Below are 72,089 nucleotides of genomic sequence, written 5' to 3' on the forward strand. Positions count from 1 at the left end.
AGAAGGCTCCTTTATTGTATGATTATATGATAGCGGAACAAACACTGGTAGCAGTTACTTCTGTAAAATATCTGGGAGTATGCGTGCGGAACGATTTGAAGTGGAATGATCATATAAAATTAATTGTTGGTAAGGCGGGTACCAGTTTGAGATTCATTGGGAGAGTGCTTAGAAAATGTAGTCCATCAACAAAGTAGGTGGCTTACAAAACACTCGTTCGACCTATACTTGAGTATTGCTCATCAGTGTGGGATCCGTACCAGATCGGGTTGACGGAGGAGATAGAGAAGATCCAAAGAAGAGCGGCGCGTTTCGTCACAGGGTTATTTGGTAACCGTGATAGCGTTACGGAGATGTTTAATACACTCAAGTGGCAGACTCTGCAAGAGAGGCGCTCTGCATCGCGGTGTAGCTTGCTCGCCAGGTTTCGAGAGGGTGCGTTTCTGGATGAAGTATCGAATATATTGCTTCCCCCTACTTATACCTCCCGAGGAGATCACGAATGTAAAATTAGAGAGATTCGAGCGCGCACGGAGGCTTTCAGACAGTCGTTCTTCCCGCGAACCATACGCGACTGGAACAGGAAAGGGAGGTAATGACAGTGGCACGTAAAGTGCCCTCCGCCACACACCGTTGGGTGGCTTGCGGAGTATAAATGTAGATGTAGATGTAGATGTATTCTGAACCAACTGCTTCTATGTCGTGTCAGCTAACGAATAACTTCCAGAACAACAGCTGCGTGGTGTTTAACAACTTCCTGCAGTTTGTCTATACTGTCAAGAAGAATACCTAAAAATTGACTTTTGCATAAGTACGCCTTCCAGGCAATCAAAATGGAGAAAATCTTATAAACCAAATTTTGCCTACATACAGTTCTAATTGTCTACCTGTAAAATACATGTTGATTCTTAACACTGATGGCTACAAAGACGATATAACTTCTATACAGAAGCGTTACGTTAAAGAAAGAGAAACATCAATCTCGGACACTGTTTTCCACAAAGCCATAACATATGGATGTAACCAGATTAGGACTGATTACTGTCAACGGTGTTATTTCCCAAGTCTTATGAGAAAGAACCAATGAATCACAAAGTCCTAAACCACTCCCTATTAATGAAATAATCCCTTTAAGTTCGGATAATGTGTGCTGAGCACGCAAAAAGGGAACAGGAAATGGAGGGCATCGAAGTCATAAAACGAAAACTGAAATACACGGCGAAAACAACTGCCATGAAGAAAGATTACAAACTGAAATTGAAAAAAGCAGAAGCTATTGCAAATGCGCAAGAGAGAGATATGTTACTTTGAACACAGTGTGTGGAGAAATTTGGCTGTGACTGGGAAATATAAAATACGTGCACTTATAGTAAATAAAAGTGGAAATTTGTCTTGTGTAAGACAACTGGTCAAAATCAATGTAATGAAGAATGATTACTACATTAAATGATACAAGGAAAATCTCTATATATAAAAGGCAATCTCCTGACTCACTGACTCATCACCGCCCAGCCCAAGGATATAAATTTTAAATTTGGAAAGTGTGTTGAACTTATACTGAAGCGTCATTTAAGATGGGATTTTCCAAAATTCCAACCCTAAGGGGGTGAAACAGGGGATGAAGAGTTTCCGAAAAAATGTCGCTATTAAGGTAATTTTCAAGCTACATCTACGAAAATTGCTATTTGGTTTCATGGTCAGAAACAAAGAAATGCGTGTGTCAGCACTTTTTGAAATTTAATCCTGTGGGTCGAAATAGTGGGTGAAAACTTTTTTTCAATGTATTTCGTTATTACAGAACTACTGAAGTATTCTTAAAGCTACTTCTATGAACACTGGTATTTGACATTTCGATTACATATACTGTTTTTGGAAATTCAACAGCCAAGCATAGAAACTTGGATTTTGGAGAGGTTGTGGATCTCATACTGTAGTCATCGTTTAAGAAGGAATCGTCCAAATTTCCACTCCTGAGTGGGTGAAACACAGATGAAAACCTTTTTGAAAATACGTCGCTATTGAGAGAATTTTGTAGCTAGAACTACAAGAACTGGTATTTGGTTTCTCAGTCAGGAAATAAAAAGTGCCTGTTTTAGAATTTTTGGAAATTCAACTACTAAGGGGTGAAACAGTGGCTGAAAATTTTTTTTGCGAGTAAATTATTACCAAAGAACTACTGCAGCATTTTTAATGCCACATCTATGAAAATTGGTATGTCACTTCTCAGTTAGAAATTAAAAAATATGTATTTCAGTGCTTTTGGGAGCTCAGCCCCTAAGGGAATGAAATGACAGAGTAAAATTTTTAAGAAAATATAGAGGTACATAAAAAAAATTAAACCTAAGTCTATGGAAACTGGCGTTTTACTCCTCGGTTAGATAGAAATAAATATTTGTTAGGGGATGAAAGGTGATATGGGAGTATCTCCACAAGAACGCAAAAGGCATGATTAACACAAACTCTGCAGTCCAGCTATCAGAATCGATTTTTTGTCAGAGGTACATTCGGAAAAGACCACGGTTCTATAGCATTAATTAACGTGAAAAGCTTAGATGGTGTTTATGAATAACATGAAAACAAAAATATCTTTGCAGGTCATGCAGTCTTTGTGAGTGAAGCAGTGTGTGCTAAGCTAGTCAGTTTATTGAGCTCCATTCCCAGCAGGGTCAGCTTGAAGTGTTTGGCTACATTCTGTCTACCTGGATGTCGTTCTTATAGCTGCAGAACAGCCATTTGAGGAGTTTAAAACTGACTGTATAACTAAATTTAATGGACGCTGGTTGGCAAAGTTATAGGCTTAATATTCTAAATGGAAATTCCGCAAGAAAGTGGAGTGGAAGAGTTATCAAGGTGCAAACAGGAAGATGGCGAGTGTTTTGACAATACTGTTCTGCTGGAAATAAGAGACAAATTTAAAATCTCCTAATGTTCTCTCTAAGAAGATTTTCAGGAAGGAACAGAGCCAATTGTTGAAGCTATAAAACATATTTTACAGAAAGAAAGTTAGACACATATTAAAATTCGAGAATATAACCTGTTTGTATTTGTCGGATTATTGGCTGAAGAAAGAAACAGCTGATTCAGATGTAGAATACAGTTATAAGTTAAAAATTAAGCAGGATGTTATTAAAATTACACCAAACAAAAATAAAGACAGTTATTTTCTGTGTGTAAATGTGCAAAAGCTAATAAAAGTTTTTGTAGAACATATGCTTCCCTATCACTTCCAAGCCAAAACTCCTAAAAAGTTTCCTGCTCATGGGTATATTTTAGATGGGGATAGTGGAAGAAGAAGAGAGTGCCTTCAAAGAATATATGAAACTTTGTATTTAAAGGTGTAGTGACCCCTTTTCATATTTATATGGAAATCTCTGCGAACTATGCCCCATTTTGTATACATAGAAGTCGTCTGTAAACCAGAAAATAAATATTTGTTAATAATTATTACACATGAATTTTTTTTGTTAATATAGCTATTAATTATTTTGTTTTGTCATTTTTATTATTTAGAAATGAATCCGACTGCTCCTCTACAGAGTATAAATCACTAGACTCATGAAACTGCTCAAAAGGAGACATTGGAATTAATTCTGTATAATAAGCTGAATGTTTTGAAGTATGAACATCTAAAATCAACACTGCACAGATAATTATTTAGAATATGGAGTTACATCTGCATTGCACCTAACACTGGACAGTTAATTATTTAGTATTTGAAGTTACATCTCCATTGCACGTGTCGTTTTCTACAAGGACGGACACATTTACACTTGCGAATTTCTTTTACAGTAAGCAGACAGATCTGGATTTTGATTTTTCCTACGAATCTCCTGACTTCCTAATGGACCAAATTAATAATTACCCTCTCACTACAGAGAACAGACCTCAACAAATCCGTATTCTCCAAGGGCAGTGGAGTATCGTGGTCATTGGCCAAGATCATTGTATCTTGATTGGCCAAAAATAAAGTAGGGGAGCTATGGGGAGGGAAATAAGAGAGAAGGGAAACAAGAACAACTGCCTCAGTTGTTACATGGCAGCAGATGCAAAAAGTCTGGTGTCAGCATTCTGTGCTGCAATGCACACTGCACTTCCACTTATGTGAAGGGGCTCTAAGCTTCAACTGCTATGCCAAAATCAACTCACATAAATCCGATCATGTATTTTGTTCCCCTCCCAAAGTATATTTATCTAAATGGGATGCTAGCTATGAATGCACAGTAAGTTTGGCACAGATCACCTAATGTAAAATGGAGGCATGGCTATTTCAGTGACAAAGAATCAAAATTTCTGTCCTGGCATCTGAAGAACAGCTTGAAACTTTATCTGTCTCTATGAAATAAATGATAATAGAGAACATGATATGAGCGCTGCTGTTATTTGTAATCCTATCTTATGTTATCGAAGTATGTGCTTGCAACAGAAATCAGATTTGTTGCTTTCAATTAATTTTCCTTTTTCTGTGTAACAACTTTAAGGAATAATTATTACTTTGGCTAGAGAGACAGTCATTGAATTTTTTTTTGAGTGATGCTAACGCCATTTGCCTCTAACGATATTTATTTTATTGTTATATGATCCAGATTAAGGACCTTAGGCCATTTTCAAGTAGAAAACTTATTTACACATCAAAAGACTGGTATGAAATACAAGTCGTTGTTGGAAAAGCACATCTGTCATTAATAAAATTAAGGATATCTCTAAAACACACAAATAATTACAGACTTTTGTTTTTGGACCCTATAGCATAGCTGTAATATGAAACTGCTAACCAATAAACAGGTACGTGCTCTCTATTGTGTCCAAACACAACAGTGTGTAATAATGTCAGATCAGGCACAAATAAGCAGATACGTTTTTTCGAGAAGGACTTGTATTTCATACCAGTCTGGTGTCTTTTGACATATAAATACGTTTATATACTAGAAAATGGTCTGAGGCCGAAATCTGGATCGTTTCACAATAAGAGAAAAAACCTTTAATGAAATCAGGAAAGAGAACATAATGTATGGAAAGAGAAAATCCATGTCTTGCAACGTTTCACCACTACTTAGTGTGATGTCAAAATTTATTTAGCTTTCATAGGGATTCAAGAGGATTTAGAAACAACTTACTCAGAACCTTATATAGTAAAGGTAGAGGAAGATTAAAACGTAACTATTAAGAAATTAAAAACCGATTTCAAATTGTTCTCTACAAATTTTTAAATTTACTTAACACAAGCCAACTACTTGATAATTCCTTTCATAATTTATTCACAATTGGATAGTCAAGACTATACATATATTTCTATATTCAAACACCAACAGTATAAACGTCTTGTTAGAATTCGCAGGGTGTTACTAAGGTTTGGAACTAGTATTTCGTCATGATAAATTGACTGACTAAACTGAAGTTGTATTACTCTCTGATATGCACTAAACGAGCGGTAGAGTTACAATTTTTGATTTTAACATACTCTAGAGGCAAAGACAGCACCTTACATCATTCTATTCAGTGAAAGATCCCTAAAAAACTAGCAGCTTCTGGGGAGGACACGTTTCCATATATCGAGTATAGCTGTAACACACAATACCTCGGCTTCTTGTTTGAAACTGCTTGACGAAAGGTGAATAATTATTGCCCTCGCTCTTCAACAAGAGACCCGTCTGTTAATCGCACACAGAAAGAAGTGTCTTTCTCTGGCGCTGTCACTATGATACGGTAAAAACAAAATACCATCCCTGTGTGCTGATCGTAAAAAGTTATAGCGTTGAGAGAAACGACACATGTACATCTGACGAACAAACAAGAAAATAAAGTTTCCATATCAAACACTGTTTCAGTAATATTGTCCAGGAATAGCGAACGTCAAACTCATTCTCGGCCAGACACACTACGTATGAGATATGTATCAATGTAACAAACTACAGATATTTAAGCTGTGGACACGAACAGCACCCCATTCGTGTCCATTTGTATAATTATAGTATCAAAAGACAGGCTTATTTCCTGACGTACTCAGCGACGTGTAATGTTCTCAAGACATATTGTTTCGTAATAATAAACCTTTTGATCGGCCTGCTTCTACACTCCTGGAAATGGAAAAAAGAACACATTGACACCGGTGTGTCAGACCCACCATACTTGCTCCGGACACTGCGAGAGGGCTATACAAGCAATGATCACACGCACGGCACAGCGGACACACCAGGAACCGCGGTGTTGGCCGTCGAATGGCGCTAGCTGCGCAGCATTTGTGCACCGCCGCCGTCAGTGTCAGCCAGTTTGCCGTGGCATACGGAGCTCCATCGCAGTCTTTAACACTGGTAACATGCCGCGACAGCGTTGACGTGAACCGTATGTGCAATTGACGGACTTTGAGCGAGGGCGTATAGTGGGCATGCGGGAGGCTGGGTGGACGTACCGCCGAATTCCTCAACACGTGGGGCGTGAGGTCTCCACAGTACATCGATGTTGTCGCCAGTGGTCGGCGGAAGGTGCACGTGCCCGTCGACCTGGAACCGGACCGCAGCGACGCACGGATGTACGCCAAGACCGTAGGATCCTACGCAGTGCCGTAGGGGACCGCACCGCCACTTCCCAGCAAATTAGGGACACTGTTGCTCCTGGGGTATCGGCGAGAACCATTCGCAACCGTCTCCATGAAGCTGGGCTACGGTCCCGCACACCGTTAGGCCGTCTTCCGCTCACGCCCCAACATCGTGCAGCCCGCCTCCAGTGGTGTCGCGACAGGCGTGAATGGAGGGACGAATGGACACGTGTCGTCTTCAGCGATGAGAGTCGCTTCTGCCTTGGTGCCAATGATGGTCGTATGCGTGTTTGGCGCCGTGCAGGTGAGCGGTGGCGCTCACCTGCACGGCGCCAAACAGGACTGCATACGACCGAGGCACACAGGGCCAACACCCGGCATCATGGTGTGGGGAGCGATCTCCTACACTGGCCGTACACCACTGGTGATCGTCGAGGGGACACTGAATAGTGCACGGTACATCCAAACCCTCATCGAACCCATCGTTCTACCATTCCTAGACCGGCAAGGGAACTTGCTGTTCCAACAGGACAATGCACGTCCGCATGTATCCCGTGCCACCCAACGTGCTCTAGAAGGTGTAAGTCAACTACCCTGGCCAGCAAGATCTCCGGATCTGTCCCCCATTGAGCATGTTTGGGACTGGATGAAGCGTCGTCTCACGCGGTCTGCACGTCCAGCACGAACGCTGGTCCAACTGAGGCGCCAGGTGGAAATGGCATGGCAAGCCGTTCCACAGGACTACATCCAGCATCTCTACGATCGTCTCCATGGGAGAATAGCAGCGTGCATTGCTGCGAAAGGTGGATATACACTGTACTAGTGCCGACATTGTGCATGCTCTGTTGCCTGTGTCTATGTGCCTGTGGTTCTGTCAGTGTGATCATGTGATGTATCTGACCCCAGGAATGTGTCAATAAAGTTTCCCCTTCCTGGGACAATGAATTCACGGTGTTCTTATTTCAATTTCCAGGAGTGTATTTCGTCTCGTGAATTAACGACAAATAAAAGCCAATATATGATAGTGGGAATAAGCCTATGTGTATTTTTGTCGTCAAGTTGGTAAATATTTTGATAAACAAAGGAGACACTTGTTATATGATTGTGATGCAACTGTAGACTCTCTCCTAACTACCACAGTGTTGTCACCGATCTCAGAGATCATCTCAAAACATTAACTCCATACCAATTAGTCTTAGTTTCCTCCAAATTCCTCAGAGTGTCTTTCACCACTCTGGGATATTAACACTGCATTTTAACAAGTAAATACAGATAGTTAGACTTAAATATGGCCTGTAATTTCATACCCTCTGATGGAACATTAACGAATACTCCAGGAGTGCGTAAGAAGAAATTCCGAAGCTCTTTTTACCATTATCCATAATGTACTGTTCGCTAGTTCAACTTGAAGAGTGCTGCTTACAAATACATAGTAGTCTAATCTAGTTCACTACGTTAAATTCATGTGAATGTTCTGAAATCATTATTTTGAATGGAAAAGAAGAACAGAGTGATGGTATTTCTGTTTATTGTCCTGCTGATACCTTGGTCATTTGATACTAATCGGATGTCATTCGCAAGGTTCATTAGCGTCTTTATAACAAGCACCCTAAGGTTTTTATGAAAACTGTAGAAATACTTCTAAAATGCATGTGTTTTAATGGAATTCGTTAGTAAATCATTACCAAGGCCAACTTGTTCCTCCTCACAATGAAAAGTATTTTATTATACAATTTAATCCAAGAACACCAGTGGGAAGTCTTTAAGAAATATCTTACGCATGCTTCCAGGCTTTTTGGCCGGTGCCAGCATCCTTAAAATTGCTCTGCTTGTAGTCCGCGTCATCTATACCAGGAATTATCAAAGTTTCTCCATCATGCACCCTTCTGAAAGATAAATTTTTGTCTATTTACTGCAATTATCTGCCACAATTACAATAATAATTGTAGTAATAGTAATAATTTAAAGAAGAAGAAGAGGAAGAAGAAGAATCGAGTTCAGTTATGGGAACTGAGCAAAATATGTGCCACCTTCCAAACCTCAAACAAGTTCTCCTGTGAACCTTGCAGGACTAGCACCCTTGGAAGGAAGGAAACTGTGGAGACGGCTTAGCCACAGCCTGTGGCATGTTTCCAGAATGAAATTTTCACTTTGCAACGGATTGTGCGCTGATGTGGAACTTCTTGCCAGATGAAAACTGTGTGCCAGCCCGAGACTCGAACTCAGGACATTCGCTTTGCGCGGGAAAGTGTTGTACCAACTGAGCTGGAACATCGCCCACGCCGTGGCTAAGCTATATCTCCGCAATATCCTTTCTTCAAAAAGGGCAGGTTCCGCAGGAGAAGTTCTGTGAAGTTTTGAAGGTAGCACACGAGGTAATGGGGGAAGTAAAGCTCTGAGGAAGGGTCGTCAGATGTGCTCAGGTAGCTCAGTCAGTAGAGGCAAAGACAGTCTCGAGCCGGCAGAAAGTGTTACCGTGTCAGGAAGTTTCTTATTAGTGCACATTCCGCGGCAGAGTGAGAATTTCATTCTAGATTCAGTCTTGATTGGATACTTGAAAATGAAATTCGGAGATCCACTTGGATCTACACTCAAGACCAATGTTTCATCCTCATTAATGCATTTTCAGGAAATGTAAAATCACAAAAGTGCACTGTGGCCTTCTTGCTGCATTGGATTATTCATTACGAGTCTGTATCCAAAAATTTTCATGGGAATTTTCAAGAGACTTCGAACTGTTGACGAATGCTTTGTAGATGAACTATTAATTTTATACAGGAAATGAATTCACAATTGTGTAAATGAACCTCCTTCGACTGTATATTGGAAAGACGACAATGAAAATTTATGCGTACTGAGACTCAAACCCGGATTTCCAGCTTCAGGTGAGGGGTGGCCGTGACCGGGTCCAAACTTCCACACGTCGTCATCCGTATGTCACTACCTTCACCCGTATGTTTCTTACATTCCCGTCCAGGAAGCACGTATCGTTTCTTAGCTTTCATCCTCACTGTGTGCAAGAATTTTAGAGATTGTATTCACACAAACTCACTCGCACGCACACGCATCGTCCAGGAAGGACATGTTTATTGTTATTCGAGGGCCTGATATTAGCGATTATACTACTATATAAAGCCAAGTCGTTGTTCTGAAAAATGTCGAAGAGTATTTGATAGCCTGCCTATTGGCTTCTGTCTCGGGTTCTTCGGCCGACGTTCATCTAATGATTTTTCTGACGTTTCGCCAGCACGAGTGGCTGGCATTGTCAAAGCTTCACCCTCCATTGCCGGTGGTGAACTGGAGCCGAGCTCGCGGGCGCAGGCTATATGTACCTGGCGCGCCAACGTCCGAGGGCTTCTCCGCGGTCATTTCCGGTGCGGTTCTCCTCTTGCTACCTGCGACGGTCGTTCGCTGCAGTACGGGAAGCCAGGATCCGTTGACCTTAAGGCTTTCCTCTTTCTTGTTCAAACTGTTCGCGTGTTTTTGTATTTCTACAGCTTCTCTGAACAAGCGCGTGTGATAGTGCTTCTCTACAGCCAGAACTTCCGTGTCGGCGAATTTTATTACATGGTCGGTCCCATTCAGTGCGTGCTCTGCCACGGCCGATTTCTCCACCTGCCCCAACCTGCAGTGTCGCTTATGCTCTTTGATCCTGGTGTTAATGGATCGTCCAGTCATTCCGACATAAACTTTTCCGCATGTGCATGGTATGCGGTATATTCCCGACATTGCAAGTGGGTCTCTTTTCTCCTTCGCCGACCTAAGACACTCTTTAATCTTCCTTGTCGGTTTGAAAATCGTCTTTACGCCATGTTTGCGCAATATACGGCCGTACATTGCGCAAACATGGCGTAAAGACGATTTTCAAACCGACAAGGAAGATTAAAGAGTGTCTTAGGTCGGCGAAGGAGAAAAGAGACCCACTTGCAATGTCGGGAATATACCGCATACCATGCACATGCGGAAAAGTTTATGTCGGAATGACTGGACGATCCATTAACACCAGGATCAAAGAGCATAAGCGACACTGCAGGTTGGGGCAGGTGGAGAAATCGGCCGTGGCAGAGCACGCACTGAATGGGACCGACCATGTAATAAAATTCGCCGACACGGAAGTTCTGGCTGTAGAGAAGCACTATCACACGCGCTTGTTCAGAGAAGCTGTAGAAATACAAAAACACGCGAACAGTTTGAACAAGAAAGAGGAAAGCCTTAAGGTCAACGGATCCTGGCTTCCCGTACTGCAGCGAACGACCGTCGCAGGTAGCAAGAGGAGAACCGCACCGGAAATGACCGCGGAGAAGCCCTCGGACGTTGGCGCGCCAGGTACATATAGTCTGCGGCCGCGAGCTCGCCTCCAGTTCACCATCGGCAATGGAGGGTGAAGCTTTGACAATGCCAGCCACTCGTGCTGGCGAAACGTCAGAAAAATCATTAGATGAACGTCGGCCGAAGAACCCGAGACAGAAGCCAATAGGCAGTTTGTCAACAAGTGGCCACGAAAGCCTCAACAATTTAGTATTTGATAGACTTGGCTCTGAGAACTATGGGATTTAACAGCTGAGGTCATCAGTCCCCTACAACTTAGAACTACTTAAACCTAACAAAACTAAGCACCGTCACCGTGGTCTAGGGGTAGCGTCTTTGATTTATAATCAAAACGTCTTCGGTCCCGGGTTCGATCCCCGCCACTGCCTAAATTTTGATAAATAATCAGCATTGGCGGCCAAAGACTTCCGGCATAAGAAGTCAGCCTAATTCTGCCAACGGCCTTGTCAAAGAGGGCGGAGGAGCAGATAGAGGTTCAGGGCACTCTCTTGTCCTAGGGGTGGGAAGAATCAGCAATGATCAGCGACATGACGATGCAGAAGGCAATGGAAACCACACGTAACGTGTATCCACAGGACATGTGGCCTGTAATTGAAGAAGTGTCATGATGATCTCCCCATTGGCAAAAGATTCCGGAACAGTCCCCCATTGGGATCTCCGGGAGGGAACTGCCAAGGGGGAGGTTACCATGAGAAAAAGATGGAATAATCAACGAAAGGATAACGTTCTACGAGTCGGGGCATGGAATGTCAGAAGCTTGAACGTGGTAGGGAAACTATAAAATCTGAAAAGGGAAATGCAAAGACTCAATCTAGATATAGTAGGGGTCAGTGAAGTGAAGTGGAAGGAAGACCAGGATTTCTGGTCAAATGAGTATCGGGTAACATCAACAGCAGCAGAAAATGGTATAACAGGTGTGGGATTCGTTATGAATAGGAAGGTAGGGCAGAGGGTGTGTTACTGTGAACAGTTCAGTGACCGGGTTGTTCTAATCAGAATCGACAGCAGACCAACACCGACAACGATAGTTCAGGTATACATGCCGACGTCACAAGCTGAAGATGAACAGATGGAGAAAGTGTATGAGGATATTGAAAGGGTAATGCAGTATGTAAAGAGGGACGAAAATCTAATAGTCATGGGCGACTGGAATGCAGTTGTAGGGGAAGGAGTAGAAGAAAAGGTTACAGGAGAATATGGGCTTGGGACAAGGAATGAAAGAGGAGAAAGACTAATTGAGTTCTGTAACAAGTTTCAGCTAGTAATAGCGAATAGCCTGTTCAAGAATCACAAGAGGAAGAGGTATACTTGGAAAAAGCCGGGAGATACGGGAAGATTTCAATTAGATCACATCATGGTCAGACAGAGATTCCGAAATCAGATACTGGATTGTAAGGCGCACCCAGGAGCAGATATAGACTCAGATCACAATATAGTAGTGATGAAGAGTAGGCTGAAGTTCAAGACATTAGTCAGGAAGAATCAATACGCAAAGAAGTGGGATACGGAAGTACTAAGGAATGACTAGATACGTTTAAAGTTCTCTAACGCTATAGATACAGCAATAAGGAATAGCGCAGTAGGCAGTGCAGATGAAGAGGAATGGACATACTGCCTATTGGCTTCTGTCTCGGGTTCTTCGGCCGACGTTCATCTAATGATTTTTCTGACGTTTCGCCAGCACGAGTGGCTGGCATTGTCAAAGCTTCACCCTCCATTGCCGATGGTGAACTGGAGGCGAGCTCGCGGCCGCAGACTATATGTACCTGGCGCGCCAACGTCCGAGGGCTTCTCCACGGTCATTTCCGGTGCGGTTCTTCTCTTGCTACCTGCGACGGTCGTTCGCTGCAGTACGGGAAGCCAGGATCCGTTTACCTTGAGGCTTTCCTCTTTCTTGTTGAAACTGTTCGCGTGTTTTTGGATTTCTACAGCTTCTCTGAACAAGCGCGTGTGATAGTGCTTCTCTACAGCCAGAACTTCCGTGTCGGCGAATTTTATTACGTGGTCGGTCTCATTCAGTGCGTGTTCTGCCACGGCCGATTTCTCCACCTGCCCCAACCTGCAATGTCGCTTATGCTCTTTGATCCTGGTGTTAATGGATCGTCCAGTCATTCCGACATAAACTTTTCCGCATGTGCAAGGTATACGGTATATTCCCGACATTGCGAGTGGGTCTCTTTTCTCCTTCGCCGATCTAAGACACTCTTTGATCTTCCTTGTCGGTTTGAAAATCGTCTTTACGCCATGTTTGCGCAATATACGGCCGATTCTGTCCGTCACTCTGGGAATGTATGGCAGAAAGGCCGTACCCGACATTTCTTTTTCTGGTTCCTTACTTCGCCGAGTGTTTGGCTCTGTTACACTTCTAATGTAATTTGTGGAGTAACCATTGCTCCTCAGGACAGTTTCCAGGTGTTGCATTTCTCGTTTGAGGTGTTGCGGCTCACATATTCTTCCTGCTCTCGTTACGAGCGTACTAATCATGCCTCTTTTCTGGCTCGGGTGGTGGTTTGACAGTTTGTGGAGGTATCGGTCCGTGTGTGTCGGTTTTCGATACACGCTGTGTCCCAGGTTTTCGCCGTCCCTTGTGACCAGCACATCTAGAAATGGCAGTTTCCTGTCCTTTTCTACCTCCATGGTAAATGTTATGTTGGCATGGAGGCTGTTCAAGTGTCTCAGGAATTCACCGAGCTGTTCTTCACCATGGCTCCACACCACGAAAGTATCATCGACGTACCTGTACCACACCTTAGGTTTGCAAGTCGCCGAGTCCAGTGCCTGTGCTTCGAATTGTTCCATGAAGAAGTTGGCCACCACTGGACTGAGAGGACTACCCATGGCGACGCCTTCCAGCTGTTCGTAGAAATCGCCATTCCACGTGAAACAGCTGGAAGGCGTCGCCATGGGTAGTCCTCTCAGTCCAGTGGTGGCCAACTTCTTCATGGAACAATTCGAAGCACAGGCACTGGACTCGGCGACTTGCAAACCTAAGGTGTGGTACAGGTACGTCGATGATACTTTCGTGGTGTGGAGCCATGGTGAAGAACAGCTCGGTGAATTCCTGAGACACTTGAACAGCCTCCATGCCAACATAACATTTACCATGGAGGTAGAAAAGGACAGGAAACTGCCATTTCTAGATGTGCTGGTCACAAGGGACGGCGAAAACCTGGGACACAGCGTGTATCGAAAACCGACACACACGGACCGATACCTCCACAAACTGTCAAACCACCACCCGAGCCAGAAAAGAGGCATGATTAGTACGCTCGTAACGAGAGCAGGAAGAATATGTGAGCCGCAACACCTCAAACGAGAAATGCAACACCTGGAAACTGTCCTGAGGAGCAATGGTTACTCCACAAATTACATTAGAAGTGTAACAGAGCCAAACACTCGGCGAAGTAAGGAACCAGAAAAAGAAATGTCGGGTACGGCCTTTCTGCCATACATTCCCAGAGTGACGGACAGAATCGGCCGTATATTGCGCAAACATGGCGTAAAGACGATTTTCAAACCGACAAGGAAGATCAAAGAGTGTCTTAGATCGGCGAAGGAGAAAAGAGACCCACTCGCAATGTCGGGAATATACCGTATACCTTGCACATGCGGAAAAGTTTATGTCGGAATGACTGGACGATCCATTAACACCAGGATCAAAGAGCATAAGCGACATTGCAGGTTGGGGCAGGTGGAGAAATCGGCCGTGGCAGAACACGCACTGAATGAGACCGACCACGTAATAAAATTCGCCGACACGGAAGTTCTGGCTGTAGAGAAGCACTATCACACGCGCTTGTTCAGAGAAGCTGTAGAAATCCAAAAACACGCGAACAGTTTCAACAAGAAAGAGGAAAGCCTCAAGGTAAACGGATCCTGGCTTCCCGTACTGCAGCGAACGACCGTCGCAGGTAGCAAGAGAAGAACCGCACCGGAAATGACCGTGGAGAAGCCCTCGGACGTTGGCGCGCCAGGTACATATAGTCTGCGGCCGCGAGCTCGCCTCCAGTTCACCATCGGCAATGGAGGGTGAAGCTTTGACAATGCCAGCCACTCGTGCTGGCGAAACGTCAGAAAAATCATTAGATGAACGTCGGCCGAAGAACCCGAGACAGAAGCCAATAGGCAGTTTGTCAACAAGTGGCCACGAAAGCCTTAACAATTTTGTAGGAATGGACATCTCTAAAAAGGGCCATCACAGAAGTTGGGAAGGAAAACATAGTTAAAAAGAAGGTAGCTGTGAAGAAACCATGGGTAACAGAAGAAATACTTCAGTTGATTGATGAAAGGAGGAAGTACAAACATGTTCCGGGAAAATCAGGAATACATAAATACAAGTTGCTGAGGAATGAAAAAAATAGGAAGTGCAGGGAAGCTAAGACGAAATGGCTGCAGGAAAAATGTGAAGACATCGAAAAAGATATGATTGTCGGAAGAACAGACTCAGCATACAGGAAAGTCAAAACAACCTTTGGTGACATTAAAAGCAATGGTGGTAACATTAAGAGTGCAACGGGAATTCCACTGTTAAATGCAGAGGAGAGAGCAGATAGGTGGAAAGAACACATTGAAAGCTTCTATGAGGGTGAAGATTTGTCTGATGTGATAGAAGAAGAAACAGGAGTCGATTTAGAGGGGATAGGGGATCCAGTATTAGAATCCGAATTTAAAAGAGCTTTGGAGGACTTACGGTCAAATAAGGCAGAAGGGATAGATAATATTCCATCAGAATTTCTAAAATCATTGGGGGCAGTGCCAACAAAACGACTATTCACGTTGGTGTGTAGAATATATGAGTCTGGCGACATACCATCTGATTTTCGGAAAAGCATCATCCAGACAATTCCGAAGACGGCAAGAGCTGACAAGTGCGAGAATTATCGCACAAATAGCTTAACAGCTCATGCATCGAAGCTGCTTACAAGAATAATATACAGAAGAATGGAAAAGAAAATTGAGAATGCGCTAGGTGACGATCAGTTTGGCTTTAGGAAAAGTAATGGGACGAGAGAGGCAATTCTGACGTTACGGCTAATAACGGAAGCAAGGCTAAAGAAAAATCAAGACACTTTCATAGGATTTGTAGACCTGGAAAAAGCGTTCGATAATATAAAATGGTGCAAGCTGTTCGGGATTCTGAAAAAAGTAGGGGTAAGCTATAGGGGAAGACGGGTCATATACAATATGTACAACAACCAAGAGGGAATAATAAGAGTGGACGATCAAGAACGAAGTGTTCGTATTAAGAAGGATGTAAGACAAGGCTGTAGCCTTTCGCCCCTACTCTTCAATCTGTACATCGAGGAAGCAATGATAGAAATAAAAGAAAGGTTCAGGAGTGGAATTAAAATACAAGGATACCAATGATACAATTCGCTCATGACATTGCTATCCTGAGTGAAAGTGAAGAAGAATTAAATGATCTGCTGAACGGAATGAACAGTCTAATGAGTACACAGTATGGTTTGAGAGTAAATAGGAGAAAGACGAAGGTAATGAGAAGTAGTAGAAATGAGAACAGCGAGAAACTTAAAATCAGAATTGATGGTCACGAAGTCAATGAAGTTAAGGAATTCTGCTACATAGGCAGTAAAATAACCAATGACGGATGGAGCAAGGAGGACATCAAAAGCAGACTCGCTTTGGCAAAAAAGGCATTTCTGGCCAAGAGAAGTCTACTAATATCAAATACCGGCCTTAATTTGAGGAAGAAATTTCTGAGGATGTACGTCTGGAGTACAGAATTGTATGGTAGTGAAACATGGACTGTGGGAAAACCGGAACAGAAGAGAATCGAAGCATTTGAGATGTTCTATGCAGAATCGGAGAGGAAAGGAATACGTGGAAAACACTGATAAGGAGAAGGGACAGGATGATAGGACATCTGCTAAGACATGAGGGAATGACTTCCATGGTACTAGAGGGAGCTGTAGAGGGCAAAAACTGTAGAGGAAGACAGGGATTGGAATACGTCAAGCAAAGAAATGAGGACGTAGGTTGCAAGTGGTACTCTGAGATGAAGAGGTTAGCACAGGAAAGGAATTCGTGTCGGGCCGCATCAAACCAGTCAGTAGACTGATGACCAAAAAAAAAAACCTAAGGATATCACACACATCCATGCCCGAGGCAGGATTCGAACCTGCGACCGTAGCGGTCGCGCGGTTCTACACTGAAGCGCCTAGAAGCGTTCGGCCACTCTGGTCGGCATTTGATAGATTTACTTCAGGCTTTTGCGGTATACTCTGAGGAATACTCGGACGGACATAGGCTACTTGTTTTAATATACACAACGTATAAATTTATATATGGTATACAAAAACAGAAAAGATTTTACTAGATATCTTAAAAGTTCTTGAGTAATTTACTCAATCTTTTAAACAATACTATGATAAATATTCAGGCGGACACAGGCTAAATATTTTTAATTATGTGATATATAAATATGTATGTAACATATGAATGCAAAAGATTATTACCTAGAAAAGTTCATGACGTCCTTCAGATTTTCTACGATACACTAACGATCTCTGGGCAGATATACGCTATGTATTTTTAAATATGCAATGCATAAATCAATATCTAATATTAAAGAGGAAACGTTGCTACCAAATATCTTAAAAAGTTTTTGACGGGTTAGTTTCAAATTTTTACACGAAACACTAGTTAACATTCAGAGGGCTTCAGCTACGTATTTTGTAAGCAATGGTGCACAGGTTTTTTTTATACAAACTGACTAACAGGAAACGTTGTGGCGTGCTGTGAAATTGTGCGGTTTCGTTGTCTTCCTTGCAGTCAGTTCGAACTACGGTAGCAAGACATGTAAAGCGTTTGACAAATTTTTCTCACACATACAGGGTGGTCCATTGATGGTGACCGGGCCAAATCTCTCACAAAATTAGCATCAATCGAAAAAATAAGAAGAACAAATCTGTTCGAGAGTGACTTCGGAAAGCAGTTGGCGCTATGGATGGCCCACTGGATGGCGCTACCAAATCTCAAATTAACAGAAACTGCATTTTATTTTAAAAATAGGAACCATCATTTTTATTACATATTCGTATGGTATGTAAATAAACAGTGCAGGGTTATAAAAATGAAGTGATAGTGTGGTGTAGCCCTCAACTTGTTGTTGTTGTTGTGGTCTTCAGTCCTGAGACTGGTTTGATGCAGCTCTCCATGCTACTCTATCCTGTGCAAGCTTCTTCATCTCCCAGTACCTACTGCAACCTACATCCTTCTGAATCTACTTAGTGTATTCATCTCTTGGTCTCCCTCTACGATTTTTACCCTCCACGCTGCCCTCCAATGCTAAATTTGTGATCCCTTGATGCCTCAAAACATGTCCTACCAACCGATCCCTTCTTCTAGTCAAGTTGTGCCACAAACTTCTCTTCTCCCCAATCCTATTCAATACCTCCTCGTTAGTTACGTGATCTACCCACCTTATCTTCAGAATTCTTCTGTAGCACCACATTTCGAAAGCTTCTATTCTCTTCTTGTCCAAACTGGTTATCGTCCATGTTTCACTTCCATACATGGCTACACTCCATACAAATACTTTCAGAAACGACTTCCTGACACTTAAATCTATACTCGATGTTAACAAATTTCTCTTCTTCAGAAACGATTTCCTTGCCATTGCCAGTCTACATTTTATATCCTCTCTACTTCGACCATCATCAGTTATTTTACTCCCTAAATAGCAAAACCCCTTCACTACTTTAAGTGTCTCATTTCCTAATCTAATCCCCTCAGCATCACCCGATTTAATTTGACTACATTCCATTATCCTCGTTTTGCTTTTGTTGATGTTCATCTTATATCCTCCTTTCAAGACACTGTCCATTCCGATCAACTGCTCTTCCAAGTCCTTTGCTGTCTCTGACAGAATTACAAAGTCATCGGCGAACCTCAAAGTTTTTACTTCTTCTCCATGAATTTTAATACCTACTCCGAATTTTTCTTTTGTTTCCTTTACTGCTTGCTCAATATACAGATTGAATAACATCGGGGAGAGGCTACAACCCTGTCTCACTCCTTTCCCAACCACTGCTTCCCTTTCATGCCCCTCGACTCTTATAACTGCCATCTGGTTTCTGTACAAATTGTAAATAGCCTTTCGCTCCCTGTATTTTACCCCTGCCACCTTCAGGATTTGAAAGAGAGTATTCCAGTTAACGTTGTCAAAAGCTTTCTCTAAGTCTACAAATGCTAGAAACGTAGGTTTGCCTTTTCTTAATCTTTCTTCTAAGATAAGTCGTAAGGTTAGTATTGCCTCACGTGTTCCAACATTTCTACGGAATCCAAACTGACCTTCCCCGAGGTCCGCTTCTACTAGTTTTTCCATTCGTCTGTAAAGAATTCGCGTTAGTATTTTGCAGCTGTGACTTATTAAACTGATAGTTTGGTAATTTTCACACCTGTCAACACCTGCTTTCTTTGGGATTGGAATTGTTATATTCTTCTTGAAGTCTGTGGGTATTTCGCCTGTCTCATACATCTTGCTCACCAGATGGTAGAGTTTTGTCATGACTGGCTCTCCCAAGGCCATCAGTAGTTCTAATGGAATGTTGTCTACTCCCGGGGCCTTGTTTCGACTCAGGTCTTTCAGTGCTCTGTCAAACTCTTCACGCAGTATCTTATCTCCCATTTCATCTTCATCTACATCCTCTTCCATTTCCATAATACTGTCCTCAAGTACATCGCCTTTGTATAAACCCTCTATATACTCCTTCCACCTTTCTGCCTTCCCTTCTTTGCTTAGAACTGGGTTGCCATCTGAGCTCTTGATATTCATACAAGTGGTTCTCTTCTCTCCAAAGGTCTCTTTAATTTTCCTGTAGGCAGTATCTATCTTACCCCTAGTGAGACAAGCCTCTACATCCTTACATTTGTCCTCCAGCCATCCCTGCTTAGCCATTTTGCACTTTCTGTCGATCTCATTCTTGAGACGTTTGTATTCCCTTTTGCCTGCTTCATTTACTGCATTTTTATATTTTCTCCTTTCATGAATTAAATTCAATATTTCTTCTGTTACCCAAGGATTTCTATTAGCCCTCGTCTTTTTACCTACTTGATCCTCTGCTGTCTTCACTACTTCATCCCTCAGAGCTACCCATTCTTCTTCTACTGTATTTCTTTCGCCCATTCCTGTCAATTGTTCCCTTATGCTCTCCCTGAAACTCTCTACAACCTCTGGTTCTTTCAGTTTATCCAGGTCCCATCTCCTTAAATTCCCACCTTTTTGCAGTTTCTTCAGTTTCAATCTGCAGTTCATAACCAATAGATTGTGGTCAGAATCCACATCTGCCCCTGGAAATGTCTTACAATTTAAAACCTGGTTCCTAAATCTCTGTCTTACCATTATATAATCTATCTGATACCTATTAGTATCTCCAGGATTCTTCCAGGTATGCAACCTTCTTTTATGATTCTTGAACCAAGTGTTAGCTATGATTAAGTTATGCTCTGTGCAAAATTCTACAAGGCGGCTTCCTCTTTCATTTCTTCCCCCCAATCCATATTCACCTACTATGTTTCCTTCTCTCCCTTTTCCTACTGACGAATTCCAGTCACCCATGACTATTAAATTTTCGTCTCCCTTCACTACCTGAATAATTTCTTTTATCTCGTCATACATTTCATCAATTTCTTCATCATCTGCAGAGCTAGTTGGCATATAAACTTGTACTACTGTAGTAGGCATGGGCTTTGTGTCTATCTTGGCCACAATAATGCGTTCACTATGCTGTTTGTAGTAGCTAACCCGCACTCCTATTTTTTTATTCATTATTAAACCTACTCCTGCATTACCCCTATTTGATTTTGTATTTACAACCCTGTAATCACCTGACCAAAGGTCTTGTTCCTCCTGCCACCGAACTTCACTAATTCCCACTATATCTAACTTTAACCTATCCATTTCCCTTTTTAAATTTTCTAACCTACCTGCCCGATTAAGGGATCTGCATTCCACGCTCCGATCCGTAGAATGCCAGTTTTCTTTCTCCTGATAACGACGTCCTCTTGAGTAGTCCCCGCCCGGAGATCCGAATGGGGGACTATTTTACCTCCGGAGTATTTTACCCAAGAGGACACCATCATCATTTAATCATACAGTAAAGCTGCATGTCCTCGGGAAAAATTACGGCTGTAGTTTCCCCTTGCTTTCAGCCGTTCGCAGTACCAGCACAGCAAGGCCGTTTTGGTTAATGTTACAAGGCCAGATCAGTCAATCATCCAGACTGTTGCCCCTGCAACTACTGAAAAGGCTGCTGCCCCTCTTCAGGAACCACATGTTTGTCTGGCCTCTCAACAGATACCCCTCCGTTGTGGTTGCACCTACGGTACGGCCATCTGTATTGCTGAGGCACGCAAGCCTCCCCACCAACGGCAAGGTCCATGGTTCATGGGGGAAGAGCCCTCAACTACGTAACCATAATATTGAAAGTTTTGGTTGATTTCGTTGTCTAGGGGCTGGGATACGTAGTTGCCGCTTTACAAGCCAAATACTGCTGAGTCTACAGTATACAATATGAACATACACAAGAACCGAATGGTCGAAGGGTCCTATGACTCGGCAATTGCGAATTATAAACGTAACATAAACATTTATACATGAATGACTGCAATTAAATAAATTCGGTGAAATCCCTTGGCTAGCAGGACAGAGCGGATGCGATTATATTTGTGGAAAGGGGCCAAAATAAGTTACTGTCAGTTGCACTCAACACATAAACTTTATTTCTTAAAACAGACAATCATACAACCAAGAATCAAACACTTTCAAGGTTTTAACGAAAGATTTCCTTTGATTTAATTTAGGTCTGCTCAAGACCACATCGAAAATCCAAGGCACAAGGCCTAAGCAAGGATTTGAGATACAGGAGTTCATCTGGAGGTTTCACTTCTTTAGAAAAAATTTTTTTTATCTTCAATATAAATAGGCTGAAAGCCTTAGCTTAAATTTTTCACATAGAACTCTGCTGAAGGCCTCAAACCAAACAAGAAACAATTTCATTTACGGCTTAAGGGCTAAGAAGAAAAGCCTTGCAATTTTAATAAGCTAAAACTCGGCTGAAGCCCACACAAAGAACTTAGGACTAAAAAGGAAATCACAATATAAAGAACAAGGAGCGGCGCTTAGAAGGTTCCAAGGGCCGGCCTGGGAAGGTAACACTAATGCACGTTTAGGTGAGAAGGGCAGCCAGACCGACAACCTCTTAATCGGAAGGCAACCCAACCGGAGATCACCCGACGAACCAACCAACAACATCATTTCTGATCCACCCGACCTGCAAAACGAAAACGAGATGTCAATAGCACAACGTTATAGATACTGGTGACCACTCCATCCAAGTCAGAATAAACGCCCAAAACTACCAGCAACACCTGAGCTGTCGAACTACACGCCGTGCTGGAAAGCATCAACACGACGAGGAAAATACATCGCCGAAAACTATGTCAACGACCAGGGCAGTGTCACCGGAACGTCAACGGCCACAAGGCAGAAGATATCGCTGGTATACTTCATTAATGAAGGAATGAATTAAATTAAGTTAAACACTACACAGGGAGACGGCTGCAATTCTAGCCGACTTCAATGCACATACGTTGTTGCTTGCTGGAACCTCCCAGAAAGCGACAACAAGGATCAAACGAAGAGATGTGAGTGCAGTTGAGGCTTGATAGTAGGTTAAGTGTCCAGGATCGGTGGGTGACGAAGATTGTAACCCTCTCAAGAAGCGACTCACAACTCCAAACACGCATGCACGCTGCCAGCGGCTCCTGCCAGACTACACGCCGCCGACACTTCCCCGCTGCTCTGCCCCAACCGACTGACTGCATACACCCGGAAATGGTCAAAAGATCAAATACACGTAGGCCGATGAGACGACTGACCGAACGACCAACCAACGGCCGTTCCCAGTCCATTCTTCTTCAGTCGGACAGTGCATGTGTGTCGCCAGTGGTCGGCAAGTACTGGCTGTACGCACCTCAATGGCGCTCCGTGCCTGACTGCACTCCTGATCCGTCTCCAGCTCACTTCGAGACACATTACGTCCTGGAAATACTGTCGGTCACTACAGAGATGGTACAATAGTCCAATTATCGATAAGCGCTGCTGCTGCCACTCACGGGCAAGTGAGGCAGAAGTTAGTGGCGGCAGTGAAAGGAATAAGAAAACGAGGCGGCTGTACCGTAAAAGAATATGACTAACAATAAATGGCATGAACACGATCCGCGCATGGCTTATTCTGCAGATACCATTTTAACGACTTTGAGTGATGAGTATGACAGCAGAAGTACATTTCTGAATGCATTCTATTACTTTAAAACACTTCTTGGTGACGATCGTCTAAGAATTAAAATATAAGTTGAATAACAGGGAAACAATAGAGTCCTACTTCACGTAATTAGTTATGAACAATAACATATCTCGCGAGATATTCACTTCTATATGTATACTACGTCTTTACTGCTGAAGCCACGGAAATCTCATATGTGCGCAAGTCAGCTGTTGTGTGCATACTGTAAGACCTTCAGTACACACACCATCAGATTATTTGACTTGTCGCTCTAACGAAGTAGGCGAGTGTCAGCAATATGTCTCGTGGTCAGACGATATAAATGCCACTTGCACGCTTAGAGTAGCAGATTGACGGTGACCAACTTTGAACAGAACTTGATTAATTTTCACACAGATTTATTAAAATAATAACAAGCATAAAAATTACTTAACTTGGTTCTGGATGCTATTTACAATAAATTACTTAACTTGGTTCTGGATACTATTTATAATTGACAATCTGAAGTTCCTTTGTTATTGGCACGTTAATCGTATTCTCACATATATCTCTGATACTTGACAAAAGTGTCTATACATTTATCTTCATGGCTATGTACAGGAATATGGTAATCTTATTAGGCGCAGACTGAAACTTGACTATAGACTGGTACAGACAAATGTAAAACTCGTACAGACTGGTACAGACAAATGCAGACTGACTGATCGGAGGTCTTTACACTTGTTATAATACCTCGTGCGTTCATGTATCACTGCGCGAGTGTGATCCGCGAGGAGAAAAGTTTCTACGTCAGCAGCAATCTCATTGGCTGCGTTACATATTAATACGCGGATCGGCGGAAGCAGAATTTGGCCCATCTCTAAGACAGCGCCATCTCGTAGTGCACAGACGGACGAGCGCTGCGCCTGCGCTGTTGTGCTTAGCGGGGCGCGCTCTAGTGGGAAAGTTGTGTACGCGCTGACTACGCGGAACTATGTACACAACATCGGCACTACGAAATATTTCTATCTCCCGCGACCACTCGTAAAGTGCTCCACTCTCCGAGTCTTTCCTGCGACTGCCCGTCGCTGCTTGTCCAGCACTCTCTCCACTCTCTCATGTCCTCTCCTGTACTGTCCAGATCTCTCCGTGTCCTGTGCGACTGTCCCTCCATTCACTTTGGTAGACGCCTCCCGTAGTAACGACTGCTGTGATTGGTAATGGCTCTTCGGTCATATCTCCAAGCGAATGCTGACTCACAAACATTTTGAAACACATTAGAACTACTGGATTTATATTTAAATAATTTGAAATTAAATAAATATTCATACAGCTGGACCATAAACACGCTCTAATATACGAGGGCAGTTCAATAAGTAATGCAACACTTTTTTTTTCTCGGCCAATTTTGGTTGAAAAAACCGGAAATTTCTTGTGGAATATTTTCAAACATTCCCGCTTCGTCTCGTATAGTTTCATTGACTTCCGACGGGTGGCAGCGCTGTACGGAGCTGTTAAAATGGCGTCTGTAACGGATGTGCGTTGCAAACAACGGGCAGTGATCGAGTTTCTTTTGGTGGAAAACCAGGGCATCTCAGATATTCATAGGCGCTTGCAGAATGTCTACAGTGATCTGGCAGTGGACAAAAGCACGGTGAGTCGTTGGGCAAAGCGTGTGTCATCATCGCCGCAAGGTCAAGCAAGACTGTCTGATCTCCCGCGTGCGGGCAGGCCGTGCACAGCTGTGACTCTTGCAATGGCAGAGCGTGCGAACACACTCGTTCGAGATGATCGACGGATCACCATCAAACAACTCAGTGCTCAACTTGACATCTCTGTTGGTAGTGCTGTCACAATTGTTCACCAGTTGGGATATTCAAAGGTTTGTTCCCACTGGGTCCCTCATTATCGAACCGAACACCATAAAGAGCAAAGGAGAACCATCTGTGCGGAATTGCTTGCTCGTCATGTGGCTGAGGGTGACAATTTCTTGTCAAAGATTGTTACAGGCGATGAAACATGCGTTCATCACTTCGAACCTGAAACAAAACGGCAATCAATGGAGTGGCGCCACACCCACTCCCCTACCAAGAAAAAGTTTAAAGCCATACCCTCAGCCGGTAAAGTCATGGTTACAGTCTTCTGGGACGCTGAAGGGGTTATTCTGTTCGATGTCCTTCTTCCCCATGGTCAAACGATCAACTCTGAAGTGTATTGTGCTACTCTTCAGAAATTGAAGAAACGACTTCAGCGTGTTCGTAGGCACAAAAATCTGAACGAACTTCTCCTTCTTCATGACAACGCAAGACCTCACACAAGTCTTTGCACCCGAGAGGAGCTCACAAAACTTCAGTGGACTGTTCTTCCTCATGCACCCTACAGCCCCGATCTCGCACCGTCGGATTTCCGTATGTTTGGCCCAATGAAGGACGCAATCCGTGGAACGCACTACGCGGATGATGAAGAAGTTATTGATGCAGTACGACGTTGCCTCCGACATCGACCAGTGGAATGGTACCGTGCAGGCATACAGGCCCTCATTTCAAGGTGGCGTAAGGCCGTAGCATTGAATGGAGATTACGTTGAAAAATAGTGTTGTGTAGCTAAGAGATTGGGGAATAACCTGGTGTATTTCAATGCTGAATAAAACATCCCCTGTTTCAGAAAAAAAATGTGTTGCATTACTTATTGAACTGCCGTCGTACATTAATAAATACATAAATAAATTAAATAAACATATATCAAAGGAATAGCCACAAAAGGTAGGCCAGCAGCCTAATGTCTCTGTGCTTTCTAAAACACAGTAACTGGACCCCAGTTAACGTTAAGCACCGTGCGGCTGCCAACAAGCTTCGGCCCGCTGAGAGGCACCAGTGCGGCCAAGTCCACTCCTAACTTAAAATATTTTCAGGGCGTCACAACTCGTCCGTTACCTCACACACATCCACTTAGAAACATTCTGGCTTGCCAGAATGTTCAGAAGTAGCACCCTTCAGTTCATTCAAGTACATATCAAACAAATTACAAAGAACAGAATTAAACGATTAAAAGGCCAGGCAAATAGTGTTTACATTGTAAGTAGGCTGTTTAGGTTTTAATATTGGTAACTCCACGTAGCGCTCTGTATCAAAATCACTGGCTGTTCTGTGTGCAGTCTGTGGCTGGTTAGCATTGTTGTAATATTCGCTATTGTAGTGGTGGGCAGTTGGATGTGAACAGCGCGTAGCGTTGCACAGTTGGAGGTAAGCCGCCAGCAGTCCTGGATGTGAGGAGAGAGATGGCGGAGTTTTGAGAGCGGATGATCTGGACGTAAATTTGCAAGACTGGTTGTCATGAACTGATGACTTTTGAACACTGTTAAGGTAAATACATTGTTTGTTGTTTATCAAAATCTTTCATTTGCTAACTATGCCTATCAGTAGTTAGTGACTTCAGTAGTTAGAATCTTTTATTTAGCTGGCAGTATTGGCGCTCGCTGTATTGCAGTAGTTTAAGTAACGAAGATTTTTGTGAGGTAAGTGATTCATGAAAGGTATAGGTTAATGTTAGTTCAAATGGTTCAAATGGCTCTGAGCACTATGGGACTCAACATCTGTGGTCATCAGTCCCCTAGAACTTAGAACTACTTAAACCTAACTAACCTAAGGACATCACACACATCCATGCCCGAGGCAGGATTCGAACCTGCGACCGTAGCGGTCATGCGGTTCCAGACTGAAACGCCTAGAACCGCACGGGCACACCGGCCGGCTGTTAGTGTTAGTCAGGGCCATTCTTTAATAAGGATTATTGACAGTCGGATTGCGTTGCGCTAAACATATTGTGTGTCAGTTTAATGTTGCTCAGAATAGGTAAAGACCGAAATGTCTGAGTACATTCAGTTCTGCGCAGCTGTTTGAAAATCAAATAATGTAAGAGGTTTATTAGCACAGTCATTCACAAATTTTTCTAAGGGGACGTTTCATATGTCGTCCCTTAGCCGAGGATACCTCACTGGAATCTTCAGATTTTTTCTTGTAGTTTGTGTAATTAGTGTAGTTTTTGTTTATTGCTAGCGCGTAATTGTAGAGAGAATCTCCTTTGTAGTTGCAGTCTTTCATTGTTCTACAGTAAAACAGTTGTGGTATGCATGTAGATTTGCACGAAGTATTTCGCATCTGCGCTTGCGATTAACTAGATATTATTTTCAGTGCTATGTTAATGTGTCTTCTTATTTTTGCTCTTCAAAGTGTGCTTTTATGTGTTATCGTGTGAAATCTTGTGACAATTATGGCGTGTGGAAAACGTAATACTAGGCTCCAAAATAAACTGAGAAATGACAGTGAAGACGAAAGCAGTGTGTCAGCGCCACCATGTAATGAAGTAACTAATGTTCAACATAGTAATTTGGTAATTGTGCATAGGGAAATGGAGCGGGCGGCAAATAATGGTGTAGACAGTGAAACAATTAGTGAACAGGGAAGCATTATCGATCGATCGGTCGGCAACAGCTCGCCTCACGAATCGGGAATGACAGGACATAATCTTGCAAATACTGCAGATTCAGGTTTTGGGTTCTCGCCGTTTTCTCAAATAAGTCAAGACATATTTTCTGCTTTTCAGAATGCGAACATTGCCGGTTCAAATGCACTGCCGAATAGCACTGAGGAACAGATTCCAGACACTAATACATTATTATTTCAATTAATGCAACAAATGAAACAAAATCAGAGACAAACATAGCGAAAGTTAGACACAATGGAACAAAATCTTCAAAAGTTAGATACAATAGAACAACACCAGAGACAAACACAGCAACTGCTTCAGAAGAGACTCAATGGAACAACCGCTTGAACAAACACGTAAAGATTTAATTGCAGAGTTACTTAAAATCTAATATAAATGTCGAAAAGTCTGTAATGACGTAAAAACACAAAATTGTGAGCATTTTCAACCAATTTTTTCGCGTAATGAAAGTGCACTACAGAATCACGAAGCAGCCATAAAAGAAATGCAAACTATTGTTCATGAAAATCACGACACCTTGCAAGCTAAAATTGACTCAGTTGCATCTCCTGATTCGGTTACGCAACTTGCAAAAACTCAGGAAAACTTAAAGGACTCAGTAGATACGATTTCAACACAAATGGACACTCTGAAACGTGGTTCAGAAAAACACACTGAGGAAATCAGTTCACTATTGGAGAAAGTAGCCGTACTTTCGGATCAGTTCACTAACTTATCTACAAAGGTAGATGATGATCTGAATGACACAAGACCTGTACCCTTCACTGACACAGACGAGTATGAACAAATTAGAAAATTCAAACAAAATCAAAATCAAATCAATACACAGTACAAAAGAGAAATCCCGGAAGTACAAGATCAGTTGACACAGGTAATACATGAATTACATATTTCAGAGGACACTCGCGCACCAATACGGGAAGAGGGACATAGAAATACGGAGCAGTCACAAAATAATAACACAGGGCACTTCGGAAATTATGAAAGAAATTGGCAAGGGACACCGAATTTTCAGATGGAACCGCCGAAAAGAAGTAACAATGACCGATGTGCGAATCACCAACATGATGATTTTGACTATAAGCTATTCATTACTACACGTAAATTCAAAACATTTAAGAATTATGGCAACGACATTCATCCACAAGCATGGCTCCATCAATTCTCTCATTGTTTTCCTCCCAACTGGTCATTGGAGCACAGGTTAGAATTTATGTGTGGCTACTTAGAGAATGAACCAGCTGTAAGAATGCGATCGGTCATTCACGATTGTCACAGTGAAGAAGCATTTAATCATGCCTTCCTCTCAGCATATTGGTCTCAAGCTACTCAAGACCGAGTAAAAGATAGCATCATAATGATGAAACATTTCGATCAATCTGAATTTTCCAGTCTTGTCAAATATTTCGAAGACATGTTTACAAAAGATTCAGTATCTTTCAAGCCGATACAGCCCCTCAGAACTCATTCCCATTTGCTTAATCAGATTGCCTAACCATTTACGACATATTATTTTGGCAGGACGTTGCAAAGACGACATTGAAGCTTTTCAGGGACTGTTACAAGAATTGGAAATTGACACTGACAATCGCGGGACGCGAAAACAAGAACACAAGAATTACAGGTCATATCCGTCACAATTCCGCGATGAAAGAAATAGTAACTGGACACGAAAGTGCTATTCTTACCATGTAAATCGAGACCAAAACAGACACTACCCATATGACAACCGTTGGCAGAGTGGTAATAATTACAGGGAAAGATCACCTCTCCGCAGTAATGACTATCACAGAGACAATCAGAGAAACAGACAATATGGGAACCAAAATAATTATTATCAAGAGAGACAGAACAATTTCAGACGCAAAAGTCGACCGCGCAGTTACGGTTCTGGGAGAAATTCTCCACCACATGACCGACTAGAAAGAAACTATGGAATCTACCGCCATGACGACAGACGATATAATCGCATTGACCTGAATTTCATCAGAACTGGCGGGATTCAAACAGGGCAGGGCCCTCTCGAAAAGGTGAGTTTGTAGAAGTTAGGTCTCCTAATCCTAATAACGACGCGCGCCAACAAAGAGACAGACAATGACTCGAACCGCAGGCAGCCATGTGCGCCGGCTAGCTCAGAGAAAAATAACATAGACCCTAACCTTGAGAAAAATTTTAGCATTCCTTACCGACGTACACAACATGATAATTGCTTTGAAGTTGAAACTCTGCCCACTAGAAATGATTAAAGATTGCACCACGTTTCACATGTAAAACCGTTTATTGAGAGATAATCTGCTTTTTTAACTTAGTCTTTGCTATAAAATTTTTCACTTCACGTTACTAGTACTCTTTGTCACACTTAGAAACTGTTAACATGCAACTAGATTTTAAAATTAACTATCCAGTCTAGAACCTAGGGAACATATTTAGACAGTAATTACGAATGCATTGTTGTAGTGAACAGACGACACAGTGTTATTGTATGTGTACATTCTTGTTTGTTAGTTGCACGATTGCGTTACGATTATAAGGCTTACATACTTAGAACATATACCAGTACTGCTAATGAGATTTTACTGCAACATTTTGGTTTACTTGAAAATACATCATGGATTTAAAGTGCTTTCTGAGAGATACCAGATGACACTGTGGTTAGTTCATGTGACATCTACACGATTATATCACGACGCTACTAATGAGTGACAATTTACATTGTTGCTTTTGCGGTGTATCTGTTTTATATCTGCACAGTTTTTCTGTATTATTCTGGAAAGTAAAACATGTTTTAGTAGTAACGTTTGTGGTATAGCTACAATGAGACAGCCTTTTTCGTAGCACAACAATACATTGCAGTATAGTACTTTCTTGGTCACGGTACTATACGTAATAACTACGATATCTAAACGAATAGCATTTCACTTTTGTTTATTACGAGGTAAGTACATTGACTTCTACAGAACTTTGCTTATGGACGACGACAATTACGACACTTGGCACATTTTTTACCCCTAAGTAATGACAGAGATTATGTTACAACAAGACGCACAATTTAGCGCTACACGACACGCATTTGAGTGACTAATTTTGTACTTAAACCATTTATGTTTAAAGATTTTTCAATTACAATGATACAAAGGTTTTCCATAATACATTTCATTCCATTGCTGTATTCTGTAACACCTGAGGGTATAATTACATTAATCCTCAGGGGGTACACTTTACTTTGTGTACCATGTGTTTAGCAAGCACAAGGTGCCCTAGCTAATATGGTATTTGCTTATATAACTTTACACATCGGTACCATATTTCTCTAACACATAAATTACACAGCTATCTGATCATTTAACTGAGAGACAAACATTTATTTTACTATGTCAGTGACACATGTTTACGTAATTACACAGTTGGATAACTTTACACTTATGAAATTGTATTTTGTCTGCACTGTGTGAACTGTTCATATTTTTTCGGAACCATTGTGATACTATGAGAGCTTTGAATGTCGTATTTGGTAAGGGAGCATGATTTTTTAAGTACGTTTGTGGTAGATGACTTTATTGATGGCCTTGAAATTATTGAAAGAAGCTGCGACGATTTTGAGATGTGATTGACCTGTTATGATGCTGTTATTACGATGACGATGTGTATTATGCTGTTGAGGTATGTTTATGAACAATAAGATGATGCAACCATGTATGAGGAATGTGATTACGTGTTTATATGTATATGAAATATGAATAGAAGTTACGGACTCTGATTTGTGAAAAAGGATGTTGGAAGCCAAGAATCGTACTTTAAGAGTTATGAAATGTGTGTAAATGCGTGAATGTATCACAATGCCACCGAAAATTTTTTGGACACTGTTATATTTATAGGATTTTGTTTCTAAACATTTCTACTGTGATTTCTCGACTTGCGAAATTTTATTTGTATCAAACTGTAATTGTAGCGGAAACTTCTGTTGTAAATTTCGGTAAGAAAGGTAAGTGACCTTGACGTAATGCGTTGTGGACGCCCAGCTGAGCAATAGTCGCCTGAAAAAAGAAAGCCATTAGGTGGAGAGAAAAAAAAGAGGCCATTATCTTCGATATTGACATTTCTTTGTAGAAAGCATCGTAAATACGACATGCTCGATCTTCAAAACATATGATTACACTGTGGAGCTCTTAATTTATGATATTTACTAAAATGCCTAATGAAATGATGAGAAACATTTTACATCTATTGTCTTTCTAGTTGAGAGATTGTCTTACTGCCTTTGGAGACACCATTTGCTTAGTGAATGACGTTTCATGCCTTGAATATGTATATATATTTGCTCATTTTGTTTATTATCTAGTTTCTAGCTGCACTGCAGCATTGGTTAAAATAAAATTTTTAGATGCACTAATATAGATATTTTATGCCTACAGATCCAGTAAATAATAATTTTATGATCTACTTCCATTAAAACGAGGGAGCACAAAAAAAACACTTCCCTTCACAGGAATTGCATACATAATTTTTGTCAATGACTGGGTAACTTGTTTTGTAGAGTAAGTCAAGATGATGCATCACTCTAGTGTTAAGATGTGACATAGTTATTAGACATTTCCTATCTTTACTGTAATATTTTTTTCTGCTTGAGCTTTGTCACGTTTAGGTATAAGATATTGCATTTGCTGCTGCTGTGTGCCAGGCATAGTGCTACGGAATTTCACTTTGTATCACTCTGTTAAGCGAGTTTTACTACTGATTTGTTTTTCTTGTTGCTGCACATTGGCTCATATTAGTTGTAATGTTGCATTTGCTCTTCTACTTTAGATATACTGCTGCTTGCTTTGACAATTTGCATTTTTTTGTCATTCCTGTTTGTGTTGTCACATTGCATCGTCCCTTAGTATACAGGGTGTCCCAGCTATCTTGTCCACCCAAAATATCTCTGGAACAATAACAGCTATTGGAAAACGACTTTCACCGGTAACAATGTAGGGCTGGGGCCCATGAAAGTACATATTTGGAAACATTCTAAAACGAAAGCATATGTGTTTTTTAACACAAACTTATGTTTTTTTTAAATGGACCTCCTATATTTTTTCTTCAGTAATCCATAGCATCACAAAGCACATATACAATGGCGTTGATTGCATCGCAATATTCCCATTACATCCCGAGATATTGAGACGCGAAGTTGACGCTTGAAACACCCGGCATGCGCTGCTAGCGCACGTCCTGAGGCTCAGGCGTGAACCCCATGCTGTCCGTAATGGCAGCAGGAAGGCAGCAGGCCGTATTATTCGTTTCGGACCTCTTGATAAGAATAGAAGTGTGATTACGCATGTCAATCACATCGCGATTACGGGCAGCATGGGGTTCACGCCTGAGCCTCAGGACGTGCGCTAGCAGCGCATGTCGGGTGTTTCAAGCGTCAACTTCGCGTCTTAATATCTCGGGATGTAATGGGAATATTCCGATGGAATCAACGCCATGGTGTATGTGCTTAGTCATGCTATGGATTGCTGAAGAAAAAATATAGGAGGTCCATTTAAAAAAACATGTTCGTGTTAAAAAACACATGTGCTTTCGTTTTAGAATGTTTCCATATATGTACATTCATGGGCCCCAGCCCCATATTGTTACCGGTGAAAGTCGTTTTCCAATAGCTGTTATTGTTCCAGAGATATTTTGGGTAGACAAGATAGCTGGGACACCCTGTATATATCTGAGCTCAGTAGATTTAAGTTAGCTTAAGATGGGGTAGACTATATAAGAAACTATGCACTTTGTAAGGGCTTATTGCGCCATTCACTCAGCGCTAAGGCCGCTTCTTGCACTATTTTTTTTCCGTAACACCACACACGCTCACACGAAGTATTGATCAACTCACTTCACTTTTGTGACCAATTGCCTTGCGCAAATCGTGTCTGCCTCTGAATTCCCAGTTCCAACGTTTATCGTGACAAATCTGTCTACAACGAAAAAACAATAGAAACCCCTCAACAAACCATTTCGCAAAACCAGTCAGGACCCTCGTTAAAAATTCCCTCCAGCGGAAAACGATACTTTAGGAACAAAGTCACAAGGCAAACGACTGTATCACAGTAAGCTCCAATTCACACAAGTTCTATTAAATTGACTTTAGTCACTCCTTCGTACCTCCCACACCAAAAAATGCGTTCGCATAAAATTACAGTTTTAATACCCTTCAAATTGACCTCTAAATTTTTTGCCACACACTTATACAAAGCAAAAATCAATACATATTTACTTAAATTCACGAGGTCACTGACCTCCACGCACCCTCAGTGCCTAAATGTTCCCCTTTTGTACACATTCAGTGCCACAATAAACTAACACATTACTAATGAATCCACAAATAAACATAAATTATCTCTCCAAAATTACTACCACTAATTACAGAAAATAACAGCTTTTCACTTCTGCCCTTTCTCTATATACCCTTAGCAATTTTATACTTCTCTCGTTTCCACGTATGTGGCAACAACGATCGTAACGTTCTACTGTACCAACGCCAATCAGTCTCACTAGAATCACACTCCTCCTTCATATACCAATTTGTACGAACTTCATTATACGATATATCCCCATCTAAACTATTTACTTCAGCCCTCTCTAAATTTTGTGTTAGTCCTTCCACACATTTCGCCGATTCACTACCCATAGCATGCACAACTTTACCGTTTTTCCCCTCCAAAATATCGACACTTGCAGCTTCAACAAAATTACACATCAATTCACTGTTAAACAATTTATCTTCCTGAAATAATACATCGATGACTAAGCCATCATCACCATAAATATTCATCACAGCAGCCTTATCTGCAAATACACGATTTAAATCATTACACAAATTCACATCAGAAACCGTACTTTCCTCCGTCGACAAATTAACTTTACGTGAATCGCACATAACTGTATCGTCCGCCGCTACATTACACAAATTGCTGCTACCTTGTCGTACAATTTTGGGACTTCCAGACTTGCTGTGATTGGACAAAAATCAGCACACACTGCCATTTCTACACACTTTTCATCCAGATTAACCCCCGATCCTACTTTACGTACATTCTCACATTCATACTCTGACAAACGTTTTAGATCCACACATTCCTCAATTAATTTCGTTTCGCCTCCATTCGTAACTTGAAACGCGTAAATTCCTTAGCTTTTACATCATTACATAAATTACCATTACTCTGTTCCTTTAGACAGAAATCATCTACCTCCGCCGATACGTTTTTAACTACTGGCAATACCAACGCTAAGCCTCCATAGTAATATCGACGCTTTCCGTCGAAACACAATCACCTTCACTTGCAGCTGGCGAGGCCAAAGCTACGCCACCTTCACTAACATCGACGCTTTTCGCCGACTCACAAATACTTGCTACTACAACACCTTCCTTACTGCAATTGCTATTATTCGCTAATACCTCTTTAGAAATCTCCACTCAATTTGCTGTCACAAAATTTTTCCCCCACTCATTCATTACGCCGTCGTAACTTACATCAATTGCTTTATAGTGGAACCTATTTCAGTTCGCATTGTACCCATATCAGTCCGAACTGTATCCGTAACAGTTTGAATTGTACTGATATTATGTGTCATTATAGTCATGTTATTTCCCATTGTACTGATACTATTTCCCAATCCCTGGATCATTTGCAGTGACTGATACATCATATCTCGTCCACATTCACTCACCTTGCCTGAATTCCTACTAGTTACACTTTCGCGCTCTGATTTCGGACACACCGGCTCATTTCCGTTTTCAGACTTGCACATACTAAGTGACGTATTTATATCCGCGAGATCTATACGAGGAGCTTCAGAGTTAAACACTATCTCACTATTTGGGAAGGCACTTATCTGATCTGAGATGGTTCCCTCTGCCATGGTGGTGCTGTTGGTTGTAATGGAAGTCGACACTGGAGACTGCCCTGAAGAACTCGAAGACGCTGCAGTCGTACTGCTGTTGATCTGCGTCCGCCACAGGAGAAGTCGCCTGATGTAGTTGTAGCTGCTGCTGGTTACCGCGTGTTCCAGCCGTCTCCGATACTGTTCCCTTCACTCATCATAATTAGACTCTGAGACCCCATGCAAATTGCCTTTAAGGGGCTCCGGAACGCCCTATACTTGCAATGTTAAAATAACGCTTATAAATTACATCTTTCCTCACAAAGTATTTGAGTTAGGAAGTTGAACTTTTTACAGATTATTTATTGAAATATGGGCTACAACTTAACACAGGGATTTTACAAAATTTCAGTTCAGTTATTAAAGATGATTTTTTTCAATTGTCATGAAAATTCACAACATTTTTTTGCAATTTTTTATTTATATATTCAAAAATATACAGTTTTTTGGAAAAAAAGGCTGTGTTAAATTATGCAGAAGGTACTGCGTAACATTTACTGAAAGTTTGAAACAAATATGTTTGGAAGATCCTTAGAAAACATGTAATTAGTATGAGAAAATAAAAGTTTTGGGAATCGAGCGACAAAGATTGGATTAACTTTTTAGTGCATTCCAGGTCCATAGGATGGATTATCTTCATCCTCTGCAAACTCCTCCTCCAGCTTCCTCTTGTTCCTCCTCCTGTTTACTCTTGCTTGTATTTCTAGACTCTTTACAGCCCTGTGTGCAGCCCGAAGGCGTTCCTTGTCTAAAGCAAGCATCGCTCGTACCATGTTAGAACCTATCTTCATTCCCATATTTCTAAATACCTTGCACCTTACAATGTTGCCATCATTGAAAGTCGCTACAGCGTCATACACACCAAAGTGAAGTGTTTCTATTCCAACAAATACAGTCTTGGGGATTCTCGACCATATAACACTATTTACACTTTCATTGGGGTTTTGAGTTTTTCCGTGAATACACTTTTTCAACAGTTCAGGTGCTGCTAAGTCTCTGAAAATAGGTTTTATCACCTCCATTATTGCATGAGGCAGACTATGCTTATGAGTGTACACTTCACCAGTTAGCAATCCTTTGTTATATTTACACCAACTGTCTTCTTCTTTGGGACACAAGCTATGTTGGGGATTTTCATCGTCTTTATTGTTTACCGTAATAACACATACCTTTGGCTTTCCAACATTTCTCCTTTTCTTAAAAGCCTTCAGAGGATTTCTAATAACTTTACTTTTACTCATTATTATACTTCAACAAAACAGAGACTCAAGAAACAGAATTAATTACGAATATTTTCGAGATAACGACAGAGTAAATAAACATGAAACAATCGACAATCACACCAGCGATATATATTGAACCATCACAAGTTAGCCACAACACATACTTTATCTCACATCACTAAAATGTACCTGATGAACACGGACATTAATAATAACACCATCTGACAGCAGTTTAACAGCGCCACAGTGGGTCACGCCCATGTAGAACACATTTCAAAAAAAATTTAAAAATAGTTGTAGTCTCCGGAATGGAATAAAATATATCTATTAAAAGGTAATAGTCCGCAGATTCAGAAAACGCAAAAAAGTAAAAATTGAACTTTTCATGATTTTGAGCCTTTCCGGAGCCCCTTAACGTGATAAATGACGACCTCTATAGACAGCATACGTTAGTTGGGAAAATTACTGCGCAATTTCACTATTTCCACACACCTATTTGCGAAAAAAAAAGATCTCACACTGTGTTTTGTGACAGGTTCACTCTACACAACTCTCTACTGGTTTTGCAAAGGTTTTTACACTACGCATAGTACGCTGAATAAGGAGCAAAGGAATTACCACATTTGCAGGACACAAATCCTGCACCAGCCCCCAAATGCAGGTTTTCAATAATTAACGATGTTATAGTGTGGTGTGGGCCTCAACTACGTACCCTCAGAGTTGAAATATTGAAAGTTTTAGCTGGTTTTGTTGTCTAGAGGCTGGAATACATAGTTGCCGCATTACAGCCAAATACTGCTGTGTCTACAGTATACAATATGAATATACACAACAATCGAATGGTCGAAGTGTCCAGTCACTCGGCAATTGCGAATTTTGAACGTAACATAAAAATTTATACATGAAAGATTGCAATTAAAGAAATTCTGCAGGTACTATTTAAAACGACTTTAAATGATGAGTATGATAGCATAAGTACATTTCAGAATGCCCTTTTTTTTACTGTAAAACACTTATTGGTGTCGATGGTCCATCAGTTAAATAAAAGATAAGTTGAATAACAGGGAAACAATAGATTCCTACTTCACGTAATTAGTTATGAATAACAACATAGCTCGCGAGATATTCACTTCTAAATGCATACTACGTCTTCACTACGGAAACCACAGAAATCTCACAAGTGGATCAAGCCGGCAGTACGAAATATTTCTATCTCCCGCGACCACATGCAAACTGCTCCACTCCCAAGGTCTTTCCCACGACTGTCCATCGCTGCTTCGCGTCCAGCACTCTCTCATGTCCTCTCCCATACTGTCCAGAATTCTCCGTGTCCTGTGGGACTGTCCCTTGCAAAGTCTTGTTCAGAACTCCCCTCATTCACTTTGGTAGTCGCCTCCCTTAGTAACGACCACTGTGATTGGCGATAGCTCTTCCATCATGTCTCCAAACCAAAGCACACTCACAAACATTTATAAACATTTCCAAATACTTGATTTACATTTAAATAACTTGAAATTAAATAAATATTCCTATGCCTGGACCATAAACACGCTCTAACATACATTAATAAATACATAAACAAATTAAATAAGCATATATCAAAGGAATAGCAACAAAAGGTGGGCCAGTAGCCTAATGTCTCTGTGCTTTCTAAAACACAGTAAAAATTTAATTTATTCATGAATAGTATATATCAGGTATAAACAAAGAGGTAGACTAATAAATAAATTTATATGCATGCTGCTACCGTTTTTTCGTGTAACTGTGGAGTACTTGTGGCCTGATGCAATTAATGGTAATCGGGCACTTTGACCTCCAGTAACTCACGTACTATATACCTTACATTCCTGTAATTTATACCAGTTAGGTTTACACTAGAAGCTTTCTAAAAACATGTCAATCGACAAAATCGGATGAACCGTTTAGATTTTGGAAATTCGTTGCTGAGTGTTACTTGTATAATTTATCATCAGAAACTAAACTTTAAACTAATAAAGATATTGAAAATCGTTGTGCAACTAATTGTAATGTACATGTTTCTTTTTGAGGTATCATGATTCATCTGGCTACTATTAATTTCTATACGAACTGTGAAATGGCTGCCTTTAAGGTTTCACAAAGTCCACCATCTTTGGCACTCCCGGCATGTTTCCTTCATCGACACAGCGTCACCACGGAATTCCCAGCCATGTGGTCAGCCAGGAGCATGGCTAACATTCAGCACCATGCAGCCGCCGATGAGCCGCTGCCCACTGATATTCTCCAGCGTGGCCATGCCAACTCCAAACTTTGAATATTTTCAGCATGTCACAACTCACCTGTTACAATAGGAATGTCTCATTTGTAACTTTTGTTTCGGTTTGTGAAGGATGGCACTGTAATATTCCGCCTATTTTGATGAACAGCTGGTAACAATGCGGTTTTTTAAATTAAAACACAAAAAGTAGTTATGTATGGATTCTATTTTCTGTTGTTCCAGTGTGATACATTTACTTTTGTGACCTTATGAGAACCCATGCTGTTATTGCATAAGCAACTGTAATAACCTCATAAAGGTAATAATTGCTAAAAATGATGTCCTTTAATCAATGCATTTGGCTTACATGTAATTAAATTCCTCTCAACAGCGAGTAGATCACCTTCAGTAATTGTTGCACATACATTGACGATGTGCTGACGCATGTTTTCTGGCGTTGTCGGTGGATCACGATAGCAAATATTTTTCAATTTTTCCCAAAGAGAGAAGTCTGGAGATGTAAGGTCCGGTGAACGTGCAGGCCGTGATATGGTGCATCTACGTCCAGTGCACCACTCATTAAATATTCTACACTCCTGGAAATTGAAATAAGAACACCGTGAATTCATTGTCCCAGGAAGGGGAAACTTTATTGACACATTCCTGGGGTCAGATACATCACATGATCACACTGACAGAACCACAGGCACATAGACACAGGCAACAGAGCATGCACAATGTCGGCACTAGTACAGTGTATATCCATCTTTCGCAGCAATGCAGCCTGCTATTCTCCCATGGAGACGATCGTAGAGATGCTGGATGTAGTCCTGTGGAACGGCTTGCCATGCCATTTCCACCTGGCGCCTCAGTTGGACCAGCGTTCGTGCTGGACGTGCAGACCGCGTGAGACGACGCTTCATCCAGTCCCAAACATGCTCAATGGGGGACAGATCCGGAGATCTTTCTGGCCAGGGTAGTTGACTTACACCTTCTAGAGCACGTTGGGTGGCACGGGATACATGCGGACGTGCATTGTCCTGTTGGAACAGCAAGTTCCCTTGCCGGTCTAGGAATGGTAGAACGATGGTTTCGATGACGGTTTGGATGTACCGTGCACTATTCAGTGTCCCCTCGACGATCACCAGTGGTGTATGGCCAGTGTAGGAGATCGCTCCCCACACCATGATGCCGGGTGTTGGCCCTGTGTGCCTCGGTCGTATGCAGTCCTGATTGTGGCGCTCACCCGCACGGCGCCAAACACGCATACGACCATCATTGGCACCAAGGCAGAAGCGACTCTCATCGCTGAAGACGACACGTCTCCATTCGTCCCTCCATTCACGCCTGTCGCGACACCACTGGAGGCGGGCTGCACGATGTTGGGGCGTGAGCGGAAGACGGCCTAACGGTGTGCGGGACCGTAGCCCAGCTTCATGGAGACGGTTGCGAATGGTCCTCGCCGATACCCCAGGATCAACAGTGTCCATAATTTGCTGGGAAGTGGCGGTGCGGTCCCCTACGGCACTGCGTAGGATCCTACGGTCTTGGCGTGCATCCGTGCGGTCCCAGGTGGACGGGCACGTGCACCTTCCGCCGACCACTGGCGACAACATCGATGTACTGTGGAGACCTCACGCCCCACGTGTTGAGCAATTCGGCGGTACGTCCACCCGGCCTCCCGCATGCCCACTATACGCCCTCGCTCAAAGTCCGTCAACTGCACATACGGTTCACGTCCACGCTGTCGCGGCATGTTACCAGTGTTAAAGACTGCGATGGAGCTCCGTATGCCACGGCAAACTGGCTGACACTGACGGCGGCGGTGCACAAATGCTGCGCAGCTAGCGCCATTCGACGGCCAACACCGCGGTTCCTGGTGTGTCCGCTGTGCCGTGCGTGTGATCATTGCTTGTACAGCCCTCTCGCAGTGTCCGGAGCAAGTATGGTGGGTCTGACACACCGGTGTCAATGTGTTCTTTTTTCCATTTCCAGGAGTGTATTTGATACTGCTTCAAGTGCACGCTTGCTATGTGCTGGACATCCATAATGTAGAATACCCATTGTAATTATGTCATGAAGTGAAACACCTTGTACTAGAATCGGTAAAACATTAATTTAGAATTGGGCATACATTGCCATCGATAAAATAAGGGCCTATTAGATGTCCTCCCATTATTCCACACCATACATTAAACCACAATGGTCGCTGATGTTCCACCTGTCACAACCATCGTGGTTTTTTCGTTGCCCAATAGTGCATATTATGCCGGTTTACGTTACCTCTGTTTGTGAATGACGCTTCGTGACTAAACAGAGGTCTTGAAAAAAATCCTGTTATCGTATCGTAATTTATTTTGTGTCCAGTGGCAAAAATTTACAAGACGTTCAAAATCATCGGCATGCAGTTCCTGGTGTCTACAAATATGGTAAGGGTGAAATGTATGATGATGTAGAATCCTCAAAACCGACGTTCTTGAAATTCCCGTTTCGAACTCAATTTCTCTGCCACTGATGTGCTGATTAGCCTCAACTTCAGCTACACTTATCTGGGAATCTTCATTTATTGCAGTTCTTGGTTGCGTCTGTTTATTTGGCTGAACACTTTCGGTTTCTTTAAATACATTAACTATACGAACAAAGGTCCGGACACATCGATCCTGTGTGTAAGGATAACGATCAACATGGTACATAGCACAAGCTTGTTAGGCATTTTGATAACAATAGCCATAAAAAAAAACACCATATCTACCTTTCCTACGACTGTTAAACGTTCCATTTTACCAAAATTATGTCTTCTGCGAAATTATTATGACTGGACAAGCGTGTTATCATACCTAATTTAAGTAACGAATTGCACATAGTGCTATTGGGTGCGTTGCTACATTTATGAAAATATTACAAAGCCATCCACCATAAAGCGAAACAAATGTTCCAAATCAGATATTTCTATTTATTTACGTACTTGACGCCTCTGGATTTTTTCATGTGGGAATTCGTAAAAGACATTGTTTATAAAGCCGTCCTAACTACACCTGAAGATATGCGAGAGAAAATTGTCAGAGCATGTGCTTCGATAAGTGCCGTTGTGATAAGGAACACCATTCAATCCATGATAACAAGATTGCAGCTCTACGTTGATACCAATGGTCATCATTTCGAACACTTTCTGTAAATGAACGTTCATCCACCTTTGTGACCTTCGTTGACCTTCAGAGACGTTACTGTTAAACATCATTGGATTCGCCTCGATAGCCGCTATCAGAAAATAAGTACCAAACTATAGCATCCCATTTAGTATGAAAGTGCGAAGTTTGGAGCATTATCGATTTTTTGAGGGGCTATTGTCATAACGACAGAGTGCTGGAGTGGTTCTGAATTCGATTCCTCCTGGTGCCAATATTTTTTGTTCGTTTTATTTCCTTCCTCGCGATCTTAAACTACTAATTTAAAAATTGTACATATTTAAGCAGTTCAACTTATATGTGTAAAACTATCATATTCAACTACGTTACGAGTATTACCCATGTACGTCAAAAGGGTATGGCCCAGACGATCGTAAAGAAAAGCGACTACACAAGAAATTTTAGTATGAAAGTGTTTTCTGTAGATGATTCGCTAAAGAGGCCCTTTGCCAGTAGAGTTTTCGAGGAGAAACTAAGGTTTAAAGAGTTAAGTAGATGCGCTTCAAACGTACATCCAACAGTAGATGGGTGCGGGACGAGGTGGACCAGTATAAGTTATGTAAAATAAAACTTTCGAAATGCTGGCAAAATATTTTGATTTGTGTTTTTAACGGTCGCGAATCAATCCATAAGCTCGAATACTCAAACTGTCGAAAAAATCTAGGCGCATATTTACCCAACCTATCAAAGAAATTGAAGGAAATATTAAAATATTTGTAACATATATTTAGCGGAGAAGAACAGAACTTTTGAAATAGGCCCCACTAAAAATAAAAAATGAACTACAATTAACCTTTGAGAAAACTTGGAAAACATGAAAACTGCGAAGAGGGTGAAATGTTTACTTCTTACATACAGTACATAAGAAAGGCAGTAGTGAACATGCTAACAGCTACAGGGGAATTTCCACGCAACCAGTTGCATATAATATAATTTCCAATATTACGCTAAAAAGAGGAGAAACAGCGCTGGAGAGTAATTTAGGTGAATAGGAAGGTGGTTTTACGAAGGGAAGATTGTGTTTTGAACAAATATTTAATTTGAAGCCAATCGTTTATCACAGATTGCTGAATTCAAAAGATGTGTGTTGATTTCCAGAAGGCCACTGACTCCGTTGACAGAAACTATAGATAAAATAAAACTACGGTATGTTGGTAGAAGCATGTTGATGCCCATTTCAAGTTCCTACAATTTTCGCCTGAGCGGGTCTTAGGAAGGGGTAAAAGGTCTCTAAATATTTACGCATAGAGTATGAAAGATTTTGGAGAAGCAGTTGCCGTAACGGCACGGTGGGCCAGTGGTCCTGGTTTCGATCCCCGCTGGTACCAAAGTTTTTTTTTCAATTAAACTGTTAATCATAAAATTGAAATTTTTATTAGTTTACTCATACTGAGTGTGAAGGGGCGTTCTATGAAACTTGGTAGAGCACTTGCCCGCGAAAGGCAAAGGTCCCGAGTTCGAGTCTCGGTCGGGCACACAGTTTTAATCTGCCAGGAAGTTTCATATCAGCGCACACTCCGCTGCAGAGTGAAAATCTCATTCTGGAAACATCCCCCAGGCTGTGGCTAAGCCATGTCTCCGCAATATCCTTTCTTTCAGGAGTGCTAGTTCTGCAAGGTTCGCAGGAGAGCTTCTGTAAAGTTTGGAATGTAGGAGACGAGGTACTGGCAGAAGTAAAGCTGTGGGTACCGGGCGTGAGTCGTGCTTCGGTAGCTCAGTTGGTAGAGCACTTGCCCGCGAAAGGCAAAGGTCCCGAGTTCGAGTCTCGGTCGGGCACACAGTTTTAATCTGCCAGGAAGTTTCATATCAGCGCACACTCCGCTGCAGAGTGAAAATCTCATTCTGGGCGTTCTATATTTACGTTCTGTGGAAAAGAGAGACTTCTTAGCCAATATCGCAATAAGACATTGTATTGTGGATAACCTGTTTCGGTAGACTTTGTTACCATAACCTGTACGAAGATCAAATGATGGTAACGTAGTTTGCAGAAACCGGTTAACCACAATACAGTGTTTTATTGCGATGTTGTCTAAGAAGTTTTTCTTCTCCTAAGAAGTTTAAATACATCTAAGCAGTTCATTTTTTGTACATAAGATTAATATATTCAATTTAGTTTCGGTTTCTACCCTTGCAAAGTCAGAAGGCTATACGCCACCGCATTGTAGCACTTTGGTATAATTTTGCACGAGTCACCACTGTGTGAACCTCTACATAAACAAATGTAACACGATGAATGTAATTGTAAAAAGGGAGTAGATATCGTTTCATTACACGATCGGCAGTTAAGAAACGTATTGATTTATCTAAAACACGTTTGGAGTAATGATCATGATGATTAAAAAAACAAGAAACACCGTCCGAACAGCCCTTGAATGCCCAGTGGTGCCGACCGGCCGCCGTATCACCTTCAGACCTCAGGCATCTCAGGATGCAGATACAGAGGAGCATGTGGTCAGCACACGGCTCTCCCAGCCGTTGTCAGTTTTCGTGACCATTGCCGCTATTTCTCAGTAAAGTAGCCTCTCAACTGGTCTCACAAGTGTGGAGAGCACCCCGCTTGCCAACAGCATTTAGGAGACTTGTACAGTGACCCATCCAAATGCTAGCATGCTCGATGGCCCTTAATTTCGGCAATCTGTCAGGAACCGGTGTTACCACGGGTTAAGTCGGTCAAATTCGCCAATACGTGGAAGGTACCAACAGTTCATATCTCTACTTATTATCCACAAAGTAACAGAAAATTTGAGAAGTTGCCTCTAGATATCTACATTGCCTAACAATAAAACATTATGCACCCAGAAGGGGAGGAGGAAACTAAATGGAAGTTCATGGTTTCAGAGGGATGCCAAGTCACTTCAGTGGTTCAGAAACAGTGTAAATTTGACAGAGAACTTCGCACTATGAATGAACCCACTTATCAATGGGACGTTGAAGCCCCCTCCCCCCTTCCACCCCACACCTTGCCTAGATGCCTGCACCAACTAACAAGGAAGGATGTCACATGAGCTGTCCCACAATTGTAATAGGTCCATGAAATCTTGGCTAGTGGCGCTGGGACGTGGTTGACGTCCAGACTGGTCCCAAACTTGCTCTATCACGGCGCATATCTGGGGCCTTGCTGACGACGGGAGTACCTCAACATGTCGTACAAACTTCATAGAGATACGTGCCAGGTGTGGATGAGCAATGTTCTGTTGAAATATGCCATCGTGATAGTGTCCCGATTCACTATCAGTCATGACTCAGTAACAACTGTACTGTCTATGTATAATGCAATATTAGAAAGTTTCACCCTCCCCCCTCCCCCACACACACATACACTATGTGATCAAAAGTATCCGGACACCGGGCTGAAAATGACTTACAAGTTCGTGGCGCCCTGCATCGGTAATGCTGTAATTCAGTATGGTGTTGGCCCAACCTTAGCCTTGATGACACCTTCCACTCTCGCAGTCACATGTTCAGTCAGGTGCTGGAACGTTTCTTGAAAACGGCAGCCCATTCTTCACGGAGTGCTGCACTGAGGAGAGGTATCGATGTCGGTCGGTGAAGCCTGGCATGAAGTCGGCGTTCCAAAACAACCCAAAAGTATTCTATAGGATTCTGGTCAGGACTCTGGGTGGGCCAGTCCATTACAGGGATGTTCTCTAACCAATCCGCCACAGGCAGTGCATTATGAACAGGTGCTAGATCATGTTGAAAGATGCAATCGCCATCCCCGAATTGCTCCTCAACAGTGGGAAGCAAGAAGCTGCTTAAAACATCAATGAAGGCCTGTGGTGTGATAGCACGACGCAACACAAAAAGGGGTGCAACCCCCTCCGTGAAAAACATGGGCACACCATAACACCACCACCTCACAACTTTACTGTTTACACTGCACTCACTGACAGATGACGATCATCGGCCATTCGCCACAGCCACACCCTGGCATCGGATCGCCACTTTGTGTGCTGTGATTCGTCGCTCGGAACAACGTTTTTCCACTGTTCAATCATGCAATGTTTACGCTCCTTACATCAAGTGAGGCGCCGTTTGGCATTTACCAGCGTGATGTTTAGCTTATGAGCAGCCGTGAAATTCAAGTTATCTCAGCTCCAGCCTAACTGTCATAGTACTTGCAGTGGATCCTGATGCAGTTTGGAATTCCCATGTGATGGTCTGGATAGATGCCTGCCTATTACACCTTACGACGCTCTACAACTGTCGGTGGTCTCTGTCAGTCAACAGACGAGGTCGACCTGTAGGCGTTTATGCTGTACATGTCCCATCACGTCCCCACTTCACTATCGCATCGGAAACAGTGGACCCAGGGATGTTGAGGAGTCCGGAAATCTCGCGTACAGACGTATGCACAAGTGACACCCAATCACCTGACCAAGTTTATAGTCCTTGAGTGCCGCGGAGCGCCCCATTCTGCTCTCTGACGATGTCTAATGACCACTGAGATCGCTGGTAAGGAGTACCTGGCAATAGGTGGCAGCACAACGCACCTAATATGAAAAACGTATGTTTTTTGGGGAGTAGGGATACTTTTTATCATACAGTGTATATAATCAGAGTGGGGAAAAATTGTGTGACGAAATTTTAACCCTAGATAGATGATGCCAGTAGTTACCGAAATTGCTACTGTTGTGTGGTTCGAAAACGTACGATTTTTAAACTACGGAACCTTGGCGTCACGCGCTCCGCTTGGCCGTGGGATTGCCCTGTCGCCGTTCGTCACTTGACGAGCAGCGCTATGGTTGTTGGTACACACATACATACGTACCGCGCCCCGTCACTGCCCCAACCTGACACGCACACGTGTAGGATAGGTCTTGCTGTTTGTCTCCGCCTCACGTCAGAGGCATTCACACGTAAGCCTCGCTTCGGAGCATACACACGTGACCTTCGATTTAGTCATACAGTAACCATAGCGACACAGTATTCGTTTGAAGAACAACGAGATACGGTTTTTATTTATGGAGTAGCCGACGGCAATGCGCATGAAGCTCGACGGTTGTATGAGGAACAGTACCCAGCAAGACGCCACTCACACCCGCAAACGTTTACAGCTATTCACCAGTGACTTGGCGAAACAAGCTCGTTGCCGGGAGATCATGGTGATGCTGGAAGACCTCGAACACGATGGGATGATGCATTTGAAGAGACTGTTCTCGAGCGCATCGAGGAAGCAGCTACGACAAGTACTCGAGCGGTTGGTCACTCACCCGTTAATCTAGGAGGTTTTGATGGATGACGGCCAGCATTCATTTAGTTTTCGCCCTGTCGAAGACCTAAAGGATGTGGCGGAAAATGAACACAGGCTAAGGTTTTGCCGGTGGTTTCTGCGACATGTTGCACGAGATCACGACTTCCCCACCATTAAGTTGTTTATCGGCGAGTGCACCTTTCATGTGGATGCCCTTTACAACACTCGAATCGTTCGTTACTAGACAAGGGGAAATCCTCACGTCACGTCCGTTCACGGACACCAGGAAAGATTTTCTCTCCAAGTTTCGGGCAGGCATTGTGGGTGACCATTTGATTGATCCGGTCCGTCTACGCCCTCGACTTACCGGGGGAAAAGACCTTCACTTTTTGCAAGAAACTCTACCCGTCCTGCTGGAAGATGTTCCCCTGGACATACGGCTATGCATGTGGTTGCAGCATGATGGATCGGCCGCACTTAACTGTCGTGCTGTGTGCAGATATTTAAATGAACTCTACGACAGCCGGGTAATTGGCAGAGGTGCTCGTAGGACATGGCCCCAGAATCACCAGATCTCACGCCACCGGACTTTTTCTTGTAGGGATTTTTCAACGTTCTAGTTCACCCACCCGGACGCGAACCACCTAGAAACGAAGAGGAATTAATGTATCACATTCAGCATGCCGCCAATGACAGCAGGGAAATTCCAGGAATCTTTGAAAGAGTTCGGCAAGTCATCGTTCGGCGTTACCAAGCTTGTGTCGTGTCAGAGGGTCGCCAGATAGAGCACCTGCTTGAAGTAAACTATGTTTTAGCTACAAAAAGGCCCTTTTCAGGGCCGACACAATTTGTAGAATGCCTGTATACGAACTAAACAGATGTTGACGGGTTAGTTTCCGGTACGTCTTATCATGAAACTACAATGAATGCATCGGGATTGCCGGCAACGGTGGCCGAGCGTTTCTAGGCGCTTCAGTCCGGAACCGCGCTGCTGCTGCGGTCGTAGGTTCGAATCCTGCCTCGGGCATGGATGTGTTTGATGCCCTTAGGTTAGTTAGGTTTAAGTAGTTCTAAGTTCTAGGGGACTGATGACCTCAGATGTTAAGTCCTGTAGTGCTCAGAGCCGTTTGAACTTTTCTTTTTCGTGTGTGTGTGTGTGTGTGTGTCGGGATCACGGCGGATTCGCCCCCACGCCCCCACAGTGGAATGCTGGCACGCATGCGGAATACATCGCGGATTCCGGCAGGCAAAGCAATGGCGGTCACGCGTTCTACATCTACATCTACATTCATACTCCGCAAGCCACCCAACGGTGTGTGGCGGAGGGCACTTTACGTGCCACTGTCATTACCTCCCTTTCCTGTTCCAGTCGCGTATGGTTCGCGGGAAGAACGACTACCTGAAAGCCTCCGTGCGCGCTCTAATCTCTAATTTTACATTCGTGATCTCCTCGGGAGGTATAAGTAGGGGGAAGCAATATACTCGATACCTCATCCAGAAACGCACCCTCTCTAAACCTGGCGAGCAAGCTACACCGCGATGCAGAGCGCCTCTCTTGCAGAGTCTGCCACTTGAGTTTATTAAACATCTCCGTAACGCTATCACGGTTACCAAATAACCCTGTGACGAAACGCGCCGCTCTTCTTTGGATCTTCTCTACCTCCTCCGTCAACCCGACCTGGTACGGATCCCACACTGATGAGCAATACTCAAGTATAGGTCGAACGAGTGTTTTGTAAGCCACCTCCTTTGTTGCTGGACTACATTTTCTAAGCACTCTCCCAATGAATCTCAACCTGGTACCCGCCTTACCAACAATTAATTTTATATGATCATTCCACTTCAAATCGTTCCGCACGCATACTCCCAGATATTTTACAGAAGTAACTGCTACCAGTGTTTGTTCCGCTATCATATAATCATACAATAAAGGATCCTTCTTTCTATGTATTCGCAATACATTACATTTGTCTATGTTAAGGGACAGTTGCCACTCCCTGCACCAAATGCCTATCCGCTGCAGATCTTCCTGCATTTCGCTACAATTTTCTAATGCTGCAACTTCTCTGTATACTACAGCATCATCCGCGAAAAGCCGCATGGAACTTCCGACACTATCTACTAGGTCATTTATATATATTGTGAAAAGCAATGGTCCCATAACACTCCCCTGTGGCACGCCAGAGGTTACCTTAACGTCTGTAGACGTCTCTCCATTGATAACAACATGCTGTGTTCTGTTTGCTAAAAAATCTTCAATCCAGCCACACAGCTGGTCTGATATTCCGTAGGCTCTTACTTTGTTTATCAGGCGACAGTGCGGAACTGTATCGAACGCCTTCCGGAAGTCAAGAAAAATGCGTTGTCCAGAGTATCCGGCAACAGGGTAATCCCGAAGCCAATCGGAGCGCGTAGCGCCAAGTTCCCGTACTTTAAAAATTGTGCATTGTCGACCTACACGACATTAGTAATTTTGTTTCAAACTGGCACCAGGTATCCAGGGTTAAAATTTCGTGACACAATTTTTCTCCATCCTGTATATGTTACTGCATTCGTAATATCAGATTTTATCACAACTGTATACTATTTCTGAATGTTATTATGAAGTACAGGTTCTTTTATATGTTAAATGAACGAAACCACTACCTAACAGGACCCGTTCATCTCTAGGTCTTTTAGAATCGTGAATGATAGGAAAAAGTGTAGGGATATCGCTCTGTGCCTGGGAGGAGAACACACCAGTTGAAAAGGTGGAAGCTAGCGGAGCTAGCACACCAGTACCAGAACAAAGATGTCAGTCTGTGGTTAGCAATTGATGTAGAAGCAACAAGAGAGAATAACTTGTAGTGATAACTCATAACATATTCTTTGTCCCCATACACTAAAGTAACTGTCTTGATCATTAGCCTAGTGTTGATTATTAAAGAACATAAAGGTTATCTAATTTGTCACCTGGTACGTGTTAGTATGATAAAGTTTATCACTTTATCCGTGCTCAGCAGGGGGAAGTCCACCCCCGGTAGCTGAGTGGTTGTCGGCATGGTAGCTCAGTGTGTTTGGTCAGAGGGTTATCAGCCCTCTGTAATAAAAAAAAAATTCTGAGTTAATTGATCAACAACGAACTTAAACGGATGCCTTACGACGTCCGCCCCTAGCAGATGCCACGAACGAAAGCGAACAAAATGAGATTAAAAAATAAAAATAAGAAAAAGTTGTTAGTGCGACAGAATGTCAATAATAAGGGCCCGGGTTCGATTCCCCGCGGAGTATGAGATTTTTTCCGCTCAGTGACTGGGTGTTGTGTCGTCCTAATCATCATCATCTCGTCCCCATCGATGCGGAAGTCGCCGAAGTGGCGTCAGATCGAAAGACTTGCACCCGGCGAACGGTCTATCCGACGAGAGGCCGTAGTCACACGACATTTTTACATTTAGCAAGAGACAAATACAAGGCTACGCAAAATGATTGATGTTGCTAGTATGCCCTTGTCAGATCCTAATTTTATTTTGAGTTCCGAAAATAGAGAGAATTCAGAGCTTCTACTTCACGTTTGAAGCTTAAAGTGATTAACATTTGTTCTGGAATTATTTGCCCGTTTTGAGATGGTGACCGTTTTTGTTTCTCGTGCCACGTGCTGTTACTGCTATCTAAGGAACATTGATTCGCATCCGGTCACCTCTTCAGTTCATCCCTTTTAAATACGAAAGCACGTAAGAAAAAGAAATCTGCAGTCCCACTGCTTACGCTGTTTGATGCACGTTCACGGCCATCTAGAATCCCGAAAAAGAGGTAACGTTAAATTTTTGGAAACACTGCTGTAATTGTTATCAGCTAGTGTTATATTTGCCGTTAATGTTCAAGGACTGTATTATTTGATCCGTTACCGAGGCGGAACGAGATCTTCAGTTATTGTGATAACGTGAAATCATACCCGATGTCTCCAAATGCCGTGAGGCCAGGAAAAGCACCACTGGGCCTCCCTGAAAAATTGGAACAAAGGAACCCTCCTCGTGTCCCGACCTACTCACTCAATATGGTGACCCAGGCTAGGGCAGAGCCGCGATTCAGCGCTGAAAACAATGTGACGCCATTCATTAGCTGGTCATATTTCTCGCTCGCGGTACCAATCTAAAGCCAGACGTTTGTGTTGTGTTAATGGAGACCTACACATGGGACAGTAGCTCTCTACTCCACTTGTTGGTTGTCGCAGAAGAAAAATTGTAGGATGACACAGAACGCCGCACGGCTTACCAAGCGTAGATTTGACGGAGTTGCGGTGCGCTTGAAGCACAATACGCGAATTGGCCTCGTGACACGTGGTCGATCGGAACCTTGACACCGAGGATGACTGCCATCATGTCCCCATTCATTCCAACACCGGGCGACTACCATATACACTCCTGGAAATGGAAAAAAGGACACATTGACACCGGTGTGTCAGACCCACCATACTTGCTCCGGACACTGCGAGAGGGCTGTACAAGCAATGATCACACGCACGGCACAGCGGACACACCAGGAACCGCGGTGTTGGCCGTCGAATGGTGCTAGCTGCGCAGCATCTGTGCACCGCCGCCGTCAGTGTCAGCCAGTTTGCCGTGGCATACGGAGCTCCATCGCAGTCTTTAGCACTGGTAGCATGCCGCGACAGCGTGGACGTGAACCGTATGTGCAGATGACGGACTTTGAGCGAGGGCGTATAGTGGGCATGCGGGAGGCCGGGTGGACGTACCGCCGAATTGCTCAACACGTGGGGCGTGAGGTCTCCACAGTACATCGATGTTGTCGCCAGTGGTCGGCGGAAGGTGCACGTGCCCGTCGACCTGGGACCGGACCGCAGCGACGCACGGATGCACGCCAAGACCGTAGGATCCTACGCAGTGCCGTAGGGGACCGCACCGCCACTTCCCAGCAAATTAGGGACACTGTTGCTCCTGGGGTATCGGCGAGGACCATTCGCAACCGTCTCCATGAAGCTGGGCTACGGTCCCGGTCACCGTTAGGCCGTCTTCCGCTCACGCCCCAACATCGTGCAGCCCGCCTCCAGTGGTGTCTCGACAGGCGTGAATGGAGGGACGAATGGAGACGTGTCGTCTTCAGCGATGAGAGTCGCTTCTGCCTTGGTGCCAATGATGGTCGTATGCGTGTTTGGCGCCGTGCAGGTGAGCGCCACAATCAGGACTGCATACGACCGAGGCACACAGGGCCAACACCCGGCATCATGGTGTGTGGAGCGATCTCCTACACTGGCCGTACACCACTGGTCATCGTCGAGGGGACACTGAATAGTGCACGGTACATCCAAACCGTCATCGAACCCATCGTTCTATCATCCCTAGACCGGCAAGGGAACTTGCTGTTCCAACAGGACAATGCACGTCCGCATGTATCCCGTGCCACCCAACGTGCTCTAGAAGGTGTAAGTCAGCAAGATATCCGGATCTGTCCCCCATTGAGCATGTTTGGGACTGGATGAAGCGTCGTCTCACGCGGTCTGCACGTCCGGCACGAACGCTGGTCCAACTGAGGCGCCAGGTTGAAATGGCATGGCAAGCCGTTCCACAGGACTACATCCAGCATCTCTACGATCGTCTCCATGGGAGAATAGCAGCCTGCATTGCTGCTAAAGGTGGATATACACTGTACTAGTGCCGACATTGTCCATGCTCTGTTGCCTGTGTCTATGTGCCTGTGGTTCTGTCAGTGTGATCATGTGATGTATCTGACCCCAGGAATGTGTCAATAAAGTTTCCCCTTCCTGGGACAATGAATTCACGGTGTTCTTATTTCAATTTCCAGGAGTGTATGAATACCCCAGAAATCTGGGTACTACATGATTCGCCCAGTCCGCCAAATGGAGACATACAATGAGGCCGCTTTCAACATGTGTCAGGTGCTGAAAATGCCATCTCAGGCGAGTACGCAGAATCTCTGTCTCCTTCCTAGTGGTGAATGAATATCTGTCGCTTATTACGCTCCTTATGTACCCTATAAGGCCTGTTAAAAACACTACACAAACAGTACTAATGACTCGGTGGCTCTTCTGCAGGGTGAAAATAATTTAATTATATAAAATAAAATCGTGATAGCTTCTGAATGGCTTGCGTTAGGTTGTTCAAACTGAATGGTTGGCCGCGGGGCATGATGGGAATTAGTATGAGTATGCGCATGGTTTGCTTTAGCGATTAAGTCCACTTTCATGTGGATGGGTTCGTCATGAAGCAAATTTGGGGGAGAGATTCCGCATTTCGCCATAGAGAAGTCTCTTCACCCTCAACGGGTGACTGGTGTGCAATGTCCAGTCACGGAATAATCCGTGCGATATTCCTTGATGGCACGGTCGCTACCGAACTGTACGTGAAGATTTTGGAAGGTGATTTCATCCCCATTACCCAAAGTGACCCTGATTTCGACAAGGTGTGGTTCATGCAAGACGGAACTCGACCCCGTCGAAGCATGAGAGTGTTTGACGTCCTGGAGGAGCACTTTGGGGCCGCATTCTGTCTCTGGGTACGTAGAGGTCACTGGCGTGGGCTTCGATTGGCCGCCGTATTTTCCGGATCGAAACATATGGGATTCCTTTTTATGGGGCTACAGTAACCCTCCTGTTCTTAGCTAGGTCGCACCACGGCTAACCTAGAGGGCGCTCCATGCTGCCCTCCACGGGCACCTCATCGTCAGTCGTGGGGACGCCGTTGACCCGATCAGATCGATAAGGTACGTACACTTCTTCACTTATCCCCCCTTTCGTCGGGTCCGACCCAACAGCAGTATATGTGTGATCTGAAACCACCGTAGTAGAGGAGGGTTAAAGACAAGATGTACAGCAACAACCGCAAACCACTGAGGAGCTGAAAACAATCATTCAGGAAGTCATAGACAGTATCAGTATTCCGACACCTCAGCGGGTCATGTAGAATTTCGCTATTCGTCTGCGCTACATCGTCGCCAGCCATGGCAGGCGTATGGAACGTTTCATAATCTAAATCCGAATACCTGTAGTGATGTTTACATGTTGAATAAAGTGTGCGCACGCCGTAGTTAGTAAATAATTTACGTTTTTTTCGTATAGTTCAATAATTGTCTCCCTGTTGTTGTCATGGCGAATTGCATCTCTAAATCATTCACCTATCCACAGATGGTATGTACATCTACGAATCTGCCTCCGCATCGGATCATGTCTTCTGGGTGCTCCGTTTGTCAGCCAGTGCATTTTGACCTAGCGGACTTAGATTACTGTAGCACGTGGTTGTAATTAAAGTGCAACTACTCACGGAGGTCCAGCGTAAGTTGTAATTATCATATGGCAGAGAAACTAGGTAGACATGTTACTGCATTAATGCGGAACCTATTTACTCTGGAAAAAGAAACAGCTAAAGTTTTGGCCACCAGGAGCAAATCTGGTCCTGTACACTGTATGACAATGCGACATCCACACTGCTAATGCGTCAGGGTTGGCCAGGAGGGGAAAGCGGTAGGCACCCGTTGAGGTGAAGAATAAAACATGGTTTAACCTGTTTAGTTTTAATGCCGTAAAGAAAGGCAGGTCTGGAGAAGCCGCCGAGACTGAATGGGCAGCCACTCAAGAGAGCGGGTGAAGAGGGCGTCTGATAGGTTTGGAAGCTGCCAGCACAAGAGAGCGAACGTCGTGTCAGCTCCCAGCAGCCGGCCGCGGTTCCACCCCCACTTGACCACCTCCAAGCATCCCTATTGGTCGGTCAGATCGTAAGACGCGTAGTTAGGTAGTGTTACTTCGTCAGCAACACGTGAGAGTTCAACACGTGAGTTTCAGGGCGGTTCTGTCCGGGTCTGGGCAACGTGACTGAGACGCTGCAGCTTACTGCCAGGCAGAAGGCACTGACGAACATAAAGTGAAAAAATAAAAATCAAATTTTTGTATTAATAAATCCATTCAGTATCGGCCCTCATTGTGCAACACTGTCGTTTCACAATCCATAAAAAAATGGCTAAGCAGGGATGGCTAGAGGACAAATGTAAGGATGTAGAGGCTTGTCTCACTAGGGGTAAGATAGATACTGCCTACAGGAAAATTAAAGAGACCTTTGGAGAGAAGAGAACCACTTGTATGAATATCAAGAGCTCAGATGGAAACCCAGTTCTAAGCAAAGAAGGGAAGGTAGAAAGGTGGAAGGAGTATATAGAGGGTTTATACAAGGGAGATGTACTTGAGGACAATATTATGGAAATGGAAGAGGATGTAGATGAAGACGAAATGGGAGATAAGATACTGCGTGCAGAGTTTGACAGAGCACTGAAAGACCTGAGTCGAAACAAGGCCCCGGGAGTAGACAACATTCCACTAGAACTACTGATGGCCTCGGGAGAGCCAGTCATGACAAAACTCTACCATCTGGTGAGCACGATGTATGAGACAGGCGAAATACCCTCAGACTTCAAGAAGAATATAATAATTCCAATCCCAAAGAAAGCAGGTGTTGACAGATGTGAAAATTACCGAACTATCAGTTTAATAAGTCACAGCTGCAAAATACTAACGCGAATTCTTTACAGACGAATGGAAAAACTGGTAGAAGCTGACCTCGGGGAAGATCAGTTTGGATTCCGTAGGAATGTTGGAACACGTGAGGCAATACTGACCTTACGACTTATCTTGGAAGAAAGATTAAGAAAAGGCAAACCTACGTTTCTAGCATTTGTAGACTTAGAGAAAGCTTTTGACAATGTTGACTGGAATACTCTCTTTCAAATTCTGAAGGTGGCAGGGGTAAAATACAGGGAGCGAAAGGCTATTTACAATTTGTACAGAAACCAGATGGCAGTTATAAGAGTCTAGGGGCATGAAAGGGAAGCACTGGTTGGGAAAGGAGTGAGACAGGGTTGTAGCCTCTCCCCGATGTTATTCAATCTGTATATTGAGCAAGCAGTAAAGGAAACAAAAGAAAAATTCGGAGTAGGTATTAAAATTCATGGAGAAGAAGTAAAAGCTTTGAGGTTCGCCGATGACATTGTAATTCTGTTAGAGACAGCAAAGGACTTGGAAGAGCAGTTGAACGGAATGGACAGTGTCTTGACAGGAGGATATAAGATGAACATCAACAAAAGCAAAACGAGGATAATGGAATGTAGTCAAATTAAGTCGGGTGATGCTGAGGGAATTAGATTAGGAAATGAGACACTTAAAGTAGTAAAGGAGTTTTGCTATTTAGGGAGTAAAGTAACCGATGATGGTCGAAGTAGAGAGGATATAAAATGTAGACTGGCAATGGCAAGGAAAGCGTTTCTCAAGAAGAGAAATTTGTTAACATCGAGTATAGATTTAGGTGTCAGGAAGTCGTTTCTGAAAGTATTTGTATGGAGTGTAGCCATGTATGGAAGTGAGACATGGACGATAACTAGTTTGGACAAGAAGAGAATAGAAGCTTTCGAAATGTGGTGCTACAGAAGAATGCTGAAGATAAGGTGGGTAGATCACGTAACTAATGAGGAGGTATTGAATAGGATTGGAGAGAAGAGAAGTTTGTGGCACAACTTGACTAGAAGAAGGGATCGGTTGGTAGGACATGTTTTGAGGCATCAAGGGATCACAAATTTAGCATTGGAGGGCAGCGTGGAGGGTAAAAATCGTAGAGGGAGACCAAGAGATCAATACACTAAGCAGATTCAGAAGGATGTAGGTTGCAGTAGGTACTGGGAGATGAAGAAGCTTGCACAGGATAGAGTAGCATGGAGAGCTGCATCAAACCAGTCTGAGGACTGAAGACCACAACAACAACAAAGTGAGTCAACAGAGAGAGCGTGCGCTGTTAGTGAAGCTGCTTTATGTGAACCGCAGGAATTACAGTGCTGCTTTGAGAGAGTATCACCGACTGAAAGGTCGGAAGAGAGACCGGATGTTATTAAATGCTTTAAAGTAGATGATAAGGAAATTGAAAAACATGGGTGAGGTTGGTGTGGTACATGGAAGAGAAAGCCGTCCTATCCCAGTGGACGTTACAGACGAAGCTGCTGTTGCTGTAACTGACAATGTACCACGTGTCCCGGATAGTGCTAGTGCTTTCGTGCAATGTCACGAGAATTTACCATCCCACGATCAACAGTGTGGAGAGGTCTGCACTTTTACACTTTTATCCATCCAAGATCCGTACGGTGCAACAACTGAAATCTCATGATCCACAGCAACGCTTTGAATTTGCTGTTCGGTTTCTGGCTCAGATCAAAGTTGATGACGTGTGGCCAGACAATATTTCATGGAGTAACGAAGCACATTTTACACTACAGGGTGCAGTGAAGACACAGAACTGCCGAACTTGGCGTAGCATTAAGCTGCGTCTTGCGCACAATGAGCCATTACACTCGAAGTATGTGAGTGTGTAGTGTGGATTTACATGCGCATTTATTTTCGGGTCGCTCTTCTTCGAGGAGAATTCACCCCCGAGGGCCTATCAGGAGTACCGTGACGTCTGCACGTTATCGAGACCTCCTTGCTCAGTATGTGATTCCTGCTTTGGAAGAGCCCTACTGTGTAGGAACAACTACTTTCGTGCAATATGGCGCAACACCTCCAGTTCAAATGGTTCAAATGGCTCTGAGCACTATGGGACTCAACTGCTGAGGTCATTAGTCCCCAACACCTCCAGTCCCTCAGCCAGTGAAAGATGTCCTTAATGCAATATTCTCCAGGTGTTTTCCAGATGCATAACCTTCAAGGTCACCTTATCTGAAACGATGTTACTCTTGACTCCGGGAATACCTAAAAGAACGTGTTTACCTGATTTAAAGTCCAGTGTACAGGAACAAGTTATTCAGATTCCACCAGAACTACTGCGAGCAACTGTTGATCACGCCGTTTTACGGCTCCAGCATATCGTCGACGTCTCTGGTACTCGTATTCAAGAAAATGTATAAATGGCGGTTTATAATAAAATCAACAATACGACATTCTGATTTGTTTGACCTCTTCTTCCCACGTCCTGTTCTTAATCCGTTACATACGGAAACATTACTGTACGCTTTTCTGGCATTCACAGGGCCATATTTGCACCTGGTGGCCAAAACTGGAAATAACTGCGGCCAGTGCAGATCGGTTCCGATTTGATTTATTAGCATATCTACCGAATTTCGTGGCCATACAGTAATTACAGCCAACGGTTGACTTCCGTGAGTACCTACAGTTCAATTATAACATCGCAGTATCAACGTAATTGTACAAGGTGTAAATTTTAAGTTGACAAACCTGAATAACTCGAAAAATAAGCTTCACACGAAAAAATGTGTAGAATCCTAAGTTGATTATTTTGCAGGGGGACATCTGCTGGTGCTAAAATTAGCACGCCACCCCAGGCCCTGGGGGTGGGATGGGAGGTAACTTTAAATTTTCAAATGGGAACCACCCTTTTTATTGCAGAATCAGATTCTACATAAAAAACTACGTACATTTTGTCTTCAAAATTTGTTTTCATTCTTGGTAGTTGGCGCTGTAATTCAAGAAAATCGATGTTCTCATTTTTGCGTGGAAAATGATTACGGATAGATAAAAAATAATTATTTATTTCGTAAATTTTGATTCGCTAAAACTAAAACTCTCCCTCTCTACCCATACGGTGGGGTTTGAGAGAGAGGAATTAGAGCTTTACAAATGTTGACCCAAATACTGTATTAATTTTTTCCGCAGATTCGGATAAGTTTTCTTTATTTCGTGGTCAAGAGGCAACACAACTTTTAATTATCAAACTAATCATCTGACTAGCTAACTAACAAACCAAACATCCTACTTTTTATTTATCCGTAACCATTCTCCACGCAAAAATGAGAACATGGATTTCCTTGAATTACAGCGCCAACTACCAAGAGTCAAAACAAATTTTTAAGACAAATTGTACGTACTTTTCTATGTAGAATCTCATTCTGCAATAAAAAATGGGGGTTCCCATTTGAAACTTTAAAGTTGGCTGCCGCCCCACTCCCAGGAGGCTGGGGTGGAGCGCTAATTTTAGCGCCAGCAGATCTCGCCCTCCAAAATAATCAACTTTGGATTCTACACATTTTTTCGTGTGAAGCTTATTTTTCGGTTTATTCTGGTTTGTTAACTTAAAATTTACACCCTGTATAGAAATTTTTTGTATTTGTGGGTATCCACAGCCTCCAGATATCTAATAAACGTAAACATGGTCAGTAGTAGGTAGTAATGAGACTTTTATTTAATCGTACAATTATCTAATTTCGACGACGTGTCATTATCAAGCACCTGTAAAACCAGCACGGGAAAGCATTATATTGTCTGCATATATCGCCATGTATAAATAACACTCTACATACCTCACATTAAGGTAAAACATGTTGTATCTTAATGTGAGGTATGAAAGTGTTATATACAGACAATGTAGTACATTTCCATGTTGGTTTTACAGGTGCTTGACAATGACACGGCATCGTAATTAGCTAATCGCACAATTAAATAAAAGTCGCATTACTGCCTACTACTGACCATGTTTACGTTTATAATGAACGAGGGTTTGTTTTGTTTATTCTGGATAACACTATGATTTCTTCAGACTGCCAGGGCTTATTCCTTACCACACATCAATCTCTACCTGAGCAGGCCATGGTTCAAGTGTTAGTCAGGCCATCCAGATTTAGGTCCACCACAATTTCCCCTCATTGCTTAAGCTAAATGTTGGGACAGTTCCTTTGGAAAAGCCACACTGTTTCCTTCGCCGTAGATTCCCAAACCGAGGCTGTGCTGTGTCGTCGCCCTTCCATTAACACTTGCGTTTCCCGCCGCACTCCTACGCTCATGAGCATGTCGCACACGCCTCCCTCTATAAACATTAACAATTAACAATGATAAAAGCAGGCACGGCACACAAACACGCTACAATAGGTAAATGCCACTGCGTACATTGTAGCCTATTCAGCTCTTTCACAAGAAAGCTGTGCCCGCTGTACGTTACATATTTGATCGACTCGCAGCACCGTGTTGCTTACATAGCACCACAGCAAAGCAGGCGTGGAAACTGAAGGCTTCCGTGGGAGGGGAAGGGACGGACCCGCGGCTAATTGGCCACTCTGGGCTCATTACGGCGTCTCTTTCCGCCCCTGCCCCGCCTCCTCCCCCCCCCCCCCCCCCCACTCCCACACTCTGCCGGTCGCTCTCACCAGATTAGCTTTCTCGCCGTACGTGGAGGTCCTTCCTCGAGGAAGGGCGTTCGGCCTGAGGGCTCGCCCATCGCTGCCAAATAACGTGCTCGAGTCTCGGGGGGAGGGGGGGGGGTTGTTTACAGCTGAATTGCACTCCTGCTCCCTCTCATTATTTGGAAGAAAACCTGGAACAGAAACAAAGTCTACATCTACATCTACATAACTACTCTGCAATTCACATTTAAGTGCTTGGCAGAGGGTTCATCGAACCAAAATCATACTATCTCTCTACCATTCCACTCCCGAACAGCACGCGGGAAAAACGAACACCTAAACCTTTCTGTTCGAGCTCTGATTTCTCTTATTTTATTTTGATGATCATTCCTACCTATGTAGGTTGGGCGCAACAAAATATTTTCGCATTCGGAAGAGAAAGTTGGTGACTGAAATTTCGTAAATAGATCTCGCCGTGACGAAAAACGTCTTTGCTTTAATGACTTCCATCCCAACTTGCGTATCATATCTGCCACACTCTCTCCCCTATTACGTGATAACACAAAACGAGCTGCCCTTTTTTGCACCCTTTCGATGTCCTCCGTCAATCCCACCTGGTAAGGCTCCCACACCGCGCAGCAATATTCTCACGGAGGACGAACGAGTGTAGTGTAAGCTGTCTCTTTAGTGGACTTGTTGCATCTTGTAAGTGTCCCGCTAATGAATCGCAACCTTTGGCTCGTCTTCCCCACAATATTATCTACGTGGTCTTTCCAACTAAAGTTGTTCGTAATTTTAACAAATGGTTCAAATGGCTCTGAGCACTGTGGGACTTAACATCTTAGGTCATCAGTCCCCTAGAACTTAGAACTAGTTAAACGTAACTAACCTAAGGACATCACACACATCCAAACCCGAGGCAGGATTCGAACCTGCGACCGTAGCAGTCGCGCGGTTCCGGACAGCGCGCCTAGAACCGCGAGACCACCGTGGCCGGCGTAATTTTAAGACCCAGGTACTTAGTTGAATTGACAGCCTTGACAATTGTCCTATTTATCGAGTAATCGAATTCCAACGGATTTCTTTTGGAACTCATGTGGATCACCTCACACTTTTCGTTATTTAGCGTCAACTGCCACCTGCCACACCATACACCAATCTTTTCTAAATCGCTTTGCAACTGATACTGGTCTTCGGATGACCTTACTAGACGGTAAATTACAGCATCATCCGCGAACAACCTAAGAGAACTGCTCAGATTGCCACCCAGGTCATTTATATAGATCTGGAACAGCAGAGGTCCCATGACGCTTCCCTGGGGAACACCTAATATCACTTCAGTTTTACTCGATGATTTGCCGTCTACTTCTACGAACTGCGACCTTCCTGACAGAGAATCACGAACCCAGTCCTTAGTTGCTGTTTCTAGTGTGACGTTCCAGAGGAAAAAAGGAGAAAACGTCGCATCTAAGGTAATAAAAACGCTTTTTCGGTAAAATATGCATCTACTTTGTCCTGCAGTTCCGAGCTAGACCAACGAATTTCCTCCAACCTCTTTCCTGAGGGTGGGTTCCATCCCTCTTACACTGTTCCAGAAGGTCTGCAAAATACCTACCAATAGATGGTACCACCTTTTCTTTGTCCTCCTTAAAACGTTTCCATGCCCTGCGAACCATGGACCATGCCTTTCGTACAGTGTTTTGCATAGTTCAGCAACTGCTGTGGAGTGGTATCTGTTGAGAGGCCAGTCAAACGTATGGTTCCTGAAGGGGGCAGCGGCTTCTTCAGTAGTTACAGGCCCAACAGTCAGGATGATTGACCGGTCTGAGCTTGTAACATCAACCAAAGCAATATTGTTGTGCTGTGTGAGGTAACGGGTGAGTTGTGGTGCCCTGAAAATGTTCTAAGTTTGGATTTGGGGCGACCGCGCGGGCCGCTTGGCAAGCCAGGGCTCGTCAGCGACTGCGTGGAGCGGAACATTAAAGGGGTGGCAGGACAAGATGGGCAGCCCCAGCGCGTGGTCCAGGCCGACCGCATGGCTGGGAATTTCATGTTGACGCTGTGTCGCAGAATGAACTTTGTGTCGACGGAGGAGATTTGTGTGCCAGGAGTGCTAAGAATGGCCGACTTTGTCAAAACATAATGGCAAACATTTCACAGTTCATGCATAAATTAATAATAGCCAGAGGAATCATGATACCTCAAAAAGAAACATCAACATTACCATTATTTGCACGACGATTCTGATGGTGTAATCATATTTTCATTATCTTCATTAGTTTAAAGTTTAGTATCTGACTCTAAATTATACAAGTAACACCATGTAACGAACTTCAAAAATCTGAAACGTTCATCCGTTTTTGTCGATTGATATGTCTTTAAAAAGCTATTAATGTAAACATAAATTGGAATGAATCACAGGCATGAATAGTACATGAGTTATTGGAGGTCACGTAGACCTATTACTATTGACCGCGTCAGGCCGTAAGTACTCCACAGTTACACGAAAAAACAGTAGCAGCATGCTTACACATATATATTTATTCGTCAGTTTCTTTGTTTATAACTGATATATATCATTCATGAAGAAATTTGTCAGATATTTACTGTGTTTTAGAAAGCACAGAGACATTAGGCTACTGGGCTACTTTTGTGTCTATTCCTTTGATATATGTTTATTTAATTTGTTTATGGATTTAATAACGTGTGTTAGAGGGTGTTTATGGTCCATCAGTAGGAATATTTATTTAATTTCAAGATATTTAAATGTAGATCCAGTATTTCGTAAGTGTTTCAATATGTTTGTGACTGTGCGTTGGCTTGGAAACATGGTGGGAGCGCTCTAGCCAATCACAGCGCTCGTTATTACGGTAGGCAACTACCGAAGTCAATGGAGGGACCGTATGGAACTGGGGGAGAAGCATCGGGTGGCAGAGGACACGGGGGTGCTGCACAGGTAGGCGCGACGGATGGTCGCAAGAAATACTTGCAGAGTGCTGAGCAGTCCGTGCATCGTTGTGGGAGATACAAATATTTAGTAGTGCCAACTTGTTCACTTGTGAGATTTCCGTGGCTTCGGCAGTGAAGACATAGTATGCGTTTAGAAGTGAATATCTCGTGAGCTACGTTGTTGCTCACAACTAATTATATGACGTAGGAAACTGTTGTTTCCCTGTTATTCAACTGATATTGTATTTATTTGCTGAACAATCGACACCAATAAGTGTTTTGCAGTAATAAACTGCATTCTTAAAGGTACTTCTGCTATCGTACACACCATTAAAAGTCGTTAGAAATAGTATCTGCAGAGTTTATTTAATTGCAATCTTTCATTTATAAATTTATATGTTACATTCAAATTTCGCAATTGCCAAGTGATATGAAACTTCGACCATTTGATTCATGTGTGTATTCATATTGTATACTTTAGACTGAGCAGTATTTGCCATGTAATGTGGCAACTATGTATCCCAGCCCCTAGACAACGAAAACAGCCAAAACTTTTAATGCTTCAACTCTGTGTCGGAGGGCACGTAGTTGAGGACCATTCATTGTTTATTTGAAGTCCGCAATTGGAGGTCTCTCGTCGAGGAATTTTGCCGTGCAAAGTGGTAATTCGTTTGCTTTCTGTTATTCAGCGTAGTATACGAAGTGTAAAAACCTTTGCAAAACCTCTCACAAAACACAGTGTGAGATCGGTTTCTTTCCGCAAGTAAGTTTCTGGAAATAGTGAAATTACGCAGTAATTTCGATAACTAACACATGCAATCGATAGAGGTCCTAATCTATCCCGTTAAAGGCAATTTGCGTGTGGGCTCACAGTCTAAATAAGTTGAGCGCAGAGAACGGTAGCAGTTAGAGCATTAACGGACAGCGGTATCGGTTGGAACACGCAGTAACCTGCAGCAGCTACAGTTACAGCCGGCGACTACTCCATTGACGGACGCAGATCAACAGCAGTACGACGCCAGCGTCTTCGAGTACTCCAGGCCAGTCTTCAGTGAACCAGTTAGTCCAAAACAGGAGCGCGAAAGTGTAACTAGTAGGAGTTGAGGCAAGGTGAATGAATGTGGGGGAGATATGATGTCTCAGCTAATGCAAATGATCCAGGGATTGGGAAATATTATGAATACATTGGCAAATAATATCAGTACAATTCGAACAGATATGGGTACATTGAGAACAAATATGGACACATTGCAAACAGATATGGATATACGCTACTGGCCATTAAAATTGCTACACCACGAAGATGACGTGCTACAGACGCGAAATTTAACCGACAGGAAGAAGATGCTATGATATGCAAATGATTTGCTTTTCAGAGCATTCACACAAGGTTGGCGCCGGTGGCGACACCTACAGCGTGCTGACATGAGGAAAGTTTCAAACCGATTTCTCATACACAAACAGCAGTTGACTTGCGTTACCTAGAAAAACGATGTTGTGATGCCTCGTGTAAGGAGGAGAAATGCGTACCATGACAATTCCGACTTTGATAAAGGTCGGATTGTAGCCTATCGCGATTGCGGTTTACCGTATTGCGGCATTGTTGCTCGCGTTGGTCGAGACCCAATGACTGTTGGCAGAATATGGAATCGGTGGGTTCAGGAGGATAATACGGAATGCCGTGCTGAATCCCAACGGCCTTGTATCACTAGCAGTCGAGATGACAGGGATCTTATCCGCATGGCTGTAACGGATCGTGCAGCCACGTCTCGATCCCTGAGTCAACAGATGGAGACCTTTGCAAGACAACAACCATCTGCACGAACAATTCGACGACGTTTGCAGCAGCATGGACTATCAGCTCGGAGACCACGGCTGTGGTTACCCTTGGCGCTGCATCACAGACAGGAGCGCCTGCGTTGGTGTACTCAACGACGAACCGGGGTACACGAATGGCAAAACGTCATTTTTTCGGGTGAATCCAGGTTCTGTTTACAGCAGCATGATGGTCGCATCCGTGTTTGGCGACATAGCGGTGAACGCACATTGGAAGCGTGTATTGGTCATTGCCATACTGGCGTATCACCCGGCGTGATGGTATGGGGTGCCTTTGGTTACACGTCTCGGTCACCTCTTGTTCTCATTGACAGTAGTTTGAACAGTGGACGTTACATTTCAGATGTGTTACGACCAGTGGTTCTACCCTTCATTCACTCCCTGCGAAACCCTACTTTTCAGCAGGATAATGCACGACCGCATGTTGCACGTCCTGTACGGGCCTATCTGGATACAGAAAATGTTCGCCTGCTGCCCTGGGCAGCACATTCTCCAGATCTCTCACCTATTGAAAACGTCTGGTCAATGGTGGCCGAGCAACTGGCTCGTCACAATACGCCAGTCACTACTCAACTGTGGTATTGTGTTGAAGCTGCATGGGCAGCTGTACCTGTACACGATATCCATGCTCTGTTTGACTCAATGCCCATGCGTATCAAGACCGTTATTACGGCCAGAGGTGGTTGTTCTGGGTACTGATTTCTCAGGATCTATGCACCCAAATTGCGTGAAAATGTAATCACATGTCAATTCTAGACTAATATATTTGTCCAATGAATACCCGTTTATCATCTGCATTTCTTCTTGGTGTAGCAATTTTAATGGCCAGTAGTGAAATTCAGACTGATATGGGTACAATGCGAACTGAAATAGTTTCCACAATGAAAGAGGAAGTTGACAAAATTATGGGTAACCTTTAAAAAGTAATTGATGATAAATTAAAATGTGTCCGAGTGCATATGGGGAAAGTAACAGACGAAGTTGTAATAGTAAAATCTAAAATCGAATCAGTGGAAAAAGATCTTGGGGGAAAAAATGGATAAGATATAAACAGAACTTGGGGGCGAGGTAAGCGACTGTATAAAAGCGGAAGATGCTGATAAAAGCGATATAAATTTGGCCATTAGTGACATTACCAATGGTGTTGGTGAGGGTGAGAAAAAAGTGGGCAAAATTAAAGATAAAATAGAGTCCAGTGTCAGTAGTGAAAATTAATTAAAAAAAAACAAATGCAACACCTAAAAGGTGATTTAAATTCGTTAGCCTCCCAACAGGCCACGCCAGTTATAAATATCCCTTGGGCAAATACGGGATCTGTGAAATGTTACAAGATGACGGAAGATATCACCCATTAAATTTCTTGGCTGCGTGTAGGGACGCTTTTGTTCATTGCATGTCAGACGAAGCGAAAATAAAATACGTTAAACGGCATTTGGAGGGCGACCTACAGTCTTGGACAAATGTTAAAGGTAGTTCGTATGAATCGTGCGAAGAGTTCAAAATGTGTTTTTTGAATAAATTTTGGACTGAGGCAAAACAGACGCAGATGAATTTTTCAACGGGCCAAGTTACAGGTACGGTAATGGGATGATGAGACATTTATGCAAGAGTGAACTTGGAAAGCTTATGCATGTGAAACATCTGTTGGGATTTTAACTGAAATCACGACGTTAAAAAGGCGATTACCCGAAAATTTGCAGTGGGATCTTGTCCATAGTCCATGTTGTTCCGTGGACGAATTTCTAGAATTTGTTGAAATATTAGAGAGGGCATTGAAGTTAAAACCTCAGAGCAAACCGGGTGGTAGTTATCGAAATGGGAATCCAAGCCGGCCGCGGTGGTCTCGCGGTTCTAGGCGCGCAGTCAGGAACCGTGCGACTGCTACGGTCGCAGGTTCGAATCCTGCCTCGGGCATGGATGTGTGTGATGTCCTTAGGTTAGTTAGGTTTAAGTAGTTCTAAGTTCTATGTGACTGATGACCACAGCAGTTGAGTCCCATAGTGCTCAGAGCCATTTGAACCATTTTTTGGGAATCCAAATAATCATCACCAAAATGCGATTTCAGTCTTTCTCTTTCTCCAGAAGATGATGGGTACGAAACTCATTGAAACGTTGCGGCAAGATGACGCCACCACTCGACTGATAACCCGAGAAGAATTCATCATCACCAAAATAATAATCGTGAGAGAAATCAAAGGAATTGTCAGGGAGATAGTAGCTGGAATGAGCAGAATGATCGGAGAATGAATGGGAGTGATAACTTACGTGAAGAAGACCCAAGTACGTAACACAGATTTAGCGGGGGAAATTCGCACGAAGTGCATTCACCTAACAACCGGTCGGGAAACTGATGTTCGCCACATCTCAAGTCCAGTGATAGCGATCTGAACAGGCGATGAAATGGACTGGAGATAATCGTAATGGTAGAAATATTGAAAGGTTTCGAGAAAGGCAACAAACAGGTAATATGGAGTACATTTAAGAGGAACGCTATATAGGTGGCTCTTTCAATAAAAGAAGGCGCGAATGGCGGAAGCATAGATTTGTGAGAGATTTAAGTAAAAGTAATGGGAATAAATTTGAGGGGAATGATGTAAGTTAAGAATGTGTAACGAAAGATTGTGTGAATGGTGATGAATGGAAAGATTGAGTGGTTCAAAAAGAAGTTAAAGAGGAGATGAATTTTGTGAAAGAAAATTGTGTGAAGAGTTCTGAAGAGGTATCAGCAAATATTAGCAGTTGCAGTAAGGAAGGTGTTGTAGTAACAAGGATCTATGAGTCAGCGAAAAGCGTTGATGTTAGTGAAGTCGGCACAGGTTTGGTACTGCCAGCTGCAAGTAAGGGTGATTGTGTTTCGGCGGAAAGCGTCAATGTTACTAAGGAAGGCTTAGCATTGGTCTCGCCAGCAGTTGAATTTAAAAATGTATCAGCGGTGGTAGATGATTTCTGTTTAAAGGAACAGAGTAATAGTAAAATTATGTAATGAAGTAAAAGGTATTGGTATTGATACATTGGATGAAGGAATTTACGCGTTTCTAGTCACGAATGAAGGCGAAACGAAACTTATTGATGAATGTGTGGATCTAAAACGTTTGTCAGAGTATGAATGTGAGAATCTATGCGCTGCGGTCGCAGGTTCGAATCCTGCCTCGGGCATGGATGTGTATGGTGTATTTGAGTTAGTTAGGTTTAAGTAGTTCTAAGTTCTAGGGGACTGATGACCTCAGATGTTAAGTCCCATAGTGCTCAGAGCCATTTTTTTTTTTTTTTGAGAATGTATGTAAAGTCAGATGGAGGATTAATCTGGATGAAGAGTGTGTATAAATGGCAGTGTGTGCTGATTTTTGTCTGATCACAGCGGAATGTAGTAAGTCTGGAAGTCCGAAAATTGTACGACAAGATAGCAGCAATTTGGATAATGTAGCAGCCAAGGATAAAGTTGTGTACGATACACGTAAAGTTAATTTGTCGACAGAGGATTTAAATGGTGTAGCAGCAGATAAGGTTGCTGAGATGAGTAATTATGGTGGTGATGACTTGGGCATCGATGTATTATTTCAGGAAGATAAAGTGTTTAACACTGAATTGATGTGTGATTTTGTTGAAGCTGCAAGTGTCGATATTTAGGAGGAGAAAAACAATAACGTTGTCCATGCTGTAGGTAGTGAATCGGAGAAATGTGTGGAAGAGCTAACACAAAATTTAGAGAGGGCTGAAGTAAATAGTGTGGATGGGGATGGTTTGTGAAATGAAGATCGAACGAATTGGTATATGAAGGAAGGGTGTGATTGTAGTGTGACTGATTGGCGTTGGTACGGTAGAACGTTACAGACGTTACTGCCGCATATGTGGAAACGAGAGAAGTTTAAAACTGCTACAGGTTCAGAAAAGGTAAGGAAATATTCTATTAATTATTTTGGGATGAACATATGATTGAGGGATGGATAAAACACGATATGTGTACGCTAGAATTGGAAGAGTTGGGATGAGACATAGAAAATGATTTATTAAGGGAGAAATGAGAAGCTGTTCTAATTTGTAATTACTGGTAGTACATTTGGAGGGATACTTTAGTATGTTTTACTTGGGCATTCATTAGTAATTTGTTAGTTTATTGTGGCACTGTATGTGACCAAGATGGGGACGTTTAGGCACTGAGTGTGCGTGGATGTCTGTGACCTCGTGGATTTAAGTAAACTATACACTGATTTAAGCTTTGCATAAGAGTGTGGTAAAGAATTTAGTGGTCAGTTTGAAGGGTATTAAAATTGTTATTGTATGTAGGAAGGATGTATTAAAGTCAATTAACTAGAACTTGTGGGAATTTGAGCTTACTCTCATTCGTTTGCCTTGTGACTTTGTTCCTAGAGTATGGTTACCCGCTGGAGGGAATCTTTAGCGAGGATCCTGGATGAGTTTAGGAAATGATTTGTTGACGGGTCTCTACTTTGGTTTTTGTTGTAGACAGATTTCGCACGATGAACAGTGGAGCTCGGCATTCAGAGGCAGACACGATTTCTGTGAGGCACTTAGTCAAAAGACTGATGTGAGTTGATCAACTTCAAGCTAAAATCCGTGTGAGCGAGTGCAGTGCGATGGAAATGTTAATGCAAGAAGGAGTTTTAGCGCTGAGTGAGTGGCACAAGAAGTGCACATAAGTGAAAGTGCATTTAAAAATTTTATTTCTTGTCGAAAAAAAGTCGTTTATGCTTAACTGAAACGCTCACATTTGTTTAATATGTCGTTTCGTTCATAATTTGTGATAGGTTAAGTTTATTTCGAAATTCACGCTGCTCCCACACCAATACCAAAATTTTGTAAACACTATTGGGCTCAAACTTCCTGGCAGATTAAAACTGTGTGCCGGAACGAGACTCGAACTCGGGACTTTTGCCTTTCGCGGGCAAGTGCTCTACCAAGTTCGCAGGAGCGCTTCTGTAAAGTTTGGAAGGTAGGAGACGAGATACTGGCAGAAGTAAAGCTGTGAGGAGGGGTCGTGAGTCGTGCCAAAGGCACGCCAAAGGCAAAGCCCCCGTGTTCGAGTCTCGGTCCGGCACACAGTTTTAATCTGCCAGGAAGTTTCATATCAGCGCACACTCGGCTGCAGAGTGAAAATCTCATTCTGCAAACTATTGGCGTGGCGTTTTAATCACTTTGACTTCTTTGTCATTTGTTTAATATGTACTTGTATGAACTGAAGGGTGCTACTTCTGAACATTCTGCCGTTTATGGGGAGGCTTGCGTGCCTCAGCGATACAGATGGCCGTACCGTAGGTGCAACCACAACGGAGGGGTATCTGTTGAGAGGCCAGACAAACGTGTGGTTCCTGAAGAGGGGCAGCAGCCTTTTCAGTAGTTGCAGGGGCAACAGTCTGGATGATTGACTGATCTGGCCTTGTAACATTAACCAAAACGGCCTTGCTGTGCTGGTACTGCGAACGGCTGAAAGCAAGGGGAAACTACAGCCGTAATTTTTCCCGAGGACATGCAGCTTTACTGTATGGTTAAATGATGATGGCGTCCTCTTGGGTAAAATATTCCGGAGGTAAAATAGTCCCCCATTCGGATCTCCGGGCGGGGACTACTCAGGAGGACGTCGTTATCAGGAGAAAGAAACTGGCGTTTTACGGATCGGAGAGAAGGGAACATAGTAGGTGAATATGGATTGGGGGGAAGAAATGAAAGAGGAAGCCGCCTTGTAGAATTTTGCACAGAGCATAACTTAATCATAGCTAACACTTGGTTCAAGAATCATAGAAGAAGGTTGTATACCTGGAAGAATCCTGGAGATACTAAAAGGTATCAGATACATCATATAATGGTAAGACAGAGATTTAGGAACCAGGTTTTAAATTGTAAGACATTTCCAAGTGCAGATGTGGAGTCTGACCACAATCTATTGGTCATGAACTGTAGATTAAAACTGAAGAAACTGCAAAAAGGTGGTAATTTAAGGAGATGGGACCTGGATAAACTGAAAGAACCAGCGGTTGTAGTGAGTTTCAGGGAGCGCATAAGGGAACAATTGACAGGAATGGTGGAAAGAAATACTGTAGAAGAAGAATGGGTAGCTCTGAGGGATGTAGTAGTGAAGGCAGCAGAGGATCAAGTAGGTAAAAAGACGAGGGCTAATAGAAATCCTTGGGTAACAGAAGAAATATTGAATTTAATTGATGAAAGGAGAAAATATAAAAATGCAGTAAATGAAGCAGGCAAAAAGGAATACAAACGTCTCAAAAATGAGATCGACAGGAAGTGCAAAATGGCTAAGCATGGATGGCTAGAGCACAAAAGTAAGGATGTAGAGGCTTATCTCACTAGGGGTAAGATAGATATTGCCTACAGGAAAATTAAAGAGACCTTTGGAGAGAAGAGAACCACTTGTATGAATATCAAGAGCTCAGATGGCAACCCAGTTCTAAGCAAAGAAGGGAAGGCAGAAAGGTGGAAGGAGTATATAGAGGGTTTATACAAGGGCGATGTACTTGAGGACAATATTATGGAAATGGAAGAGGATGTAGATGAAGATGAAATGGGAGATAAGATACTGCGTGAAGAGTTTGAAAGAGCACTGAAAGACCTGAGTCGAAACAAGGCCCCGGGAGTAGACAACATTCCATTAGAACTACTGATGGCCTTGGGAGAGCCAGTCATGACAAAACTCTACCATCTGGTGAGCAAGATGTATGAGGCAGGCGAAATACCCTCAGACTTCAAGAAGAATATAATAATTCCAATCCCAAAAAAAAGCAGGTGTGGACAGATGTGAAAATTACCGAACT

Source organism: Schistocerca nitens, chromosome 5, assembly GCF_023898315.1.
Source record: "Schistocerca nitens isolate TAMUIC-IGC-003100 chromosome 5, iqSchNite1.1, whole genome shotgun sequence".
NCBI classification, from domain to species: domain Eukaryota; kingdom Metazoa; phylum Arthropoda; class Insecta; order Orthoptera; family Acrididae; genus Schistocerca; species Schistocerca nitens.